Below are 72,089 nucleotides of genomic sequence, written 5' to 3' on the forward strand. Positions count from 1 at the left end.
TGGTTCCTTTTGCCTTTGGGATCATCGTTAGGCGGGCTTCCTTCCATTCTGCTGGGAAGTGGCTGTATTGCAGTATGGCATTGGTGATCCGGGTCAGTAGGACGATGGCTCTTCTTGGTGCTTTCTTAAGGGTTAGTGGTGGTATCCTGTCTGGGCCCGCAGCTCGATGGTTGTGCAGTTTCCGGATGATTTGCTGGATCTCTCTTGTAGTGGCCAAGTCTTCAGGTGGAAAAGGTGCATCTTCTTGGAGGGTGCGTATACTCTGCTGTACTGCTGCTTCCGTCATAGCGTCCGGTGGGGTGGGGTTCTCCTTGAACGTTTCTTGGAGGTGGTTAGCGAAGAGCGTGGCTTGAGCTTCTGGTTCGTATACCATACCGCGTGGGCTGCGGAGCGGTTGGATGCGTGGTGGTGCTGGCGGTCGGGCCACGTTACGTAGCAACTTCCAGTATTCTGGTGACGGTACATCCATTGCGAGGAGCTTGGCGTTCCATGCGTTGGCTGCTAAGCGATTTAGTCTATTTTTGACTCTTGTGTTCAGGAAGTTCCACAGAGTCTTATACTGGGGATGTCTTGTTGTTTGCCACTTCCGTCTAGCCCATCGCTTCATTTGGATTAATGCGCTAGTACGAAGGTCCTCTGGTTTCTTCGTTTCCCTGGTCTGCTGCTCCATTGTTGCACGGCGGTATGCCACCTTGATGGCTGTGGTTAGATGTTGGACAGCTGTGTCGATGTCTTCCGGGCTGTGGAGTGGTAGTCTTGGATCGACCAACTCGGCTACTTGGCGGGTGTACTCGTTCCAATCCGTTTCGATCCTTCCTGGCACTCGACGAACCGGAACGTGATGTCTGGTCGCCACAGTAAGCATGACCGGGATGTGGTCAGATAGTAAATCATGGATGACGCTGGGTCCCTCCAGGATTGCTGTGTGGGCCGAGAGGGTCATGTCCAAGACGTCTGGTAGGAATCCGTTTCTTGGGAAAAACTGTCTGAGTGTTCTCTTTTATACCGGCTCTGGGGAGCAGAAACTGATTAGCCAATCACCAGCTTGGAAATTTGAAGCTCCCAGCCAATGGGAGGCAAGTGCTTACTACCCCGTCCGCGCTCGTGGATGACTACTGTGAGAACGATTCTTGGCGTGGTTGAGTGAAGTGCTCTGCTATTGTAGCATGCAGCATGCACACACTAGCTACAATCTAAGCTACAATATGCACTTCAGAACACTTTCACAACACTTAACACACACAATAAGTTCACAATTGAGAGCACTAAAGTTTATTTGCAGTTCGCAATGTTTTTGAGGGGGAAAAAGTTTATTTTTCCAAGGAAAAGGCGCTGATATTCACGCACAGAAACACACACGTGTCGCATTGAGTTTGGTTACGGAGCGCGGACCGGATAGAAAGCACTTGCTGAGGCGGGCTGAGGTAAACAGAAGTTCGTAGTTGCCACAACGATAAGTGTGTTTCCTTCTATTTTGATAAACGATTTTTTTCAGGTATTCAATGAATGCACCAGATCCTATTCTTCCTTACTGGCTAGAAGAAACTTTATTCCACATAACTCAAAAGGCATTTGTTTTTATTCGCTTTTCTATTTTATGTTTCAGTCATTGCTAAGTCGGTCACACTACTTTTTCACCCTCCTTGTGCTTATAATTTTCATAATTTAACATGGAAATACTTATCAATAAATAATTATATTACCATGGTAATTAACTTCAATCCTTCCTGTGATTATACGCAAAGTACCATCTTCGTACTGCTTACTATAGTTCAATGAAGGGAATCTATAAAGTAACGCGTGTCGCACACATCTGCCTTGCAAACTCCCTGGCCTACTTCCAATGTATAGACTTTTATTTCAAATCCTGATTTAATTTCATAATTTTCTGTAGATTTTAACATTTTATTACCCAGCTTCTTAATACGAATGACAATCAAGCCTAAATATTTATTCCCTTTAACTTTATTTTTCTTTTTTATTTTGTGCCTTGTTTCATATTTGTTCTTACGTTAGCAATTAACGCACTTACCGTAGTTATGTATGAACAGGTTGTTTCTATATTTATTTTATTCCAAATAAATTAAATATATATACGGATTATTTTATGGTAGTTGATATTTTCTGTTGTTTCCTACGTGAATTGAGAAAACGCACGGACTTTCGCCTAATTCTTGTGCTACTTTCATATGTCTGTATCTGTCGAATGCTGTCGATCTGTCGAAATGTGTATTACTATCTGTCGATTCATCGAGTGAACTGAATTCGTTAACCATTTCACCAGGCGCGCATGCATTTTTTTTTCTTCTAAGGGATCCAAGCTTCGGGGGGCAAGGTTCCAATACTACAAGCCACTATGTCTATATACTATTATTCTGCATTCGAAAACACGATAAATATTCCACTTACTTTTTCACAAAAACATGATACAGACAGAGTACAGATGAAGTGTAAGATCAGATTTATATTGATGATACATCAATATTTTCCCTGTTAATAACTACATTTAATGAGAAAGTCTGCAAATGTATGTTCACTTAGGAACTTTTGCGAGGAGTCCGCACCCGGTGGACACCCCGTGAGTACGCCTCTGCACTTGACTATACTTCGAATTATACTGCAAACAGTTGTATTTTAGTTTCCCCGTTTAGTTCATCGATATCATTAACACAAAGAAAATAGATGTTATAGATGCGTATTCTCAGTTCTCGCTTTATATCCGGACGTCTGCAAAAATCTACTCCTTTTCTTTCTTTCACGCATCCACCAAACTAACAATGATTTGTATTATAATATTTGCGCATAAAATGTATATCTCATACCTTCCATGTTCTCAAGTATTCATAGACAAAAACGGTTACTTTCTGCGAACAAATTGTCCAAACACAGTGCAAATGTCATCTATAGATTGTCCTGGTTCCGTCTGCGTGTACATAACAATGCGTCATAATCATACATTGCACATTAAGGATATCAAATAATCTTCCCAAATTCCTAGATATGCCTGGCAAAAGTTCCGCGTGTTGTAAGGATATTACATTTGTACTACCGACAAGGTGGTATCTTCCAACATTGAAGTTCAATAAACCCCAAATGTGTCGGATATAGTATTTGATTTCTTGTCTCATTGTTTGCGTCAGAGATGTCTTCTCAAGTTAGGATTTACGATACATACAGGATGAGTTGTATATATTGTTGCTGCCAGCTCTATATTAATCCCATATTTGTAAACGAATAAAAACAGTATTCTAATTATAACAATGTGCTCACAATTAATTTTATTCTTAATTGTTATACGTATTGTTGATTAAAAATGAAAATGTTGCTAAGTGAATTTTATTAATATTTTCTGTTGCGTGATATAGGAAGTGAGTGAAATATTGGAGGAATATAGTGTGCGTAGCAGATGATGTGCAGTGGCTTTGGATCGCCTGTGATAAGGTAAGGCATTTGCTATTTTAATTAACACATTTTATATACTGTAATCCTAATTATTTTTATGTGAATGTGCTTACTACTTGTGTATTCAGTGGGACCGATGTTTTAATATGTATGGTCAAGCAGTGTCGAGCCTGGTCAGTGTGTGGATAGGTGACCATTTTTTGTAAATCGATAACATTTAACTTTGTAAACACGGATGAAGTAGAAGTATATTTATTTTATTTTTTACCTCAAATATGTAGGACACTTCTCCTTTGTACATCAATTATTATTATTAGTTCAACTTGTTTACAAGTTAAATGAAAAGAATAGTCGTTATCGTGTGATGATTGTGCTCATTAGGCTAAAGAAGACTCGTGATAAGAAAGAAAAGAAGAACGGTGCTCAAGTTTCGTCACAGCATATTCTCAAAAATTTACAGGCAAAATTCAGTGTTCTGCATGAAAAGGCATATTTGTACGAAAAAAAAAATTCTGCAGACGACAGAATTAAATAAAGTAATACACATGTATTTTACAGTTACTGGTGTAAAATCATTACAAGTGCTTTCCCAGGTGGTCAATAAAAAGCACGAATACTATTTAAGGGAGCCAAAACAGGAGAAAGCTGGGGGCCTGAGCGATAGCAAGAATGTGCGTCCAAAGTGAACAGGAGCGAAGGCGACGCGGGTATACGTATAAGCAAGGGTAGTGGAAACCAGTTAGTTTTCGAGTTTCAATAGCACTTGTCATGCATCCATACTAGTAGCGCCCCGCTTGTAAACATTAAGTACACTATGCAAGAATACACCGCCGGTGGAAAATAGTACCTAATACAGTTATCTTTCATATATACTGACTTATTTTACAGTAGTAACCCAACACTAGTAAACGTAAAATAAAAGTGTATAACTTTATATTTAATTCTATCGCCTGGCTTAGTTTTTCACCTGTAAGATGTACTTATTTAGAGCAAGTTTCTTAACTAGCAAATTAAACCGAGAACCACAGCAACCATATATATATTCTTATGATGTACTTTTCTTTGAGTGGTGTTCTCTGTCTATTGAATAACATTTTCTCAGTTTAATGCTAGCAAAAAACAAAACAAAATCAAAGTGTTTCTATATAAATTTAGTTCACCGTGTTGTAATATCACATGGAATTGAAAAACGAATAGTCGAACCTCTGCTATCTCGATCAAACTTCTCAGGATGATATACTGACTTACCGCAGAAGTTCGACTGAATACGTTTCTCAGTTCCATGGGAGAACCTGGAGAAGCAAAAGCCTGCGCAACGGAAAATACTAAATAAACTTGTAGAGCAGGTCAAGATGTATCATCATGCCAAGTTTCATTCAGATCAGAGAAGTTTGGCTGCAGCCATTTTCATTACAAAGCACAAAATGGATGGTCCCTAACCTCGAGAATCTTTACAATTGTCGACGAGTTGAACTGCACTCATCTGATCAAAATCAAACTTAAAATGGCAGTTCACTTTCAACTGTTAAATAATATGATATGCAGGCTTCTGCTTTCCTAGTTACAGTCTATCCACTGTGGTATGCATATTAGTAGAAATGTGAGAGTGCATATTTATTAAAGATTTGCTTCAAAAAGCGATGAAAGACATAGGCATTGCCGCGGGCGGTGATAACAAGATGCCGGAAAACGAACAAGCAGAAAGAATATGGGCTGAAGAAGTGTAAACGACGACGCGGCGGCCCGTAAAGGTGTTGCCGTCCTATTAAATGAATAATATCAAAAGAAAGAAAAAAAAAGTAAAAAATTTCGCGCTCGTAATCAAGACAGAAAGCAACTAAAGGAAATCTTTGTTTTACGTCCCACGTTATGCCGCTTAGGCTAAAAGAGGCGCTGATTATGAGAAATGATTGAAATGGTGGTGGAATGAAGAAAGTGGGAGGAAACGGGAGAACCCCGCGGTAACCCACCGCACATAGTTTTTGTCCACCATAAAGTTAACTTGGCGGGGGCTCAAGATAGAAAGACGGTTGCAAAAACAAATAAACGATGTTGCATCCCGTAAAAATGTTGGCGACCTATGAAATCAATATTTTTTCTTAAAGAAAAAAAAAGAATTAAAAAGAGAAAAAAAGGTCAAAATTTCGCGCTCGCTTCGCTCGCGATCAGCAGAGAAAAGAGGACGTGACGCACCCCTAAAAGTGTTGGCGACCGACTTGCAGAATGACGAGAAGTTATGTTAATAAATATATCCCAGAGTGTTTCGTAACTCGCCCTTGGTCCTAATGATGAAGCGTTCTTCAGATGGCCCCGATGTCTCCACACATGATACTATGCGACTTCTTTTCACGAGGCTCTCAAAGATCACGTTTGTGTCCTAACATTCTCTGCAGATATGACACAGCTGCGATAGCGGATCACAGAAGCCTTTCCTCTCCTTACAAGAGACGTGTTCATTCGAGTATGGGAGTAATTCGACTATCGATCAAATATCTCCCGTGTCACGATAGTAGTCACTTTCAATTCTTCTAACGAAGGTAAGAAAAAATGCTATACAAACTTCCTTTCGGTATATAAAGGATTAGGGGCCCAGAGAATATTTTCTTTCAAGAGGATACATTCTTTTTCGAACACCCTGTATATAGATCCTCTAATTATAACTGCAAACAAAATGTTGATTTTGCAATTGCTTCCATGAGAGAAAATTCTGTGCACTTTCTTTCTGAAGGGCCGGGCCTAAACGTTTTCCTTAATCATTAAATTTAGTAGTTATCTACAATTACATAGTTTTCCATTGTTCTCAAAATAAAGATTTTTCTCTATGAATTGTTGAATGTTGCTAGGGATATTGAAGTAATTCTTTTTAGTGTTTTTTTCTTTACAATAATGTACTGAACGCCTGCATTAAGGAAGTTCGTGTGTCCATCTTGCAAAATGTTTCGTCTTTTTTCATGCCCACTAAGGTAAATATTCATTTTGCTCTTTTCTCTGTATGCAAACCACATTTCTTAAAGGCAACATTTTCATACAAATGTAGTACTAAAAACTTCTAATTGGCAACATCTGGGCTGCGAAGAGGAAAAAGAAAGAAATCTCGTACGTATTCGCGCGCAATTCGGAATTAGCCAATGAAAAGCACAAAAGCGGCCACCATCTCTCTCTCTTTCTTATTAACGGTTTTGTACTTTCTGCAGTTCTATCAGTGCTGCTAACCTCTTACTATATCATTGAATATGTATGTTTATATATATATATATATATATATATATATATATTTTTTTTTTTTTTTTTTTTTTACAAAAAATCATACTACTACGGAATAATATTAAATGCCTGTAAACCCTCATTTCTGTTTGCACTTTCTGTTACACTACCTTCCCCGAACTTCTTTCAAGTTATTAAGTGCAGAACGGGGAGTTATACATATTTACTTGCGCTTTCACAATATCTGCACATTGTGTAATAATAGGAGACGTATAAAATAAAACTATATACTAATATATATACAGTACACATTCCACTATCCGAGGCTTTCCTTTTCTTTTCTTGCTGACGATAAATTACGCTTTTAGAAATGTTGTCTGAAAACAATAAGAATATGTGCAAAAAATACAATCAGAGGTAGAGGTCTTTAACAGGAAATAAGCAAGGGAGTTGAAAAATTTTTTATGCATGTAAAAAATATAGACATGAACCAACTTGTGAAATAAAAAGACCAGAAAACTACTCTTTCTAAATTATGTGTAAACTTTTTACCGAAAACGAAAGTTGCACGAAAGACTTTTGTCCCTTTTTTGGCCTCCGGTGCTTGGGGTCCCTGGTTCAATCCCAGCTCGTGCCGTGTGAACTTTGTCGTGCATAAAGACCGTGCTCATGGGTTTTCTCGGGTTTCTCCCGTTTCCTCCCACTTTCTTCATTCAGTACTCATCATCACCGTCTCCTTTAGCGTAACCGGTATAAGTATGGGACGTAAATCTAAAGATTTCATTTCATTTCCCTTTTCTGCTCATACTGCTGATTATGCGCGATTATGCCAACATCCAACTCCGCGGATAATCGTGCGATTACTGTATATACAACTAATACAGATACGTAATTACATTATCAGTTACAGTATCGGTTTTTATTTACTAATTTGCCTCACTTTATTTGCATCCCTGCAGTAAATAATTCTTATCGATAATAGTTAAAATGTATATTACATTTTAGTGCTTCACGACTGAATGATCATCTGCCTTACGTTATCTCGCAGCTGAAGAGGATGCTACACTGAAAACTACCTTGCGTTATAAAGGGTAAGTGAAACATATCTTAAAAATATCTTTCATACATTTCATTGTGTACATTAAAGAATGTAAGTTTGCCTTTTTCCTGTAATCAATACTTAATAAAGGATTTATTTTTATTTATTTATATACAATTTCATACGTGGTTCGTGATAGTAAACTCGATAGGACACAGTGGCACTATGAACATCCGAATCACTCATCATTCGAACATTCAAATATTTATTCGAATATTAGTATATTCCAAGTAATGTTAACGACGTTAATATGCTTGCCTTTATAGTTAATAATGTCAATTCTTACTTAAAACATACCTCCTTAACAGGACATTGAAGAAAAGGTAGTTGCCAACGGCCATACCATGCTGAATATACCGGTTCTCGTCTGATCACCGAAGTCAAGCAGCATCGGGCCTGGTCAGTACTTGGATGGGTGACCGCCTGGGAACACCAGGTGCTGTTGGTATACTTTTTCTAATTTTGTTTTTCACAAAGACGAATATTCTCACATCGTTCACCACGATAATTTCGTAATCATGCATTACTTAAAACAATTAGCAACGCTTTGCACGCGCTGGTCTTTTTGAGTATTCACCGACAAACCTACGTAGCTACAATAACTCACTCGAAGCCATATGCATTCGCCAACGGCCATACCATGCTGAATATACCGGTTCTCGTCCGATCACCGAAGTCAAGCAGCATCGGGCCTGGTCAGTACTTGGATGGGTGACCGCCTGGGAACACCAGGTGCTGTTGGCATCTCTTTTTCAAATTTCATTATCCTTCAAGTACGAAAATACTAGAAACATTAATTTTATAGTACTTTCAAGAGATAATTTATCAACATTATTTCATAGCGATTAATCGATATTCTAAGCGTTATACCCACTATTTCTTACACTAACAGCCTGTTTATTTGCACGGCACATTAAAATAACCTGATTTCCGATCCGTGTGCACCTACTACTATACTTAACACGGAATGTATTACCACTTTTTAAAAGTAAATTATTATGACTAAGTGTAGATCTCCGGCGAGTAAATGCCTTTCGTATACAAGCACGACACATCTCCGCTATGTGCTTTACTTTTTTACTAACAGCATATAGAAATTGGATTTCAAGGTGTTTCTACATAACAGAATGAAGCAAATTTCGTGATTTAACTCTTTCGAATAATGTGTTGGTCCTGACAAGGACCGTTTGAAATGAAAAATCTTGAAGAAGATTTTTACTTAGAGCTTGTGTACTTGGTAACAGCCTTCGTACCCTCACTTACAGCGTGCTTGGCAAGTTCACCAGGCAAAAGAAGGCGCACAGCTGTTTGGATTTCCCGGCTGGTGATAGTTGACCGCTTATTGTAATGGGCCAAACGAGAAGCTTCAGCAGCAATACGCTCGAAGATGTCATTAACAAAGCTGTTCATGATACTCATAGCTTTGCTAGATATGCCAGTGTCAGGATGCACCTGCTTCAAAACTTTGTAGATGTAAATGGCATAGCTCTCCTTCCTCCTCCTCTTCTTCTTCTTATCTCCCTTGGAGATATTCTTTTGGGCTTTACCAGCCTTCTTTGCAGCCTTTCCGCTAGTTTTTGGTGGCATGATGACTCACTCGTTCAGCAAAATTAGATGTGTCCGCCGATTTATCGACTTCATTTAAATTACAGTACGTGTTTCAATTCGCGCCAACTGCCTTGCTTTTCATTTGATGCACTCGGGTGCACGCTTGAAGTAGTAACAAAACTGACTTGATTCATGGGAGGCCGCATACAGCCTCGGGAAATCAGTGAGAAATGCAGTCATTTACTCGCGCTCCAACCACGACACCCGGAAAACGTGTTGTACATCTACGCAACACTAACGGTACTTATCATACCTACGAACGGGAGATTCCTGAGGATCCCAGAAACTTCAATACACAAGATATTGTAGGCAATGACACGACGTGCGCTTGGTGTTCAGGCCCGCACTTAAGATCACATCATAGGGATATCTACGGAGAACCTACTACACCATTGAAGACCATCTCCTCTTCTCCCTCGACACAGCAGACCCCACCAGACTACAGTAAAATGGCGCTTCAAATGATACAATCCGTGTCTCAGGGGAACTCCACCCCCTCTACCTCAACCAGTCCATCAAGATCAGATACACAAGATGCAGAATTTCAGTTACCAAAGAAGACTTGCAAACCATTTGCAGAATCTGTCACTCCGGTTCCTACCTCAAACAAATTTGCGGCTCTTACAGGAGCCAACATCGATCCAGAACCGATGGATGCTACTAACGAAACATCCAAAACTTGGATGTATATATACAACTGCCCGTATTATCGGGGTTATGAACTCATAGCCAAGATACAGCAGAAATGCAAAGAAACCCCCACCTTTCGCCTAATGAAAGGTTTCATCAAGATCAAGTGTACTCTACAGGAGGACTTTTCTGTTATACAAGAAATCTGCTCAGAAGAAAAGCTCGAATACGCAACAGAAATACAGAAAAAGAATGATGTCGTCAAAGCAGTGATTCGTCACTTGCCCCTTGACACCAAAATTGAAGCCATCATTTCAGAACTGAAAGACAAAGGTTATCCTGTCCTTTCTGTCATACAATTATCTAAACGGAACATTCAAGACCCGTTTGGGAAGACTTTCTTCCCCCTTTTCTTAGTGATAATGAGAAAAACACTACGAGCCACATCAATTTTTAAGGAAGACTTACTACTTCATATGAAGATTCGTATTGAACCATATCGTTCTAAAGCATATTTACAATGCTATAAGTGCCAGCGTTTTGGCCACGGCCAAAGCACTTGTAAAGCACATCCCCGATGCGTCAAATGTGCCGGTGACCACTGGACTTTTGAGTGTAAAAAACGAGACCAGCTCACGCCTGCTACATGTGTTAATTGCACGGGAGATCATTCCGCAAACTACTCCGGATGTCCCAAAATTCAACGTCTTCTTCAGGGGAAAACCAACAAGACCGTTTCATCAGAAACAACGCAGACTTCCACGACCCAACAAATCACGCAGCCTATCCAGACCTTCTCCAACACAGATGACGGGACCTCATGGCCCCCTCTTCCGAAGAAAGATACACTTCCTTCAGTACCAGAAGACACTGCTGCTAACTCTTTCAAGGATCTTCTTCAGCTACTGAAAGACTTTGAAATCTTCAAATTACTCCCTCTCCTCAAGAAGTATATGCCGAAACTGAAAGAAGACAAAGACGTGTTCAGCAAGCTGTCAATCTTCATTGACATGCTTAGTGAATTCTTCAATTAACCACGACCTTTCCATACATACAGGATCACACCCTTATGAGGGCCACTCCAGGCCACCTCATTGGTTATCGCCGCTGCCAATCAGGATTCTTCCAAGCTCCCAGTGCTAATACTCTCTCATCAGCAACGACCAGACTCACAGCTGCTCAGGCGTTATGCAAGACTTCTACCAGACTCCACATTCCCTGGAAATCAGCGACAGTGGCTGGTTTGGTTACTACTTCATCTGTTAAAACTTCATATGCTCACACACTTCAAATAAGAGGCAGGGGCTTTAGGTAGCCCGGAACTCCGAATCGACTGAATTGTCATGATAAACTGCGGAAACTGCGGAAGCCGCAATTCCTCATCTAATCATCTGATCTTCTCAAGAAGTTCTTGCAGTGAGAATGAAGTTTAACGCCGAGAGAAGAGAAGACGCCGTGACACACCAGTAAACCTTGCGGTGTTAACTGAGGTGTGCTCCCCAACAAAGTGATCTCAGAGCTGAGATACTTAAAGACTCTGCATTGAGTCAATTAGAGAAGAGAAACTGTGTTTCACTGTGTTCTAATAAAGAAAAATTCACAACACATTTAACACACACCGCTTCCTGTGGAAATAGGCATTGTTTTTCGTCGGCTGGACCCCCTATTGTGAGTCAAGCTTCGCGCTGGCCATATAGGTTGTACAGCCTTTGGCGACAGTCGGCTGACGAGAACGCAATACTATCTCCCCGGGACAGCTTAGAGAAGCACAAGACACTAAAAATTTAGAGACTAACGGGCCCTTTGAAGGACCAAACCACCCCTATAGTGCAAAAGTGACATTGTGTGTACTCAGAAAGTGTGGCCCTTTTCAGGACCAAAGTGCAAAGTGTTACCAAACATGCCGCGTCCAAGGAAGATGACTCCTACCCGGAGAGTGCCAACCGTGCAAGACAAGACGGAGCGAGGGGAAGCTTCGTTCGAGATCACCAACCCAGATGCCTCAATAGATTTTGACCTGCTAGTAACGCTAGTCAACTTTAGCGGAGGGTTCAAAAGAGGAAGGGACATTATGGACCTTGTAGCAAGTAAGATGGACCTAACAAACGTGAAGATGAGAAAAACTGGACACAGGGAAATTACTTTTCTTTTTTCCAATCTTGTTACAAAAAATATGTTCCTTCGGCTATTCAGAGCTTCCGAGTTCGGCCCACAAGCGTACTTCGTGGAAGATGAAGAAGCCAACAACACAGAAGAAGAAGCCCAACAAGAGAAACACGACAAACAAGACCAAGATAAGAAGAAACCAACAACGCACAAAGACGAACCTTCCTTAGAAGAGAACAACACACACCAAGAAACCAATGAAGGAAGAGCTCCAGAAGAATCGAACGGCTTCACCCTGGTGAAGCCAAGAAGACAGAAGAAAGAAGCCAAACAAGAAGAAAAACAAAAGCACACCGGCCCTCTTCAGGACCAAACACCCAGAGAAAATCAGAAGACAGAGCAACGATCACCCACAAAAGCCAGCAACCAAACCCACTCTTCACCCCTGCCACATAATAGAGAGAATCATGATGGACCAATAGCTACAGCAGAATCCAGGAGCAGAACAAATCAAAGCAGAAGAAACAGCACCACCTTTACATGCGTCGTAAAAAGTGTACCAACTAACTTAGATGTGGAAGAAATAAAGTTGGAACTTAGGAAACAAAAACTCAACATCCGGAACATCACAAGAATCAAAACGGACAGAGGCCCAACACCCTTGCTGAGAATTTTCTCTGACGATCCACAGCAAGTGAACCAGCTACTAGCAACCGGAGTGAAGATACAACATAAACTATACAAAGTAGAAACTTCGAGGACGCTCCCAAGGCCGATGCCATGTCATAACTGCTACCAGTACGGGCACCTGAAGTACTGGTGCAAAGAAGAGAGAGTATGCAACCGCTGTGGCAAACAGCACAAAGAAGAGTGCAACAAACAAAGAAACAATAACTTCTGTGCCACGTGCATCAGCGATTCACACCGTACTGGTAGCAGCAGTTGCCCAAAAAGACCGCCAGCGCAACAACCAAGACGACCGCCACCACTAATAACAATAGAAGACAAATCAGATCCAACCACCGGCTCTTTTCAGGACCATCAGTCACCACAAACGCCCACAACAAGTACAGAAGAAGAAAGCACCAGTGAAATGAAGAAATGGATAGAAGCAGCAATAGAAAAAGCCACAAACAAAATAGTAACTTGGACGACATACATACTCACAACAACCACAAGTCAACAACAACGCAGAAACCTCACAATAGCCATAACAGCAGCGTCCAGAAAAATCTTCGGAAATACAGTCAACGCAATTACAACCACTACAGGCCAGATCTACATCAGCAACACCTACGCAGATACTGTGAAGAGGAATCCAAACTTAGACAGACCACCATTAAAGCAGAAGAAGCAGTGCGGAGATAACAGTGTAGAGCAGGGGTAATCAACGCAACTGGGACTGATGCAAACCGATGACGACCTGGCGAGACCATGGACAATGAATACAGATATGCATGCTTAAAAAATAACAGACTTCCCTACTAACAAAACACCTCCCAATTACAGACAACACAGCTAGTGTAACATTTACAGATAGGTTTTGTAATTTAAATTAAAATATAATTTATTAATTTATTAATACAGAAATTTTTACATGGATTTTCACCACCCTTCACAAGTGGTTTTGCCATGTAAATACTATTGCATGCAGCATGACCGATACAGGGGGCTTTTTCCTGGATTCCAGGTTTTTTGTCCCTCTATCAGGACAATAAAATCTTCTTACGCGCTTTCCTGTCTTCTAATTTACTCTTCTTTCTTTCTATTTACACTTTATTCACAGATACGCGTGTAAATGTCTTCCGAAAAGATAGAAACCGCGAGACATACCCACCGACAGCGCTTTAGGCTACTAATTGCATGGGGGAGAGGCATGTAGAATGTTGGTTGATGCCTTACCCACTATCCAGGGCGCGGGCTTTCCCGAGGGGCGTCCTTATTTTTAACTTTCTGTTTCTGGAGGCCGCAATTTTTCCTCTCATCTTATTACGAAAGAATATTGAACAATGTCTGGTCGCGGCAAAGGTGGAAAAGTCAAGGGAAAGAGCAAGTCCCGCTCCAGCAGGGCTGGCCTTCAATTCCCAGTAGGCAGAATCCATCGTCTTTTGCGAAAGGGTAACTATGCCGAACGAGTTGGTGCTGGCGCTCCCGTGTATTTGGCTGCAGTCATGGAATACCTGGCAGCTGAAGTTCTTGAGTTGGCAGGCAACGCTGCTCGTGACAACAAGAAGACTAGGATTATTCCACGTCATCTGCAGTTAGCTATCCGTAACGACGAGGAATTAAACAAGTTGTTGTCTGGAGTTACAATCGCTCAGGGTGGTGTTTTGCCCAACATTCAAGCTGTACTTCTGCCCAAGAAAACTGAGAAGAAGGCATAAATGTAAGACCTATATCTCATACAAATCGGCCCTTATGAGGGCCACAAACCCCTTTATAGAGGAGATTTATGATTGAAATGAATTGTTTTCGATATACAGACTCATCAAAAGTGTCTGAGATAGTTGCTTAGTGTCATTCGAAATTCTCGCTGCTATTCGATTAATTAGTATGTGTAGTCGTCGATCGTAATTGAAGCCCATAGGAAGTCACACTAACTTTAGAATACTCCAAACAGCGATGTGCTTAGTTCCCACTACATTATTAATTATAAGATCATTACCTTTTGTATTGTCGCTAGCTACATTTTTTTGATATTTGCGTACATCGGGCTCATATTACCCAGAGGACAGGACAGTCGAGCCCAGATTCTCAGCAATGGAAGAAAACCTCATACCACATATTCTCATGTACTTCATGCTAGACAAAGGAATTTCCAACATTCTTAAAGCACTCATGTTTCTCTCTTGCGTTGGCTTGGCTGAAATTACTCTGTTCAATATGTTCTCGACATTTATTATTGTTCATTACTATGCCCCAATGACATCATGAACAGAGCGGATCAGAAAACTTTCCTAAATTTCTTTTGCAACATAGTAATGACATTAAATGCACACTTAAGTACGATTTATTCTTTGCAAGGTCGATATTCATATTTGTGTGATATGTGTTATATGTATATGGTTTGTAATACGCAACTACTCTTATTCTCTGATCTCAGAACTCATTTGCTACTGTGCCCAACGAGCGAGCCTAGGTTTCTTGTAACTACTGCCTTTCTTTAGTAAATAATGTGAAGTATACAATGCATTAACCTACATCTCATATTTGTATTACTCTTTATTTTAGTAACCCGCTACGAAGTGTCATTAATTTACATGTAAATCACAATAGACACTACCGCAAAAGAAAAAAATCGAACCCAAGACCACGTAAACAAGATAAAGGACAAGATTCAGGTTTCTAACGCATTATTCGCCCCTCACAGCACAGTATAGAAGTTGTATAAGCCTCTATACGTACATCCTACTGTCAGAACAGAAATTCCGACTTGCGTTTCGCATCTCTCATGCTCGCTACTTCCAACAAATCGCCAATTTCCAACCAGAACCCCTTCTCCAGCATTAATACTGCTACATGATATGAATACGTATACATGAACGTACATAATGTAAAAAAAAAACGTATGATTTTCTCAAATTAATCTCTCTACGTCTGTAATTTTGTGTGCATCAAAAGGCTTTAATGTAGTTACAAGAATTCTTATAATCTAACAGAAAATCGCACAAAGTAAATCTTTCCCTTTATATAAATTTGTTGGCTCTGAAAAGAGCCGTTTATGCCAATTTTATATCCAAAATAGGAGGAACCCCAACTTAACCTCCGAAACCGTACAGGGTTCTTCCTTGCCTTTTCAAGGCATACACAACATCCATAGCTGTCACTGTCTTCCTCTTGGCGTGTTCTGTGTATGTAACAGCATTTCTAATTACGTTCTCCAGGAATACTTTCAATACTCCTCGGGTCTCTTCATAAATGAGACCAGAGATACGCTTCACACCACCACGGCGAGCAAGACGCCTAATAGCGGGTTTGGTGATACCCTGGATGTTGTCACGAAGAACTTTACGGTGGCGCTTGGCACCTCCTTTGCCAAGACCCTTGCCTCCTTTTCCACGTCCTGTCATTTCGATATGTTACTGCTTCGCTCACCACACACGAGAAATACAAGCCCAAGCAGCCCAAGACTCGTGGTTTTGTTCCTTCGATCATGCAGGGAAAGCACGGAGGAAAAACACAAAACGTGTCTAAGCCAATGAGAACTGTCCTTTTCGACTGACTTTATCCAATGAGAAATAGCTTGATTTAACGGTTTTGCTCTTTATATAACTTGACTTCATTCAGCGCGCAATTATTTGAAACAAGTCGTGACAGTTGCAATGGCACGTACCAAGCAGACAGCTAGGAAATCTACTGGAGGCAAAGCTCCTCGAAAGCAGCTTGCCACCAAAGCTGCAAGAAAGAGTGCTCCAGCTACCGGTGGAGTGAAAAAGCCCCATCGTTACAGGCCTGGTACTGTGGCTCTCCGAGAAATTCGTCGTTACCAGAAGAGCACTGAATTGCTCATCCGCAAGCTGCCCTTCCAACGACTCGTCCGAGAAATTGCACAAGATTTCAAGACAGATCTTCGCTTCCAAAGCTCAGCTGTCATGGCTTTACAGGAGGCAAGTGAAGCTTACCTTGTAGGGCTTTTCGAAGACACCAACTTGTGTGCTATTCACGCAAAGAGAGTCACAATCATGCCTAAGGACATTCAGCTTGCTCGCCGCATCCGTGGGGAACGTGCTTAAGTTTGAAGTTCTGGCACTGAGTTCAAAAACGGTCCTTTTTAGGACCAATACACTACTTAGAGATGCTGTTATCCTAACAAGGATCTTGTCCATACTTGTTATCTTTTTTTTTTAAATTCTCACGCCGTATGTTGCATAGTTAATACATCTACCTTCGTTTTCCTGTCGTTTCGTATATCATCCTATCTTTCAAGTATATTCTTTAGTTTTCCCCTATGTTTACCGATTGATTATCTTCGTTTTATGTGGTCAAGGGTTCGATTTTGCCATATGTTGCATAAGTTAACTTCGATTCAACCACTGTTTGCCCTTCTCAACGTTATTAATCTGATAGAACTCGCAGGCGAAATATGTACTTCTTCCAAGGTAGCAAAAGTAATATTATTTTGTCAGAGGTCGCTGCTGTTGAATGCAAACGTTAAACTAAACTTTCTTTAAGTGTCTGTTTGTACTTAACATCAGTTCAATTGTACACCTACATTTCTGCTGGTGTTACTATTTTTCTTTATAGCAATATTACGAATTATAAGACGGTATCCGTGGTTATTAGCGTGTTCCCTTTTCCTAACACTTTCTCATTACACCAGTATTTCCATCATTCATTAGGCGTAATCACCCGTCTCCTTTATCATAAAAATCATAATAGTACGACGTTAAATTGAAACATAGTCTACTTCACTTTCACGAGTTGTAATAAGTTCGAACATTTCTTTCACCCCAGCCTTGAAAAGAGTTGATTTTAGTTTAGTGTCCCTTTCAGCAGCAAGGCTGTTTCAAACGTGGACCTACTTATTAACGTGCAATGCGAAACATTTGAGCTCCCACCGAGAATCGAACCCAGTCAGCCTGCAAAAGTTTTTCTAACAAATGCATTAAGTGCGTTTTCTGTACTGTTTCGCTACTTGAAGATAGGAACAAGGAAAAAGTAAGTGATCACAAATTGACATTACGTAATGTGTTCCCCATTTTTTTTCGAGTACACCATTCTTGACACCCGTGAAAGCTTTCTTTCCCCACCCTCAATTCCCCTCTGTTATAAAGCACTTACATCAAGAAGTGCTTCGGTTAAAAAGAAAACTCAAAGTCCCTTCCGTGTATACTATACATTGCTATGAATGAACATGTGATAATGATAGGAAAAGCACAATTTTACTCTTCTCAAAGTATTTGATGGCTCTAAAAAGAGCCGTTTTAAAATGTCAGATGATTTACTGACACATTTACTTCTTCTTTGGTGCAGCCTTCTTAGCACTTTTCGGTTTTGCTGTAGCCTTCTTTGGCTTCTTGGGAGTTTTTGCCTTCTTCACTTTAGATGGTGATTTCTTAGGTTTGGGAGCAGCAGCCTTTTTCTTTTCACCAGTCTTCTTGGGACGTTTAGCTGCTGGCTTTTTCGCAGGCTTCTCCTTTGATGCTGATCGTTTCGCCTTGGTTGAAGATCCACCTTCAGGCTTCTCCTTCAGCGATGAAGCACTAAGCTTAAACGATCCAGATGCACCTTTTCCCTTGGTCTGAACCAAAGACCCAGAAGCAACTGCACTTCTCAAGTATTTCTTGATAAATGGAGCAAGCTTCTCGGCATCCACTTTGTAGTTCTGAGAGATGTATTTCTTAATAGCTTGCAGTGAACTTCCTCCCCTTTCCTTCAAATTCTTGATGGCGTTGTTCACCATTTCTGATGTTCTTGGATGAGAAGGTGTTGTTTTTGGTTTCTTAGGCTTTGCAGACTTCTTAGGAGAAGCCTGTGCCGGGGCTGCACGTGCTGATGCCGTATCTGCCATTGCTTTCTGCAATAAACTCAACGATACTGAAGAATGAAATTTTCGCTGGCAGGCAGCGTTGAGTTTGGTTACGGAGCGCGGACCGGATAGAAAGCACTTGCTGAGGCGGGCTGAGGTAAACAGAAGTTCGTAGTTGCCACAACGATAAGTGTGTTTCCTTCTATTTTGATAAACGATTTTTTTCAGGTATTCAATGAATGCACCAGATCCTATTCTTCCTTACTGGCTAGAAGAAACTTTATTCCACATAACTCAAAAGGCATTTGTTTTTATTCGCTTTTCTATTTTATGTTTCAGTCATTGCTAAGTCGGTCACACTACTTTTTCACCCTCCTTGTGCTTATAATTTTCATAATTTAACATGGAAATACTTATCAATAAATAATTATATTACCATGGTAATTAACTTCAATCCTTCCTGTGATTATACGCAAAGTACCATCTTCGTACTGCTTACTATAGTTCAATGAAGGGAATCTATAAAGTAACGCGTGTCGCACACATCTGCCTTGCAAACTCCCTGGCCTACTTCCAATGTATAGACTTTTATTTCAAATCCTGATTTAATTTCATAATTTTCTGTAGATTTTAACATTTTATTACCCAGCTTCTTAATACGAATGACAATCAAGCCTAAATATTTATTCCCTTTAACTTTATTTTTCTTTTTTATTTTGTGCCTTGTTTCATATTTGTTCTTACGTTAGCAATTAACGCACTTACCGTAGTTATGTATGAACAGGTTGTTTCTATATTTATTTTATTCCAAATAAATTAAATATATATACGGATTATTTTATGGTAGTTGATATTTTCTGTTGTTTCCTACGTGAATTGAGAAAACGCACGGACTTTCGCCTAATTCTTGTGCTACTTTCATATGTCTGTATCTGTCGAATGCTGTCGATCTGTCGAAATGTGTATTACTATCTGTCGATTCATCGAGTGAACTGAATTCGTTAACCATTTCACCAGGCGCGCATGCATTTTTTTTTTCTTCTAAGGGATCCAAGCTTCGGGGGGCAAGGTTCCAATACTACAAGCCACTATGTCTATATACTATTATTCTGCATTCGAAAACACGATAAATATTCAACTTACTTTTTCACAAAAACATGATACAGACAGAGTACAGATGAAGTGTAAGATCAGATTTATATTGATGATACATCAATATTTTCCCTGTTAATAACTACATTTAATGAGAAAGTCTGCAAATGTATGTTCACTTAGGAACTTTTGCGAGGAGTCCGCACCCGGTGGACACCCCGTGAGTACGCCTCTGCACTTGACTATACTTCGAATTATACTGCAAACAGTTGTATTTTAGTTTCCCCGTTTAGTTCATCGATATCATTAACACAAAGAAAATAGATGTTATAGATGCGTATTCTCAGTTCTCGCTTTATATCCGGACGTCTGCAAAAATCTACTCCTTTTCTTTCTTTCACGCATCCACCAAACTAACAATGATTTGTATTATAATATTTGCGCATAAAATGTATATCTCATACCTTCCATGTTCTCAAGTATTCATAGACAAAAACGGTTACTTTCTGCGAACAAATTGTCCAAACACAGTGCAAATGTCATCTATAGATTGTCCTGGTTCCGTCTGCGTGTACATAACAATGCGTCATAATCATACATTGCACATTAAGGATATCAAATAATCTTCCCAAATTCCTAGATATGCCTGGCAAAAGTTCCGCGTGTTGTAAGGATATTACATTTGTACTACCGACAAGGTGGTATCTTCCAACATTGAAGTTCAATAAACCCCAAATGTGTCGGATATAGTATTTGATTTCTTGTCTCATTGTTTGCGTCAGAGATGTCTTCTCAAGTTAGGATTTACGATACATACAGGATGAGTTGTATATATTGTTGCTGCCAGCTCTATATTAATCCCATATTTGTAAACGAATAAAAACAGTATTCTAATTATAACAATGTGCTCACAATTAATTTTATTCTTAATTGTTATACGTATTGTTGATTAAAAATGAAAATGTTGCTAAGTGAATTTTATTAATATTTTCTGTTGCGTGATATAGGAAGTGAGTGAAATATTGGAGGAATATAGTGTGCGTAGCAGATGATGTGCAGTGGCTTTGGATCGCCTGTGATAAGGTAAGGCATTTGCTATTTTAATTAACACATTTTATATACTGTAATCCTAATTATTTTTATGTGAATGTGCTTACTACTTGTGTATTCAGTGGGACCGATGTTTTAATATGTATGGTCAAGCAGTGTCGAGCCTGGTCAGTGTGTGGATAGGTGACCATTTTTTGTAAATCGATAACATTTAACTTTGTAAACACGGATGAAGTAGAAGTATATTTATTTTATTTTTTACCTCAAATATGTAGGACACTTCTCCTTTGTACATCAATTATTATTATTAGTTCAACTTGTTTACAAGTTAAATGAAAAGAATAGTCGTTATCGTGTGATGATTGTGCTCATTAGGCTAAAGAAGACTCGTGATAAGAAAGAAAAGAAGAACGGTGCTCAAGTTTCGTCACAGCATATTCTCAAAAATTTACAGGCAAAATTCAGTGTTCTGCATGAAAAGGCATATTTGTACGAAAAAAAAAAATTCTGCAGACGACAGAATTAAATAAAGTAATACACATGTATTTTACAGTTACTGGTGTAAAATCATTACAAGTGCTTTCCCAGGTGGTCAATAAAAAGCACGAATACTATTTAAGGGAGCCAAAACAGGAGAAAGCTGGGGGCCTGAGCGATAGCAAGAATGTGCGTCCAAAGTGAACAGGAGCGAAGGCGACGCGGGTATACGTATAAGCAAGGGTAGTGGAAACCAGTTAGTTTTCGAGTTTCAATAGCACTTGTCATGCATCCATACTAGTAGCGCCCCGCTTGTAAACATTAAGTACACTATGCAAGAATACACCGCCGGTGGAAAATAGTACCTAATACAGTTATCTTTCATATATACTGACTTATTTTACAGTAGTAACCCAACACTAGTAAACGTAAAATAAAAGTGTATAACTTTATATTTAATTCTATCGCCTGGCTTAGTTTTTCACCTGTAAGATGTACTTATTTAGAGCAAGTTTCTTAACTAGCAAATTAAACCGAGAACCACAGCAACCATATATATATTCTTATGATGTACTTTTCTTTGAGTGGTGTTCTCTGTCTATTGAATAACATTTTCTCAGTTTAATGCTAGCAAAAAACAAAACAAAATCAAAGTGTTTCTATATAAATTTAGTTCACCGTGTTGTAATATCACATGGAATTGAAAAACGAATAGTCGAACCTCTGCTATCTCGATCAAACTTCTCAGGATGATATACTGACTTACCGCAGAAGTTCGACTGAATACGTTTCTCAGTTCCATGGGAGAACCTGGAGAAGCAAAAGCCTGCGCAACGGAAAATACTAAATAAACTTGTAGAGCAGGTCAAGATGTATCATCATGCCAAGTTTCATTCAGATCAGAGAAGTTTGGCTGCAGCCATTTTCATTACAAAGCACAAAATGGATGGTCCCTAACCTCGAGAATCTTCACAATTGTCGACGAGTTGAACTGCACTCATCTGATCAAAATCAAACTTAAAATGGCAGTTCACTTTCAACTGTTAAATAATATGATATGCAGGCTTCTGCTTTCCTAGTTACAGTCTATCCACTGTGGTATGCATATTAGTAGAAATGTGAGAGTGCATATTTATTAAAGATTTGCTTCAAAAAGCGATGAAAGACATAGGCATTGCCGCGGGCGGTGATAACAAGATGCCGGAAAACGAACAAGCAGAAAGAATATGGGCTGAAGAAGTGTAAACGACGACGCGGCGGCCCGTAAAGGTGTTGCCGTCCTATTAAATGAATAATATCAAAAGAAAGAAAAAAAAGTAAAAAATTTCGCGCTCGTAATCAAGACAGAAAGCAACTAAAGGAAATCTTTGTTTTACGTCCCACGTTATGCCGCTTAGGCTAAAAGAGGCGCTGATTATGAGAAATGATTGAAATGGTGGTGGAATGAAGAAAGTGGGAGGAAACGGGAGAACCCCGCGGTAACCCACCGCACATAGTTTTTGTCCACCATAAAGTTAACTTGGCGGGGGCTCAAGATAGAAAGACGGTTGCAAAAACAAATAAACGATGTTGCATCCCGTAAAAATGTTGGCGACCTATGAAATCAATATTTTTTCTTAAAGAAAAAAAAAGAATTAAAAAGAGAAAAAAAGGTCAAAATTTCGCGCTCGCTTCGCTCGCGATCAGCAGAGAAAAGAGGACGTGACGCACCCCTAAAAGTGTTGGCGACCGATTGAATAAATATTGTGGGTAAAAAAAAAAAAAGTCAAAAATTTCGCGCTCGCTTCGCTCGCGATCGACATGAAAAAGGCAACGACTTGACGCCCCGTAAAATTGTCGGCGACCTATTCAATCAATATATTCGGTTGAAAAACAAAGTCAAAAGTTTCCCAATCGCTTCCCTCCCGATCGACATAAAAAAAAGGCAACCCCTTCACCTCTCCTTATGCATTCATCAGTAAACATACAACCATAGATCACAATACCACTCACATCACCTATCAGTTCTCCACGTCCATCAAGATCCAATCATCGCCCTGGCCCTTTATGATGATACACAACATTACATGTTATTGTGTGCATTGCCCCGCGTTACAATACATGACCAAAAAAAAGAGAAAAAGAGCTGCACTGCCTTCAGTGTAGACATGTTCGTATTCGTAGAAAATGATTTTAGGTACACGATAGTACAGTAATCTATCTTCACATGCTTCACATGTGAACGATACCTACACATGAAGAGGGCTCCCGAGGTTTCCTTTTCCAATAGGATGGAGCTCCACCACACTTGCAGAATGACGAGAAGTTATGTTAATAAATATATCCCAGAGTGTTTCGTAACTCGCCCTTGGTCCTAATGATGAAGCGTTCTTCAGATGGCCCCGATGTCTCCACACATGATACTATGCGACTTCTTTTCACGAGGCTCTCAAAGATCACGTTTGTGTCCTAACATTCTCTGCAGATATGACACAGCTGCGATAGCGGATCACAGAAGCCTTTCCTCTCCTTACAAGAGACGTGTTCATTCGAGTATGGGAGTAATTCGACTATCGATCAAATATCTCCCGTGTCACGATAGTAGTCACTTTCAATTCTTCTAACGAAGGTAAGAAAAAATGCTATACAAACTTCCTTTCGGTATATAAAGGATTAGGGGCCCAGAGAATATTTTCTTTCAAGAGGATACATTCTTTTTCGAACACCCTGTATATAGATCCTCTAATTATAACTGCAAACAAAATGTTGATTTTGCAATTGCTTCCATGAGAGAAAATTCTGTGCACTTTCTTTCTGAAGGGCCGGGCCTAAACGTTTTCCTTAATCATTAAATTTAGTAGTTATCTACAATTACATAGTTTTCCATTGTTCTCAAAATAAAGATTTTTCTCTATGAATTGTTGAATGTTGCTAGGGATATTGAAGTAATTCTTTTTAGTGCTTTTTTCTTTACAATAATGTACTGAACGCCTGCATTAAGGAAGTTCGTGTGTCCATCTTGCAAAATGTTTCGTCTTTTTTCATGCCCACTAAGGTAAATATTCATTTTGCTCTTTTCTCTGTATGCAAACCACATTTCTTAAAGGCAACATTTTCATACAAATGTAGTACTAAAAACTTCTAATTGGCAACATCTGGGCTGCGAAGAGGAAAAAGAAAGAAATCTCGTACGTATTCGCGCGCAATTCGGAATTAGCCAATGAAAAGCACAAAAGCGGCCACCATCTCTCTCTCTTTCTTATTAACGGTTTTGTACTTTCTGCAGTTCTATCAGTGCTGCTAACCTCTTACTATATCATTGAATATGTATGTTTATATATATATATATATATATATATATATATATATATATATATATATATATATATATATATATTTTTACAAAAAATCATACTACTACGGAATAATATTAAATGCCTGTAAACCCTCATTTCTGTTTGCACTTTCTGTTACACTACCTTCCCCGAACTTCTTTCAAGTTATTAAGTGCAGAACGGGGAGTTATACATATTTACTTGCGCTTTCACAATATCTGCACATTGTGTAATAATAGGAGACGTATAAAATAAAACTATATACTAATACGTATATATACAGTACACATTCCACTATCCGAGGCTTTCCTTTTCTTTTCTTGCTGACGATAAATTACGCTTTTAGAAATGTTGTCTGAAAACAATAAGAATATGTGCAAAAAATACAATCAGAGGTAGAGGTCTTTAACAGGAAATAAGCAAGGGAGTTGAAAAATTTTTTATGCATGTAAAAAATATAGACATGAACCAACTTGTGAAATAAAAAGACCAGAAAACTACTCTTTCTAAATTATGTGTAAACTTTTTACCGAAAACGAAAGTTGCACGAAAGACTTTTTGTCCGTTTTTTGGCCTCCGGTGCTTGGGGTCCCTGATTCAATCCCAGCTCGTGCCGTGTGAACTTTGTCGTGCATAAAGACCGTGCTCATGGGTTTTCTCGGGTTTCTCCCGTTTCCTCCCACTTTCTTCATTCAGTACTCATCATCACCGTCTCCTTTAGCGTAACCGGTATAAGTATGCGACGTAAATCTAAATATTTCATTTCATTTCCCTTTTCTGCTCATACTGCTGATTATGCGCGATTATGCCAACATCCAACTCCGCGGATAATCGTGCGATTACTGTATATACAACTAATACAGATACAACTAATTATATTATCAGTTACAGTATCGGTTTTTATTTACTAATTTGCCTCACTTTATTTGCATCCCTGCAGTAAATAATTCTTATCGATAATAGTTAAAATGTATATTACATTTTAGTGCTTCACGACTGAATGATCATCTGCCTTACGTTATCTCGCAGCTGAAGAGAATGCTACACTGAAAACTACCTTGCGTTATAAAGGGTAAGTGAAACATATCTTAAAAATATCTTTCATACATTTCATTGTGTACATTAAAGAATGTAAGTTTGCCTTTTTCCTGTAATCAATACTTAATAAAGGATTTATTTTTATTTATTTATATACAATTTCATACGTGGTTCGTGAGAGTAAACTCGATAGGACACAGTGGCACTATGAACATCCGAATCACTCATCATTCGAACATTCAAATATTTATTCGAATATTAGTATATTCCAAGTAATGTTAACGACGTTAATATGCTTGCCTTTATAGTTAATAATGTCAATTCTTACTTAAAACATACTTCCTTAACAGGACATTGAAGAAAAGGTAGTTGCCAACGGCCATACCATGCTGAATATACCGGTTCTCGTCCGATCACCGAAGTCAAGCAGCATCGGGCCTGGTCAGTACTTGGATGGGTGACCGCCTGGGAACACCAGGTGCTGTTGGTATACTTTTTCTAATTTTGTTTTTCACAAAGACGAATATTCTCACATCGTTCACCACGATAATTTCGTTTCTACATAACAGAATGAAGCAAATTTCGTGATTTAACTCTTTCGAATAATGTGTTGGTCCTGACAAGGACCGTTTGAAATGAAAAATCTTGAAGAAGATTTTTACTTAGAGCTTGTGTACTTGGTAACAGCCTTCGTACCCTCACTTACAGCGTGCTTGGCAAGTTCACCAGGCAAAACAAGGCGCACAGCTGTTTGGATTTCCCGGCTGGTGATAGTTGACCGCTTATTGTAATGGGCCAAACGAGAAGCTTCAGCAGCAATACGCTCGAAGATGTCATTAACAAAGCTGTTCATGATACTCATAGCTTTGCTAGATATGCCAGTGTCAGGATGCACTTGCTTCAAAACTTTGTAGATGTAAATGGCATAGCTCTCCTTCCTCCTCCTCTTCTTCTTCTTATCTCCCTTGGAGATATTCTTTTGGGCTTTACCAGCCTTCTTTGCAGCCTTTCCGCTAGTTTTTGGTGGCATGATGACTCACTCGTTCAGCAAAATTAGATGTGTCCGCCGATTTATCGACTTCATTTAAATTACAGTACGTGTTTCAATTCGCGCCAACTGCCTTGCTTTTCATTTGATGCACTCGGGTGCACGCTTGAAGTAGTAACAAAACTGACTTGATTCAAAACGTAAAGTGACGTGCGGCTGGTGTTCCGGCCCCCACCTCATGCAACATCACCGAGCCGTCTACGGAGCAATTCCGCCACCACTGAAGCATCTCTCTCCAGCTTCCACCTCTACTCAAGCACCATCAGCTACTCAAGCAGATGTATTGGCCCATCTTCGCACTGAGTCTGCGAGCACCACCCCCAGTGCCTCATTGCACGCCTCCCAAGAGAGCTTGGCATCACTAACAGATGATTTTCGACCCCCGAAGAAGACATGCAAGCCACGTGCACTATCTCCCTCACCGGTCGACACATCCAACAAGTATGCGGCTCTTACCAGAGACGGAAAGGAAGAAAAAGAGGAACCAATGGAGACCACAGCAGTCCTCTCCACCAATTGGCTATATGTCTATGACTGCCCGTACCAAAAGGGCTATGAACTATTAGCTAAGATGCAGGAAAGATGCAAGGAAACGCCAACCTTTCAACTCATGAAGGGATTCATCAAAATCAAATGTCGATCACAAGAAGATTACACTGCTATACAGGACATCTGTATCAACCAAAGACTCCAATATGCCACTGAACTTCGCAAGAAGCAGGATATAATCAAGGCAGTGATCCGCAACCTGCCCACTGATACCAGCATTCAAGACATCCGTCGCACTCTTCAGGACAAGGACTATCCTATCCTATCAGTTACCCAATTGACAACTCGAGATAAATCATCTAACAAGGGGAAGCTCCCTCTCCCCCTTTTTCTAGTAACACTGAGGAAAACGCTCAGAGCGTCTAATATTTTCAAAGAAGACCTCCTCCTACACTGCAAAGTACGAGTTGAAGCCTATCAGTCTAAGCAATATCTCCAATGCTACAAATGTCAGCGTTTTGGCCACGGCCAGAGTACGTGCCAGGCTAATCCAAGATGTGTAAAGTGCGCCGGTGACCACTGGACGTATGCCTGTACCAAACAAGACCGCAACACCGCAGCTAAATGTGTGAATTGTGCCGGGGAGCACCCAGCGAATTTCTCTGGCTGCCCCCGAATTCAGAGCCTTCTCAAAGGCAAGAAACAACTGACTGTCACCCCAGCCAACAAAGATGCCCAGAAGTCCACGCCACCGCTTGGACCGAACCTCAACAAAGATGACAAGAAGACCTGGCCCTCTCTCCCCCGATCTGAGGAGCCCACTCATTCACCCGTTCAAGACACCACTGCCTCCATCAAGGAACTCTTGCACCTCTTACAAGATCTCGATCTCTCAAGAATAGTGTCCATCCTGAGACGTCAAGTGCCCAAGTTAAAAACTGAACAAGACATGCTTCCAAAGCTGACCATCTTAATCGATATAATCTCCGAGATTTTCTCATAATCCAAGACCAGCACATGTACAGGACCACACCCTTATGAGGGCCACTCCAGGCCGCCTCATTGGCTAAGCTATCAACCACTCAGAACTCAGAATTGCTCCCAGCGTCAACTCTCCATACAGCCTGCAGCCCCAGACGTTGTTGAAGTTTCTACGTGAAAGCCAGCTTTTCAGGCTACATCCATATACTTCAGAAGTTACCACAACTTCTCCAAGAGGCTAAATTCAACTACCTCAGCAGTAGATCACAAATACCCGCAGTAATCAGCGACAGTGGCTGATTCGGCTGTCACTCATGGGGATGCACATCAAATACTCCTTTTTCATCACAAATACGAGGCAGGGGCTTTAGGTAGCCCGGAACTCAGTACCGATAAATTGTCAAGATTAACCTGGAACCTGGAACCTGGAGGCCGCAATTTTTCCTCTCATCTTATTACGAAAGAATATTGAACAATGTCTGGTCGCGGCAAAGGTGGAAAAGTCAAGGGAAAGAGCAAGTCCCGCTCCAGCAGGGCTGGCCTTCAATTCCCAGTAGGCAGAATCCATCGTCTTTTGCGAAAGGGTAACTATGCCGAACGAGTTGGTGCTGGCGCTCCCGTGTATTTGGCTGCAGTCATGGAATACCTGGCAGCTGAAGTTCTTGAGTTGGCAGGCAACGCTGCTCGTGACAACAAGAAGACTAGGATTATTCCACGTCATCTGCAGTTAGCTATCCGTAACGACGAGGAATTAAACAAGTTGTTGTCTGGAGTTACAATCGCTCAGGGTGGTGTTTTGCCCAACATTCAAGCTGTACTTCTGCCCAAGAAAACTGAGAAGAAGGCATAAATGTAAGACCTATATCTCATACAAATCGGCCCTTATGAGGGCCACAAACCCCTTTATAGAGGAGATTTATGATTGAAATGAATTGTTTTCGATATACAGACTCATCAAAAGTGTCTGAGATAGTTGCTTAGTGTCATTCGAAATTCTCGCTGCTATTCGATTAATTAGTATGTGTAGTCGTCGATCGTAATTGAAGCCCATAGGAAGTCACACTAACTTTAGAATACTCCAAACAGCGATGTGCTTAGTTCCCACTACATTATTAATTATAAGATCATTACCTTTTGTATTGTCGCTAGCTACATTTTTTTGATATTTGCGTACATCGGGCTCATATTACCCAGAGGACAGGACAGTCGAGCCCAGATTCTCAGCAATGGAAGAAAACCTCATACCACATATTCTCATGTACTTCATGCTAGACAAAGGAATTTCCAACATTCTTAAAGCACTCATGTTTCTCTCTTGCGTTGGCTTGGCTGAAATTACTCTGTTCAATATGTTCTCGACATTTATTATTGTTCATTACTATGCCCCAATGACATCATGAACAGAGCGGATCAGAAAACTTTCCTAAATTTCTTTTGCAACATAGTAATGACATTAAATGCACACTTAAGTACGATTTATTCTTTGCAAGGTCGATATTCATATTTGTGTGATATGTGTTATATGTATATGGTTTGTAATACGCAACTACTCTTATTCTCTGATCTCAGAACTCATTTGCTACTGTGCCCAACGAGCGAGCCTAGGTTTCTTGTAACTACTGCCTTTCTTTAGTAAATAATGTGAAGTATACAATGCATTAACCTACATCTCATATTTGTATTACTCTTTATTTTAGTAACCCGCTACGAAGTGTCATTAATTTACATGTAAATCACAATAGACACTACCGCAAAAGAAAAAAATCGAACCCAAGACCACGTAAACAAGATAAAGGACAAGATTCAGGTTTCTAACGCATTATTCGCCCCTCACAGCACAGTATAGAAGTTGTATAAGCCTCTATACGTACATCCTACTGTCAGAACAGAAATTCCGACTTGCGTTTCGCATCTCTCATGCTCGCTACTTCCAACAAATCGCCAATTTCCAACCAGAACCCCTTCTCCAGCATTAATACTGCTACATGATATGAATACGTATACATGAACGTACATAATGTAAAAAAAAAACGTATGATTTTCTCAAATTAATCTCTCTACGTCTGTAATTTTGTGTGCATCAAAAGGCTTTAATGTAGTTACACGAATTCTTATAATCTAACAGAAAATCGCACAAAGTAAATCTTTCCCTTTATATAAATTTGTTGGCTCTGAAAAGAGCCGTTTATGCCAATTTTATATCCAAAATAGGAGGAACCCCAACTTAACCTCCGAAACCGTACAGGGTTCTTCCTTGCCTCTTCAAGGCATACACAACATCCATAGCTGTCACTGTCTTCCTCTTGGCGTGTTCTGTGTATGTAACAGCATCTCTAATTACGTTCTCCAGGAATACTTTCAATACTCCTCGGGTCTCTTCATAAATGAGACCAGAGATACGCTTCACACAACCACGGCGAGCAAGACGCCTAATAGCGGGTTTGGTGATACCCTGGATGTTGTCACGAAGAACTTTACGGTGGCGCTTGGCACCTCCTTTGCCAAGACCCTTGCCTCCTTTTCCACGTCCTGTCATTTCGATATGTTACTGCTTCGCTCACCACACACGAGAAATACAAGCCCAAGCAAGCAAGCAAGCAAGCAAAAGAGTCAGTTTATCATCTCACTAGGGAGATGAAAGGACGTCCAGCCATAGGCTGCTTTGTCCAGTGAAGTTACATTTTTTGTTTGGATGAGAGTTTTTGCAGTGAGCCTGCGCGTCATACCGAAACGACAGCACGCAGAAAAGGACCCAGGTGTCCAGGTGGAATGCCACGCCTGTTTTTCTTGTCAGTAGTGAGTTGTCTGGTGTTATGTAGCTACTGGAGTGCGTTGCCTATCAAGGAAGGAAGGATGGAGGTTGTTTTTATGTTATGATGTTTTTGTTTGAATTTAAGAATTTTGGATTTTCTTTTTTTTTTCTTTTTTTATTTTTTTTTATTTTATTTTATTTTATTTTATTTTATTTTATTTTTATTTTTTTTAATTATTTTTTTTATTATTTTTTTTTATCTTTTTTTTTTCAATGTTCTCTTTTGCTATTATATATTATATATTAATTCTTTGTGTTGTAATTTTGTTGTGTTCTTTAACTGTGACATGTGGGTTGTTTTTATTTGGGAGTTTTTTTTTTATTTATTTTATTTTTATTTTTATTTTTTTTTATTTTTTTTTTATGTTAGTGATAGTATATTTTGTAAGGTTGTGTTGTTATTGCCGTCGTTTCTTCTTTCGTATTTCTGGAAGTGATCTTCATAGAATGGTTTGTTTCTGAGTTGTTGGCTGTAGTTCTTGTTCAGAGATTGAATTTCCTTGTCTATGGGGTCCAATTTTGCCAGTCTATATAGTTGTTCCTTTGTTTCGTTGAAAGCTTTATACGTTCTGCGTATCCAGTATCTTTCTGCTCTGGCAATGTCTTCTATATTTTTTCTTGAGAAGATGGGATGTCCATAGGTGAGCAGTGGTCTTATTGCGGTTTTGTATAGGTATCTTTTATTTTCTTCTTCAAGGTATCCGGTTTTGGTAAGAGGAAGGAGGGCAAGTGTAGTACGTATTGCCTTCCTCCTTAGCAATTTTATGTGCTCTTGAAGTGTGAGTTTGCTGTCTATGGTGATACCTAGATATTGCGCGGTTGGTTTAGGGTGGATGTATTGGTCTCCTATTTTGATGGTTCTTTCTAGATCACTATAAATGCCTCTGTGGTTTGTTGCAGGATAGAAGAGGATGATTTGAGTTTTGGTAGGATTCAGGTCTAATTTCCATTTCTCACACCATGTTTGGAAATAGGCGATTTGAGTTTGGAGATTTTTCAGGATGTATGTTACTGCTTTGCCGGAGGTCCAATATGCTGTATCGTCAGCAAATAGGCCGAGGTTGGTGTTGAGGTGTTGTTGCACTGGAGTATCATTGACGTACATGATGTACAGAAGAGGGGCTATCGTAGATCCTTGGGGGACTCCCCTGTCCACTGAGAAAGTTTTAGAGAGTTGGTTGTTTATTCTAATTTGGGCGGTTCTATTGTTAAGGAAATTGTTTATCCATCTGATAATGCTTGTAGGTAAATTGAAGTCTTTGATTTTGTTCAGCAGTCCCTCATGCCACACTGCGTCGAAGGCGCCGGTGAGGTCTAAGAATGCTGCCCCCCCTCTGAGTCTTTTACGAAGAGCTACTTCCATGTCGTTATATATACGGAGGACTTGATCTATTGTGGAGTATTGAGGTCGGAATCCTGCCTGGTTTGGTGTAAGTTGTTTGCTCGTGTTGAAATATTTATGCATTCTATTAACTAAGATTTTTTCCATGAGTTTTGAGATGGTTGAAGTTAGGGATATGGGCCTGTAGCTTTTGGAACTGTTCTTTGGCTTTCCTGATTTGGGTATAATAATTGTTTCGGCTTTTTTCCAGGAGGAAGGGATATATCCCGTCTTGAGGCTCGCTGTGTATAACAAGGCTAATTTGTTAAGTAGTGAGGGGGGAGCTTCCTTCAGGTGTTTGTTTCTAATTCGGTCCGGACCTGGCGCCGTATTTTTCTTTTTCTTGAGTGCCTGGTGTATCTCTGACAGTTCTATTTCTTTTACTAATATTGTGGTGTCACCTGGATGCTTATCTTGAAGATCTGCTATTGTTAGGTCTCTATGATGATCTATGGTATTTCTAATTTGTGTGGCTCGGTCTTGAATTTGTTCCTGTTCATGTGTCTGTGGAGGACTGCTTCTGAACTTGTCTTGCATGTGGTTTGCGAAGAATTGTAGTTTTTCTGCTGTGGTTATTAGCTGTTGTCCATCTATGTTGTTGGCTATACTACCACTAGATTTGTGGTTGAATCTTTTGACCTCGTTCCAGAAGAGCCGTGGTGTCTTGCGTCTGGCTTCGTTTAGTTTTGTACATAGGGTGATGAAGTTTTCTTCATTGTATTCTATAATGTCCCTTTTTATTTCTCTATCTAACCTGTTTATCTCCGTTTTGGTATAAGGATCTCGGTATTTTATGTATTGTCTTCTTAGCCAACGTTTGTGGTGGATCTTTTCTACTATACGCCTGGGAAGGCGTTTCTCCATTGTATTAATTGTTTTGGTTGGGACATTCAGTTTATCGGCTTCTTCTATGATAGCAGTGAGTCTATTGTTGAAATTTTCAATACTTTCTGGGTTTTGTTCAACTGAAAGGTTGACAATGTTTTCTTCGATGTGCTTTCTGTATTCTTCCCAGTTTGCTTCGTGGAAGCATTTTATTATTTTTTGGGCTGGAGTCTCGGAGGTGAGAGCGATTGGTACATGTATGTGTATGGAGACATGATCAGACTGGAGATCTGGAGTTGTCTCTGTGGTTATGTGCATTTGTGCAATAGCTCCATGAACAAGTATTTTATCAGGTTTGGTGTCCTGCTCCCCCGGACGTTGAGCTATTCTTGTGGGGCCTTCAACTTTGACTTGAAGATATGAGCTATCTATTAAGTATTCTAGTAGTTTAGGGCCATTTTTGTTTGTCACAGGATCTCCCATCAGTTCACTCTGGCTATTGAGGTCACTGGCAAGGATGAGGTTGTGGAGCGTCGCTAAATACGTGAGGAGTGGGAAGGAGTTTTCTATCTTTTCTTCTGGTGGGTTGTAGAGTGTTGCTATGTTGAAGGGAGGTTTTGAGTTTACGGTTATAGCAATGGGTGAGGTAATCTCATTTTGCAGGTGTGAAGTGATGGATAGGGTTGAATGAGGAATCTGTTGTTTGATGATGATTGCCGTGCCTCCTGTAGGTGTTGAGCGATCATTTCTTATTGTAATGTATCCGGGGAAGTAGATTTTGTTGTTTTTGGTGAGGTTGGTTTCGTTTAGGATGATGATGTCCAGATTGTGATCTTTTATATATTCTTGTAGCTCTATTTTCTTCTTTCTGAGTCCTTGTATGTTTATAAACATTATTTTTATTGAGTTGTCTTGCTGTATGTTTCCTTGCATTGTTTGCGTTCTATCTGGTGAGATTCTATTCTGCTCCATTTGGGTCTTCTAAGTTTGTCTTCTCTTTCCTTGCTTGTGTTCCCGCATGCTTGCTGGAATGCCAGGCAATGTCTTCGGTTAGTGGTTCTTTTTGTATTGATATATGTCCTTGGTTCGAGTATAAAATATTAATACGGGATTTGAAAATAGCCTCTGTTGCCTTTCTAATGGTATCTGATAGCTGTTTCTCTTCCTGTGGAGGGCAGTTTAATTTCAGAAGGAGGGCTACCCATTTCATGATCTTGGTTGTGGCATCTTCTATGGCTTGATGTATGTCCGACATTTGTGTGGATGGCGTACTGTTGATGTGATTTGCTTCTTTGTTGTTACTGGATTCATCTTGTGGGTGATTTCTCTTTTCTGCTGTTAAGTTGTTTGTCGGATATTGGTTGTTTTCTGGTTCAATATATAACTTGGGTTGTTGTGATTGAATTTTGGAGTTCTGTCGTGGTCGGTCGGGGCATGTGCTGGCACCGGTTTTGTGGTCATCTCGTTTGCATGTTACGCAAAAAACTTTGTTTTTATTTGGACATATGTGGTTATTGCTTCTAGTTTGGCCACATCTGAAACATAGTTGGGTAGCTTTACATTGCTGACTATTGTGGTTGTATGTGAAGCATCTGGTGCATGGTGTTGGCCGGCCCTGTGTACGAGATTCTTCTACTTTGTGCTTGCTATATCCTATCTTTATCCCGTATGCAATCAGTGTGCTGATTTGCTTCGGGTTTGTGGAGAAAATTCTTATTAGTGGGAGGTCCCCTTTGTCATTTTTGAATCGTGTGACATTGGTGAAGTCGATTCCTTGTTGTCTGAGGTCAGTTTTTATGTCTTCTATTGTTTCCTTTGTATTTACTCCTTTTACTACGCACGTATATGTCTGCTTATTTTTTGTTCTAGGTTGCTCATTTGGTTTGCGGTCGGTGCAGTCCCATGTGGCGGTGTCTCCAAAATCTTTTTCTGAGATAGCTTTTTTGAACTTGTTTTTGTCTGTTTCTGATGCAAACATTATTTTACATCCATTTAGTTTTTTAACGTTGTAAATGATAGGGGTGAGATTTGGGATTTTGTTTCTAATCATGTTTGCGATTTTAATATCTGTTAAGTCACTTCTCATGTTGCACACTGTTATCATTGGTGAGTAGCGTTGCTGAGGACCTTTTGCTTGTAAGGATTTTTGTTGGCTATCATTCGCTGTGCTTCCACTTTTCTGGAGGGGAAATTGTGCTGGATGGTGTTCGTTGGGAGAGGTTCGGATATTTTCCCCTTTGTTTGGTGACGTCGGTGTGCTGGTCAAAAGTGTTCTTCCTTTGGTTGGTGAGATGGCTGAAGGTGCTTTATCATTGCTCAAATCTCTAGAGGATGGTGTTCGCTCATTGGTCATAGGATCTGCCGATGAAGGCTGCTCATTTTTCGGTGAGTTGCATGATGGTGTACTCTCATTGGTCGAAGTGTTTGCCGTTCCTGGGCTTTCTCCGATGCTGGCTATGCTGCTTCTGCTGGTTTCCACATCGGACGACGTTCCCTCTTCTGACGTGGTCGCAGGGTTTGGTGCGTGGTTTACAGAATTTTCGTATGTAGGCGTTGTTTGGTTTCTGTCTTCCTCTTCGTCTGAGTATGGTGGTCTTGTTTCCATTCTTTGCTTCCTTGGTCGTTTCGGGTTGTGCGTCTGGTTTCTTTTATGTAGTGCTTGTTGGAAGTTGTGAGTGTTATACACCCAGTCCTTTACAGGGCTACTATCGTTCTTTGTAGTCTTATTTGTTTGTGGGGTAACCAGTCTTAATGCTTCTTCGTTTGTTTGTAAGAGCATGAGTTCATCTTCTCTATTCATTGTTCTGCGTTGTCTGCTGGCGCGTGTACTCATCTGGGGGGATTCTACTTCTTTCCCCTTTATATCATACATTGTGTCTTCTTGTAAAATCTTCTTCCTCTCTGCTGTTTGTTGATCTTGATTTTCTGCTGAGGGCATCTGTTTCAGTTGTGTCCATGCAGGCTTCACGATTGAATGAGATGGCTTTTGTTTGGTCGTCTTTTTATCAGCCTTCATTTGAGCTTCTTTCTTGAGTGACGGCAGGTTGTGTGGTGTGATTGGTGATTTTCTGGTGGTTGTTGGGTTTTGTGTGTTTGTTCGTGTTTTAAACATCTGTTTGGGGTGAGGCCCCGTTTAGTGTGTGACTTTTGTATAATTGTAGTGCGTTGCAGCGGTTGGATAGTGTGGCACTCCTTGGTCTAACACCGCTAGGTATCCAGAGGCCTATATGACTGTTTCTAAGGGGATCCCTAAGCCAAACCGCTGTTTCAGTCCCCCCTGTAACTCTGCTGCCTTCAGATCGACCCAGACTGTCGGACCAAGCCTGTGCATACACCAGAACCAGAGCGAATCTTGGTGTCTGGGAGGGTCGGGTCAACCAAAGTCAGCAGAAAGATACAGGTGGTTGTTTTCCGTTTTTCGTCAAGTCAATTTATTGTCAAAATGGCTCTTTAAAGAGCCTGTCTGCACACTATAGGCGTATCACTCGCTTGAATTCGTTCACGTACAAAGCACTACGCGTTATAATATAAACGCCGCGATAGTATATTCCACTGTGTTTTGTTGGTAAAAGAAATTTAGCTCTTTGTTTTCAGTGGAATATGCTATGTTGCACACCAATTCGTGTGTTGATTGTTTCGTCGCGCAGGAAGAACCCAACACGTGTACTGTACTCTAAGCCGGTTTTCCTCGTAATGCGACGACAAGCCCAAGCAGCCCAAGACTCGTGGTTTTGTTCCTTCGATCATGCAGGGAAAGCACGGAGGAAAAACACAAAACGTGTCTAAGCCAATGAGAACTGTCCTTTTCGACTGACTTTATCCAATGAGAAATAGCTTGATTTAACGGTTTTGCTCTTTATATAACTTGACTTCATTCAGCGCGCAATTCAATTATCATTCAGGACGGAAGCTGAAGCAACTCCACACGGATTGAGAGAAGCAAGCGGTTCCTCGCGCGTTTTCTGAAGAATAGAATCAGCACACAGGGCCATACGAGCCTTTGGAATAGGCAGTTTCCGGATGACCCGCGTCTAATAAGTGACAGTGATAGTGATAGTGATAAAATATACACCGAGTGTTCAAGCCACATTACCTGTTATGCTAACTGTCTGACTACATACATTGACTAATACAACCAACTGGCTCTTATTAGGGCCACCTCTGACATTTACTGACAACAAACTGGACATCCCTGTTCTCATGAACAGTACCCGTCCGGCTCTTTTTAGGGCCACCGACGCCTGACGTGACCAGGATTGATCTGCTCTTTTAAGAGCAGGTCCTTCCGGCTCTTTTCAGGGCCAGCGACGAGCTAAATTATTATTTCTCCCTCCCCGACAGAATTGACGACTTACGCACCGAAAGGATTAGTTTGGACTATCAGCTCTCCTGTCCCTCTTGAGCGACCGAGCTTAGAGTAGGCACTCTCGTATGTACAGGCCTTGCCGACAGTCGGAGCGCGAATAGGCTAAACTGATCCCAACGGGACGTCACTATAGGACCCCAACACTAACACCAACACACACACACACAACACAGTTGCTCTGGATACCTTGCGGTGTTATACCAAGGAGCCACTTATACACACAAAAACAAATTAATACAGACCCCCTCACCCCTTACCCTAACTGGAAGCGAAGCATACACAGCTACTGCCTACCTTAATGAAAGAAACAAAATGAAGCCACACAGGAACACCAGAAGTAGAAGCCAGGCGAGCAAGGAAATGCCCAAAGACGAACAGCAACCAGCAAGAAGAAAACAACGAAATCCCGCACAGACTACACCGGAGAGGAACATGCAACCTACACCGGAACGAGACCCGCCGTCGGATGACGATCTACCACCAGACGCTACTTTCTCTCCTACAACGGGATCACCGAACTCCAGCTACTCGGAAGCCTTGAAATCTCCTAGCTCACCATCGCATCTCGCCCATTCACCTACCAATAAAACAAGACGCACGAACACCAGAAGTGAGTACAACTGCAGCTACAGGGACATGCCTATAACAGCACAGGCGCGGATCCGCCCCACAGCAATCTGCAACCAAGATGGGAGAAAGACCAGCGAGCTGATGATACATGACAATCACATAGAAAACACAGTACCACAAGAGGCGACTAGAGGAAACACACTCAACCCAACGAAGAAAAACACGAACTCCCTCCACCCGAGAGAAGGGCCATCTAGCACAGGCGATAACGAGACAAACGAACTCAACAGCCAGCAGAGACCTCAAAGCAAGCAAAACAATGTACACAATTCACATGAACGAAGGATCTTCTCTATTGCTATTTTCAACCCAGACCCTCGCAAGACGAACCCAATAACACTAAAGAAAAAGTTTGCAGAAATTAAACCAGCCATCAAAGCCACTATATACAACCTCAATAGAAACAACGGTGTGAAACTAATCTTCAATACTAAAGAAGACAAGACAAAGTTCCTTGATGGTTTTACAGTTACGGACTTTGGAGCAAATGCCCAATGGAATACTAATGACTACACAAAACGGACCAACCTGCCACCACAGACGCCACAAGCCACTTTTACATGCGTAGTACGAGGAGTCCCTGTTCACTTAGACATCGCAGAAATTAAAGAAGATATGAGGGAACAACGAATACAATTCACCAATGTTACACGAATGAAATCTGATAGAGGGCCGATTCCACTTCTGAGGATTTTCTCTAGAGACCCAGAGACCATAAACTCACTGATTACCAACGGAATAAGTATTGGGATAGCAAGATATAAAGTAGAGAACTCGAAAACCACTGGACGCCCTACACCATGCACACGATGTTTCTCATACGGCCACCACGCAACCAGATGCAACAACGAGGTCACGTGCTACAAATGCGGGAAGAAACACTCGCCAAGAACATGCAACTCAGAGGCCACGAAGTCATTCTGCGCAACATGCACAGCTAAAGGACACAGAACCGGAAGTAGCAACTGTCCTGCAAGGCCATACCAGAATGAAGACCACCAAATAAAGAAAGTTATTACACTGCCTAACCAGCAAGACCTTAACAAGGAAACCAGTAATAATGAAGAACACACTGACCCCACAGATGACGAAACGCCACCAGAACATACTACACTGGAGGATACAATGGAGGATCTAAAAAGCAAGATACTGCAACTTCAAGACAACATTCTTACATGGGTGAGTAGCACCCTCACTCTAATTCACAAGGATAAGCCCAAGGAACTGATAGACATACTTAGAAGAACAACAGAAGATATATTCAGCGAAAAAATAAACATTATGACTTCCAGAGAAGGCTTTTTGTACGTTGGAAAACAGTACTACCACAGAAACAAAAAACAGAAACCCCACTATAACAAAGATGACTACACAAACTCACCAGATCCATCCGATGATGAACAATAAAAAGGAGAAGATCAGCAGTAAGCTCCGAATGATGCTCTTCAACATCGAGGGGGCACGCCAAAAAACTGCAGAACTAACACAATACGCAAGGGACCACAACATCCACATTATAATACTAAATGAAACAATGCTCCGGAAGAATAATTCACTTCACATTCCAGGCTACAACACAGTTCGGCACGATAAAACACAGGCAATAAAAGCTAATGGAGGCACGGCCATATTAATAAAACAGGGAATCAACTACACGGAATATCCTTTACCCCCAGATATCAAATGTGACTCCCAAACCCCCATCCTGATCCAAATCCACACAGAAAATCCTTTCTACCTAGCCACACTATATAACTCACCAAACCTAAACGTTGAAAACTCCTTCCCCATCCTAAACTACCTCTCCCAGTTCAGAAGAATTATCGTAGCCTCGGACATCAACAGCCAACACCAGCTAATAGAAGACCCCATTACCAACAACAATGGAAGAAAGTTGATCGAATATTTAGCCATGACAACATGGATGAATGCCAGAATTCCTGGACCTACCAGGAAAGCACGCAGAATTAACGAAATAGACACCAAGCCCGACAAAATTCTCACGTCACCCCAAATGCTACCAAAAACCGAGTGCCATGCTCCCGACTTCGCCACCGGGTCAGACCACGCAATAATCCCTTTCACAATACATGGGACGCACATAGAAGAAATAAACACCAAAACAATATACAGATATGACAAAACGAACTGGGAAGACTTCAGGAACACAATTAGTGACCAAATAATCAACTTACAAATAGACGCAACCCCGGAATCAATAGAAGCAGCTAATCAACGTCTCACCGAAGCAGTACAAGCAGCTATAGAAGAACACATTCCAAAATCTTGCATCAACCCCCAGGAAGAAAGGCTTCCAGAAGACATCATAACCAAAATCAAAGAGAAAAGAGAACTTCATCGGATACATAAGATCAACCCAAACCCAAACACAAAAAACGCCATTAATAGGCTACAACGGGAAATTAAAGAAGACATCATCAGACACAATGAATCAAAAATAAACAGAATATGTAGTCACCTCGAGGAATTACAAAGAAGTAATCCGAGAAAGTTCTGGAAAACCATCAAAAGGAGATACAGCCGCCGCACAGCAAACCCCAACCCGCACAAGATAGACAACAGGGACTTACCAACTGTAAATGATAAACTACAGTATTTCGAAGACATTATGAGGAGAAAATATGATCGAGCCCCCAACACAACAGCACAACAAAGAGACATAGAAAACCGAGCACATCTCATTACCAATATCATTAACCACCACCAAAACCTGATAGAGGCTGACAAGCTCGACAATCACCCAGGAGATCACAACATTCTGCTAAAAGATATCACGCATGAAGAAGTAATTAACGTTCTTAGAAAGAAAAAATGCACTGCTCCAGGTCCGGATAGGATCACCGCTCTCCATATCAAGAAATCCCCGGAAATTCTGACCCGCAAACTCACAGACCTATACAACGCCACTCTAGCCACTGGATATATACCAACAGCGTGGAAGAAAGCGCACACTATACTAATCCTGAAGCCAGGGAAACCACCCACACTATCCAATAGTTATAGACCTATTACTCTCACACCCACCTTCTCTAAGCTCATAGAGAAAATAATAGTAAACAGGATCCACCAATACATGGCCGAGAGTAAACAACTCAATAAGCACCAGGCAGGCTTCAGGCCAACATATAACACAATCCAGCACACCATAAGAATATTCAATGACGCCCAGGAAGCCTTCAAACGGAAGCACAAATTAGGAGCCATGTTCTTTGACCTGAGCAGTGCATTTGACACTGTGTGGCACGAGGGGCTGCTGTATAAGCTGACGAAACTCAACCTCCCAACAACAATAATACGATGGATCTACTTCTTTCTCAGAAACCGGGAAACAAAACTTAAATTTCAAGATAAGCTGTCGAACCCCATACCTATAGAGAGAGGTGTTCCTCAGGGATCCACTCTTGCACCACTCCTATACATCATATATGTCAACGACACCCCAAAAAACGATAACACTCAGCTGGCATTATACGCAGATGACACGGCCTACTGGACCACTTCTCGCATCACAAAGAACATTCTAACAAAACTAGAAAAACAAGCTGACTGTTTCTCCAAATGGTGTAAAGAGTGGCATTTGGAGATGAACTCCACTAAAACTCAGCTTCTCATCGTATACCCTACAGCCAAAGGCACGAGGAAAAATAAAAACAGCTTCATCAAAATAAACAACGCACGGATCAAGCCTCAGAACAGTGCCACCTACTTAGGGATTACCTTAAACAACAGACTGAGTCTACACCAACATACTAAGAAACTAAAAAGTAAAGCAATTAAAATCATGCATTTACTTAAACCAATTCTGAAAAACGCCAACAACACAGCACAGGTTAACTCAAGAATCTACAAAACGATTATAAGATCTAATCTCACCTACGGCTCCCCACTCTTCACTAACCAAGACGTCGAAAGACTGAAACGTACGGAAAGGTACTGGATAAGAATAACGATGGGAGAAACACACACAGATGAGGCATATCAAATATATAAACTCAAAAAGCTCAACGAGTTTATATCATATCTAAACAGAAAGTTCGCCAATAGATTGATTGAATCAAATTTTTTCAAAGAACACTACGGAACAATACCAAATACAGAAAACCCCAACACCATTATCGAAACACTAGCAAACATCGCTAAAAACTAAACTAAACCAAACCATTAAAAAAAAAAAAAAGTTTTTGGACTCAATGGCGGAGCTTACGGGCTTGAGCGCCTCAACACTGGATTACGGCCAAGCTGTTCTACAGGGAACATCAAGAAGAAAGATAAATAAACAACGCTAGCTTCCAGTAGAAATCCGATACCTTTAATCCCAACTCCTATTCACATACCCAATCCATAGGCCCTCTAACTAGCACCACAAAAACAAAACACAAATAACACCATGGACAAAGTAGCCCTACTGGCTAGACGTCCTTCCCATGCTGGGAAAACAGACTTTGACTTTGACTTTGACTTTGAGCGCGCAATTATTTGAAACAAGTCGTGACAGTTGCAATGGCACGTACCAAGCAGACAGCTAGGAAATCTACTGGAGGCAAAGCTCCTCGAAAGCAGCTTGCCACCAAAGCTGCAAGAAAGAGTGCTCCAGCTACCGGTGGAGTGAAAAAGCCCCATCGTTACAGGCCTGGTACTGTGGCTCTCCGAGAAATTCGTCGTTACCAGAAGAGCACTGAATTGCTCATCCGCAAGCTGCCCTTCCAACGACTCGTCCGAGAAATTGCACAAGATTTCAAGACAGATCTTCGCTTCCAAAGCTCAGCTGTCATGGCTTTACAGGAGGCAAGTGAAGCTTACCTTGTAGGGCTTTTCGAAGACACCAACTTGTGTGCTATTCACGCAAAGAGAGTCACAATCATGCCTAAGGACATTCAGCTTGCTCGCCGCATCCGTGGGGAACGTGCTTAAGTTTGAAGTTCTGGCACTGAGTTCAAAAACGGTCCTTTTTAGGACCAATACACTACTTAGAGATGCTGTTATCCTAACAAGGATCTTGTCCATACTTGTTATCTTTTTTTTTAAATTCTCACGCCGTATGTTGCATAGTTAATACATCTACCTTCGTTTTCCTGTCGTTTCGTATATCATCCTATCTTTCAAGTATATTCTTTAGTTTTCCCCTATGTTTACCGATTGATTATCTTCGTTTTATGTGGTCAAGGGTTCGATTTTGCCATATGTTGCATAAGTTAACTTCGATTCAACCACTGTTTGCCCTTCTCAACGTTATTAATCTGATAGAACTCGCAGGCGAAATATGTACTTCTTCCAAGGTAGCAAAAGTAATATTATTTTGTCAGAGGTCGCTGCTGTTGAATGCAAACGTTAAACTAAACTTTCTTTAAGTGTCTGTTTGTACTTAACATCAGTTCAATTGTACACCTACATTTCTGCTGGTGTTACTATTTTTCTTTATAGCAATATTACGAATTATAAGACGGTATCCGTGGTTATTAGCGTGTTCCCTTTTCCTAACACTTTCTCATTACACCAGTATTTCCATCATTCATTATGCGTAATCACCCGTCTCCTTTATCATAAAAATCATAATAGTACGACGTTAAATTGAAACATAGTCTACTTCACTTTCACGAGTTGTAATAAGTTCGAACATTTCTTTCACCCCAGCCTTGAAAAGAGTTGATTTTAGTTTAGTGTCCCTTTCAGCAGCAAGGCTGTTTCAAACGTGGACCTACTTATTAACGTGCAATGCGAAACATTTGAGCTCCCACCGAGAATCGAACCCAGTCAGCCTGCAAAAGTTTTTCTAACAAATGCATTAAGTGCGTTTTCTGTACTGTTTCGCTACTTGAAGATAGGAACAAGGAAAAAGTAAGTGATCACAAATTGACATTACGTAATGTGTTCCCCATTTTTTTTCGAGTACACCATTCTTGACACCCGTGAAAGCTTTCTTTCCCCACCCTCAATTCCCCTCTGTTATAAAGCACTTACATCAAGAAGTGCTTCGGTTAAAAAGAAAACTCAAAGTCCCTTCCGTGTATACTATACATTGCTATGAATGAACATGTGATAATGATAGGAAAAGCACAATTTTACTCTTCTCAAAGTATTTGATGGCTCTAAAAAGAGCCGTTTTAAAATGTCAGATGATTTACTGACACATTTACTTCTTCTTTGGTGCAGCCTTCTTAGCACTTTTCGGTTTTGCTGTAGCCTTCTTTGGCTTCGGGGCCTTTGGCTTCTTGGGAGTTTTTGCCTTCTTCACTTTAGATGGTGATTTCTTAGGTTTGGGAGCAGCAGCCTTTTTCTTTTCACCAGTCTTCTTGGGACGTTTAGCTGCTGGCTTTTTCGCAGGCTTCTTCTCCTTTGATGCTGATCGTTTCGCCTTGGTTGAAGATCCACCTTCAGGCTTCTCCTTCAGCGATGAAGCACTAAGCTTAAACGATCCAGATGCACCTTTTCCCTTGGTCTGAACCAAAGACCCAGAAGCAACTGCACTTCTCAAGTATTTCTTGATAAATGGAGCAAGCTTCTCGGCATCCACTTTGTAGTTCTGAGAGATGTATTTCTTAATAGCTTGCAGTGAACTTCCTCCCCTTTCCTTCAAATTCTTGATGGCGTTGTTCACCATTTCTGATGTTCTTGGATGAGAAGGTGTTGTTTTTGGTTTCTTAGGCTTTGCAGACTTCTTAGGAGAAGCCTGTGCCGGGGCTGCAGGTGCTGATGCCGTATCTGCCATTGCTTTCTGCAATAAACTCAACGATACTGAAGAATGAAATTTTCGCTGGCAGGCAGCGTTGAGTTTGGTTACGGAGCGCGGACCGGATAGAAAGCACTTGCTGAGGCGGGCTGAGGTAAACAGAAGTTCGTAGTTGCCACAACGATAAGTGTGTTTCCTTCTATTTTGATAAACGATTTTTTTCAGGTATTCAATGAATGCACCAGATCCTATTCTTCCTTACTGGCTAGAAGAAACTTTATTCCACATAACTCAAAAGGCATTTGTTTTTATTCGCTTTTCTATTTTATGTTTCAGTCATTGCTAAGTCGGTCACACTACTTTTTCACCCTCCTTGTGCTTATAATTTTCATAATTTAACATGGAAATACTTATCAATAAATAATTATATTACCATGGTAATTAACTTCAATCCTTCCTGTGATTATACGCAAAGTACCATCTTCGTACTGCTTACTATAGTTCAATGAAGGGAATCTATAAAGTAACGCGTGTCGCACACATCTGCCTTGCAAACTCCCTGGCCTACTTCCAATGTATAGACTTTTATTTCAAATCCTGATTTAATTTCATAATTTTCTGTAGATTTTAACATTTTATTACCCAGCTTCTTAATACGAATGACAATCAAGCCTAAATATTTATTCCCTTTAACTTTATTTTTCTTTTTTATTTTGTGCCTTGTTTCATATTTGTTCTTACGTTAGCAATTAACGCACTTACCGTAGTTATGTATGAACAGGTTGTTTCTATATTTATTTTATTCCAAATAAATTAAATATATATACGGATTATTTTATGGTAGTTGATATTTTCTGTTGTTTCCTACGTGAATTGAGAAAACGCACGGACTTTCGCCTAATTCTTGTGCTACTTTCATATGTCTGTATCTGTCGAATGCTGTCGATCTGTCGAAATGTGTATTACTATCTGTCGATTCATCGAGTGAACTGAATTCGTTAACCATTTCACCAGGCGCGCATGCATTTTTTTTTCTTCTAAGGGATCCAAGCTTCGGGGGGCAAGGTTCCAATACTACAAGCCACTATGTCTATATACTATTATTCTGCATTCGAAAACACGATAAATATTCCACTTACTTTTTCACAAAAACATGATACAGACAGAGTACAGATGAAGTGTAAGATCAGATTTATATTGATGATACATCAATATTTTCCCTGTTAATAACTACATTTAATGAGAAAGTCTGCAAATGTATGTTCACTTAGGAACTTTTGCGAGGAGTCCGCACCCGGTGGACACCCCGTGAGTACGCCTCTGCACTTGACTATACTTCGAATTATACTGCAAACAGTTGTATTTTAGTTTCCCCGTTTAGTTCATCGATATCATTAACACAAAGAAAATAGATGTTATAGATGCGTATTCTCAGTTCTCGCTTTATATCCGGACGTCTGCAAAAATCTACTCCTTTTCTTTCTTTCACGCATCCACCAAACTAACAATGATTTGTATTATAATATTTGCGCATAAAATGTATATCTCATACCTTCCATGTTCTCAAGTATTCATAGACAAAAACGGTTACTTTCTGCGAACAAATTGTCCAAACACAGTGCAAATGTCATCTATAGATTGTCCTGGTTCCGTCTGCGTGTACATAACAATGCGTCATAATCATACATTGCACATTAAGGATATCAAATAATCTTCCCAAATTCCTAGATATGCCTGGCAAAAGTTCCGCGTGTTGTAAGGATATTACATTTGTACTACCGACAAGGTGGTATCTTCCAACATTGAAGTTCAATAAACCCCAAATGTGTCGGATATAGTATTTGATTTCTTGTCTCATTGTTTGCGTCAGAGATGTCTTCTCAAGTTAGGATTTACGATACATACAGGATGAGTTGTATATATTGTTGCTGCCAGCTCTATATTAATCCCATATTTGTAAACGAATAAAAACAGTATTCTAATTATAACAATGTGCTCACAATTAATTTTATTCTTAATTGTTATACGTATTGTTGATTAAAAATGAAAATGTTGCTAAGTGAATTTTATTAATATTTTCTGTTGCGTGATATAGGAAGTGAGTGAAATATTGGAGGAATATAGTTTGCGTAGCAGATGATGTGCAGTGGCTTTGGATCGCCTGTGATAAGGTAAGGCATTTGCTATTTTAATTAACACATTTTATATACTGTAATCCTAATTATTTTTATGTGAATGTGCTTACTACTTGTGTATTCAGTGGGACCGATGTTTTAATATGTATGGTCAAGCAGTGTCGAGCCTGGTCAGTGTGTGGATAGGTGACCATTTTTTGTAAATCGATAACATTTAACTTTGTAAACACGGATGAAGTAGAAGTATATTTATTTTATTTTTTACCTCAAATATGTAGGACACTTCTCCTTTGTACATCAATTATTATTATTAGTTCAACTTGTTTACAAGTTAAATGAAAAGAATAGTCGTTATCGTGTGATGATTGTGCTCATTAGGCTAAAGAAGACTCGTGATAAGAAAGAAAAGAAGAACGGTGCTCAAGTTTCGTCACAGCATATTCTCAAAAATTTACAGGCAAAATTCAGTGTTCTGCATGAAAAGGCATATTTGTACGAAAAAAAAAAATTCTGCAGACGACAGAATTAAATAAAGTAATACACATGTATTTTACAGTTACTGGTGTAAAATCATTACAAGTGCTTTCCCAGGTGGTCAATAAAAAGCACGAATACTATTTAAGGGAGCCAAAACAGGAGAAAGCTGGGGGCCTGAGCGATAGCAAGAATGTGCGTCCAAAGTGAACAGGAGCGAAGGCGACGCGGGTATACGTATAAGCAAGGGTAGTGGAAACCAGTTAGTTTTCGAGTTTCAATAGCACTTGTCATGCATCCATACTAGTAGCGCCCCGCTTGTAAACATTAAGTACACTATGCAAGAATACACCGCCGGTGGAAAATAGTACCTAATACAGTTATCTTTCATATATACTGACTTATTTTACAGTAGTAACCCAACACTAGTAAACGTAAAATAAAAGTGTATAACTTTATATTTAATTCTATCGCCTGGCTTAGTTTTTCACCTGTAAGATGTACTTATTTAGAGCAAGTTTCTTAACTAGCAAATTAAACCGAGAACCACAGCAACCATATATATATTCTTATGATGTACTTTTCTTTGAGTGGTGTTCTCTGTCTATTGAATAACATTTTCTCAGTTTAATGCTAGCAAAAAACAAAACAAAATCAAAGTGTTTCTATATAAATTTAGTTCACCGTGTTGTAATATCACATGGAATTGAAAAACGAATAGTCGAACCTCTGCTATCTCGATCAAACTTCTCAGGATGATATACTGACTTACCGCAGAAGTTCGACTGAATACGTTTCTCAGTTCCATGGGAGAACCTGGAGAAGCAAAAGCCTGCGCAACGGAAAATACTAAATAAACTTGTAGAGCAGGTCAAGATGTATCATCATGCCAAGTTTCATTCAGATCAGAGAAGTTTGGCTGCAGCCATTTTCATTACAAAGCACAAAATGGATGGTCCCTAACCTCGAGAATCTTCACAATTGTCGACGAGTTGAACTGCACTCATCTGATCAAAATCAAACTTAAAATGGCAGTTCACTTTCAACTGTTAAATAATATGATATGCAGGCTTCTGCTTTCCTAGTTACAGTCTATCCACTGTGGTATGCATATTAGTAGAAATGTGAGAGTGCATATTTATTAAAGATTTGCTTCAAAAAGCGATGAAAGACATAGGCATTGCCGCGGGCGGTGATAACAAGATGCCGGAAAACGAACAAGCAGAAAGAATATGGGCTGAAGAAGTGTAAACGACGACGCGGCGGCCCGTAAAGGTGTTGCCGTCCTATTAAATGAATAATATCAAAAGAAAGAAAAAAAAGTAAAAAATTTCGCGCTCGTAATCAAGACAGAAAGCAACTAAAGGAAATCTTTGTTTTACGTCCCACGTTATGCCGCTTAGGCTAAAAGAGGCGCTGATTATGAGAAATGATTGAAATGGTGGTGGAATGAAGAAAGTGGGAGGAAACGGGAGAACCCCGCGGTAACCCACCGCACATAGTTTTTGTCCACCATAAAGTTAACTTGGCGGGGGCTCAAGATAGAAAGACGGTTGCAAAAACAAATAAACGATGTTGCATCCCGTAAAAATGTTGGCGACCTATGAAATCAATATTTTTTCTTAAAAAAAAAAAGAATTAAAAAGAGAAAAAAAAGGTCAAAATTTCGCGCTCGCTTCGCTCGCGATCAGCAGAGAAAAGAGGACGTGACGCACCCCTAAAAGTGTTGGCGACCGATTGAATAAATATTGTGGGTAAAAAAAAAAAGTCAAAAATTTCGCGCTCGCTTCGCTCGCGATCGACATGAAAAAGGCAACGACGTGACGCCCCGTAAAATTGTCGGCGACCTATTCAATCAATATATTCGGTTGAAAAACAAAGTCAAAAGTTTCCCAATCGCTTCCCTCCCGATCGACATAAAAAAAAGGCAACCCCTTCACCTCTCCTTATGCATTCATCAGTAAACATACAACCATAGATCACAATACCACTCACATCACCTATCAGTTCTCCACGTCCATCAAGATCCAATCATCGCCCTGGCCCTTTATGATGATACACAACATTACATGTTATTGTGTGCATTGCCCCGCGTTACAATACATGACCAAAAAAAAGAGAAAAAGAGCTGCACTGCCTTCAGTGTAGACATGTTCGTATTCGTAGAAAATGATTTTAGGTACACGATAGTACAGTAATCTATCTTCACATGCTTCACATGTGAACGATACCTACACATGAAGAGGGCTCCCGAGGTTTCCTTTTCCAATAGGATGGAGCTCCACCACACTTGCAGAATGACGAGAAGTTATGTTAATAAATATATCCCAGAGTGTTTCGTAACTCGCCCTTGGTCCTAATGATGAAGCGTTCTTCAGATGGCCCCGATGTCTCCACACATGATACTATGCGACTTCTTTTCACGAGGCTCTCAAAGATCACGTTTGTGTCCTAACATTCTCTGCAGATATGACACAGCTGCGATAGCGGATCACAGAAGCCTTTCCTCTCCTTACAAGAGACGTGTTCATTCGAGTATGGGAGTAATTCGACTATCGATCAAATATCTCCCGTGTCACGATAGTAGTCACTTTCAATTCTTCTAACGAAGGTAAGAAAAAATGCTATACAAACTTCCTTTCGGTATATAAAGGATTAGGGGCCCAGAGAATATTTTCTTTCAAGAGGATACATTCTTTTTCGAACAACCTGTATATAGATCCTCTAATTATAACTGCAAACAAAATGTTGATTTTGCAATTGCTTCCATGAGAGAAAATTCTGTGCACTTTCTTTCTGAAGGGCCGGGCCTAAACGTTTTCCTTAATCATTAAATTTAGTAGTTATCTACAATTACATAGTTTTCCATTGTTCTCAAAATAAAGATTTTTCTCTATGAATTGTTGAATGTTGCTAGGGATATTGAAGTAATTCTTTTTAGTGTTTTTTTCTTTACAATAATGTACTGAACGCCTGCATTAAGGAAGTTCGTGTGTCCATCTTGCAAAATGTTTCGTCTTTTTTCATGCCCACTAAGGTAAATATTCATTTTGCTCTTTTCTCTGTATGCAAACCACATTTCTTAAAGGCAACATTTTCATACAAATGTAGTACTAAAAACTTCTAATTGGCAACATCTGGGCTGCGAAGAGGAAAAAGAAAGAAATCTCGTACGTATTCGCGCGCAATTCGGAATTAGCCAATGAAAAGCACAAAAGCGGCCACCATCTCTCTCTCTTTCTTATTAACGGTTTTGTACTTTCTGCAGTTCTATCAGTGCTGCTAACCTCTTACTATATCATTGAATATGTATGTTTATATATATATATATATATATATATATATATATATATATATATATATATATATATATATATATATATATATATATATATTTTTTACAAAAAATCATACTACTACGGAATAATATTAAATGCCTGTAAACCCTTATTTCTGTTTGCACTTTCTGTTACACTACCTTCCCCGAACTTCTTTCAAGTTATTAAGTGCAGAACGGGGAGTTATACATATTTACTTGCGCTTTGACAATATCTGCACATTGTGTAATAATAGGAGACGTATAAAATAAAACTATATACTAATACGTATATATATATATATATATATATATATATATATATATATATATATATATATATATATATATATATATATATATATATATATATATACAGTACACATTCCACTATCCGAGGCTTTCCTTTTCTTTTCTTGCTGACGATAAATTACGCTTTTAGAAATGTTGTCTGAAAACAATAAGAATATGTGCAAAAAATACAATCAGAGGTAGAGGTCTTTAACAGGAAATAAGCAAGGGAGTTGAAAAATTTTTTATGCATGTAAAAAATATAGACATGAACCAACTTGTGAAATAAAAAGACCAGAAAACTACTCTTTCTAAATTATGTGTAAACTTTTTACCGAAAACGAAAGTTGCACGAAAGACTTTTTGTCCCTTTTTTGGCCTCCGGTGCTTGGGGTCCCTGGTTCAATCCCACCTCGTGCCGTGTGAACTTTGTCGTGCATAAAGACCGTGCTCATGGGTTTTCTCGGGTTTCTCCCGTTTCCTCCCACTTTCTTCATTCAGTACTCATCATCACCGTCTCCTTTAGCGTAACCGGTATAAGTATGGGACGTAAATCTAAAGATTTCATTTCATTTCCCTTTTCTGCTCATACTGCTGATTATGCGCGATTATGCCAACATCCAACTCCGCGGATAATCGTGCGATTACTGTATATACAACTAATACAGATACGTAATTACATTATCAGTTACAGTATCGGTTTTTATTTACTAATTTGCCTCACTTTATTTGCATCCCTGCAGTAAATAATTCTTATCGATAATAGTTAAAATGTATATTACATTTTAGTGCTTCACGACTGAATGATCATCTGCCTTACGTTATCTCGCAGCTGAAGAGGATGCTACACTGAAAACTACCTTGCGTTATAAAGGGTAAGTGAAACATATCTTAAAAATATCTTTCATACATTTCATTGTGTACATTAAAGAATGTAAGTTTGCCTTTTTCCTGTAATCAATACTTAATAAAGGATTTATTTTTATTTATTTATATACAATTTCATACGTGGTTCGTGATAGTAAACTCGATAGGACACAGTGGCACTATGAACATCCGAATCACTCATCATTCGAACATTCAAATATTTATTCGAATATTAGTATATTCCAAGTAATGTTAACGACGTTAATATGCTTGCCTTTATAGTTAATAATGTCAATTCTTACTTAAAACATACTTCCTTAACAGGACATTGAAGAAAAGGTAGTTGCCAACGGCCATACCATGCTGAATATACCGGTTCTCGTCCGATCACCGAAGTCAAGCAGCATCGGGCCTGGTCAGTACTTGGATGGGTGACCGCCTGGGAACACCAGGTGCTGTTGGTATACTTTTTCTAATTTTGTTTTTCACAAAGACGAATATTCTCACATCGTTCACCACGATAATTTCGTAATCATGCATTACTTAAAACAATTAGCAACGCTTTGCACGCGCTGGTCTTTTTGAGTATTCACCGACAAACCTACGTAGCTACAATAACTCACTCGAAGCCATATGCATTCGCCAACGGCCATACCATGCTGAATATACCGGTTCTCGTCCGATCACCGAAGTCAAGCAGCATCGGGCCTGGTCAGTACTTGGATGGGTGACCGCCTGGGAACACCAGGTGCTGTTGGCATCTCTTTTTCAAATTTCATTATCCTTCAAGTACGAAAATACTAGAAACATTAATTTTATAGTACTTTCAAGAGATAATTTATCAACATTATTTCATAGCGATTAATCGATATTCTAAGCGTTATACCCACTATTTCTTACACTAACAGCCTGTTTATTTGCACGGCACATTAAAATAACCTGATTTCCGATCCGTGTGCACCTACTACTATACTTAACACGGAATGTATTACCACTTTTTAAAAGTAAATTATTATGACTAAGTGTAGATCTCCGGCGAGTAAATGCCTTTCGTATACAAGCACGACACATCTCCGCTATGTGCTTTACTTTTTTACTAACAGCATATAGAAATTGGATTTCAAGGTGTTTCTACATAACAGAATGAAGCAAATTTCGTGATTTAACTCTTTCGAATAATGTGTTGGTCCTGACAAGGACCGTTTGAAATGAAAAATCTTGAAGAAGATTTTTACTTAGAGCTTGTGTACTTGGTAACAGCCTTCGTACCCTCACTTACAGCGTGCTTGGCAAGTTCACCAGGCAAAAGAAGGCGCACAGCTGTTTGGATTTCCCGGCTGGTGATAGTTGACCGCTTATTGTAATGGGCCAAACGAGAAGCTTCAGCAGCAATACGCTCGAAGATGTCATTAACAAAGCTGTTCATGATACTCATAGCTTTGCTAGATATGCCAGTGTCAGGATGCACTTGCTTCAAAACTTTGTAGATGTAAATGGCATAGCTCTCCTTCCTCCTCCTCTTCTTCTTCTTATCTCCCTTGGAGATATTCTTTTGGGCTTTACCAGCCTTCTTTGCAGCCTTTCCGCTAGTTTTTGGTGGCATGATGACTCACTCGTTCAGCAAAATTAGATGTGTCCGCCGATTTATCGACTTCATTTAAATTACAGTACGTGTTTCAATTCGCGCCAACTGCCTTGCTTTTCATTTGATGCACTCGGGTGCACGCTTGAAGTAGTAACAAAACTGACTTGATTCATGGGAGGCCGCAATTGGGCTCAATGAAAAAATAGATGAACTCGCGGATTATTTGGAAGAAAACGAAATAGATATATAATTAGTTAGTGAAACGAACCTAATGACCCAAACAAAAGTAAAAATCTCGAACTATACAATTTACAGGAACGACAAAAATCCGCAAACAAGTAAACTAGGGACCCTAGCTCTTGTTAAAAAAAACATTAAGCACTCAGAAATTAAACTACCTACTCTCAGCACTGTAGAGGCTACGGGTATAAAAATATATTTAAAGAACCAACCCATAACAGTTGTCGGAATATACAACTCCCCGTCCGTACCAATTAACACAGATGACATACGGAAACTTGCAAATATCGCTCCAGCCGTACTACTAGCAGGGGACTTCAATTGTAAACATCCTCTCTTTTGCAGCAGAATAACGAACAATAATGGAACGAGGCTATATAACTACATGCAGGGATCCCCCTTGCAAGTGTTATCGCAACATAGGCCAACTCACTATCCACCAAATGGCAACAGACCAGATGTACTAGACTATGCTCTCCATAAAAACATTAACGGTACCTTGCAAATTTATACTGAAAATGAACTAGATTCAGACCACCAACCGACCGTCATTACAGTAAACGGGAACCCTGAGCTAGAAACTGAACAACTCGGTTTTAACTATAAAAAAGCAAATTGGGAAATATTTAAAAAAGAAGTAGAAAAACGCATTCCAGACAAGTATGAGATAGTAAACAAGGACAACATAGATCAGGCAGTTGAAATTCTAACTAAGGCTATACAAAATGCAACCATAAAAGCAGTACCCAAATTCTCAAATAGTCAATCAATACGCTCTAAGCTACCACAAAGCATTAAAGACATAATTCAACTTAGAAATAGATTAAGAAAAGACTACCAAACCAATAGAAACCCAATCACTAAACATCACATTAATAGACTAAGAAGAACGATCAAATCCGAAATTAAAAACTACAAGGTGTATACTTGGGACAGGAAAGTGCAATCCTTAAAATTCACAGACGGTAGTATTTGGAAAATAACCAAGAACCTTACGAAACCTTACACTCCCACCCCCTCCCTACACGGCGAAAATGGGCTAGTATTTACAGACAAAGAAAAAGCTAATGCGCTCGCGGACACGCTTGAGAAAACTTTCAGACCTAATGACATTGGGGACAATAGAAGGCATGAAAGACTTGTCAAGCAAAAAATAGAATCAATTAAACTAGCAGACTCACAAACATCTGCAAAACGAACCAACAAAAATGAAATCGCAAAACTAATTTCAAAATTAAAACCACTTAAGGCTCCGGGTCATGACAATATACACAACATTTGTATCAAAAATTTGCCGCAAAGAGCAATTCAATTTCTAGTTCAAATCATAAACGCAATAATGAAACTAGCCTACTTTCCCAAAAAATGGAAAATAGCAAAAGTAATAGCGCTACCTAAACCTGGTAAAGATCCCTTGTTTCCACAAAACTATAGACCAATCAGCTTACTATGCACACTTGCCAAACTTACGGAATCAGTATTGCTTGCAAGACTAAAAAGACATATTAAATCACACAAAATCTTAATAGACGAACAATTTGGTTTTAGAAATCACCACTCAACTACGCAACAACTAGTAAGACTGATTGAACACATCACTGATAGTTACAATAAGAACAAAGGCACAGCAGCCTTATTTTTAGACATTGAAAAGGCGTTTGATAGAGTCTGGACTGAAGGACTACTCTACAAACTCAGTACCATTGGAATCCCAGATATATACATAAAAATCTTAATGGCTTACTTGAGCAATAGGACTTTCTATGTAAAAGTAGGATCGGAACAATCCAGCTCCCGCGAGATAAAAGCAGGTGTTCCGCAGGGATCACTATTAGGACCGTTATTATTCAACCTATATATAAATGACATACCGAAACACAACAACACGAACGTGGCGCTATTCGCAGACGACACATGCGTCTTCGCTAATAGTTGGCAACCCAACCAGGCCGTGAATTATATACAAAGGCATGTACCAAAATTAGAAGAATGGTTTGAAAAATGGAAAATCAAAATTAATGCAAATAAATGTGAAGCCATGTACTTTACCAAGCGCAGGAAGACGCCAACACAACAAATAAAAATTTTCAATGAACCAGTAAGATGGTCAACAAATGCAAAATACCTTGGGGTACTACTAGATTCGAAACTAACATTTAAGGAACATATTAACGCACAAATCGGGAAAGCCACAGGTAGGGCTAATGAACTCAAAAGCCTGCTAAGTAGCCAAAATATTAGCGAACATGCCAAAACAATACTCTACAAAACATTAATAAGACCTATCTTAACGTATGCAGCCCCAGCATGGGGACATGCACTGAAGATCAACATACGTAAATTACAAATTTTTCAAAACAAAATAATCAAAATAATTACTAACTGCCCAAGATACACCAGACTAATTCCCCTACAATATAAACTCAACGTCCTACCCATCACAGAAGTAATCAGAAACTTAGCCATTAAATTCTACACAGACAAAGAAAAATCAGAAAACCAACTGATAGCAACATTAGGTAACTATGACATAGGACCATACAACAAGCACAAAAGACCGAAACAACTTTTAACTTAGATAACAAACTGCAATTCACATGTACTCAGGTGATAAAAATTGTAAATACTAAATATAATCTCCTTGTATATAACTCTATAACCATCATATTAGAAATTATATAATAAGTTAACATATATAAAAACAATTAAAATATTAAAAAAAACGGAAAACAACATAAAAACTAAAAAAATATAAAATAAAAATAAAAATAATAAAATAAAAAAAAACATTTTAGTATAAGCAAACGCATGAAATGCGTAAAAGAATATGTGTATAAGTGTGTGTGTGTATATCTATTTCATAAGACCAAAAAAAAAAAAGAGTGTAAATAACAAAACTTGATGTATGTATTGTAGAGTGTATATATTAAGTGTATGTAAATACTATACCCTGTAACTAACCCAACCAAAATATGACGTACCTGAGACATGTAAATTAAATATAAATTACTAATGACAAAAGCCACACAAGTCTCTTTCCAGGTCCAGATGACGAACTAGCGCAGAAAAAGGCCAGATGTCCACGGATTGCATGATAGAAAAAATAACAATAGCCAAACTAACAAAACACTCCCCATTACAGACTACACAGAATTGCATAAAAATTATTAAATTAGGTTAAACTCAAAATAACAACAAGTGAACTATAAAGTACAGACAAGTTTACATGGATTTTTGCCACCCTTCCCAAGTGGTTTTGCCATGTAAATACTTAAGCATGCAGCACGACCGATAATGGGGGTTTTTTCCTGGTTACCAGGTTTTTTATCCCTCTATCAAAACAATAAAATCTTCCTTCGCGCTTTCCTATTTTCTTGTTTACTCTTCCTTCTTTCTATCTTACACTATAACTACAGATTCGCGTGTAAATGTCTTCCGGAAAGATAGAAACCGCGACATACACCCACCGACATAACCTATAGGTTACTAACTGCATGGAGGAGAGGCATGTAGAATGTTGGTTGATGCCTTACTCTCTATCCAGGGCGCGGGCTTTCCCGAGGGGCGTCCTTATTTTAAACTTTTCTGTTTCTGGAGGCCGCAATTTTTCCTCTCATCTTATTACGAAAGAATATTGAACAATGTCTGGTCGCGGCAAAGGTGGAAAAGTCAAGGGAAAGAGCAAGTCCCGCTCCAGCAGGGCTGGCCTTCAATTCTCAGTAGGCAGAATCCATCGTCTTTTGCGAAAGGGTAACTATGCCGAACGAGTTGGTGCTGGCGCTCCCGTGTATTTGGCTGCAGTCATGGAATACCTGGCAGCTGAAGTTCTTGAGTTGGCAGGCAACGCTGCTCGTGACAACAAGAAGACTAGGATTATTCCACGTCATCTGCAGTTAGCTATCCGTAACGACGAGGAATTAAACAAGTTGTTGTCTGGAGTTACAATCGCTCAGGGTGGTGTTTTGCCCAACATTCAAGCTGTACTTCTGCCCAAGAAAACTGAGAAGAAGGCATAAATGTAAGACCTATATCTCATACAAATCGGCCCTTATGAGGGCCACAAACCCCTTTATAGAGGAGATTTATGATTGAAATGAATTGTTTTCGATATACAGACTCATCAAAAGTGTCTGAGATAGTTGCTTAGTTTCATTCGAAATTCTCGCTGCTATTCGATTAATTAGTATGTGTAGTCGTCGATCGTAATTGAAGCCCATAGGAAGTCACACTAACTTTAGAATACTCCAAACAGCGATGTGCTTAGTTCCCACTACATTATTAATTATAAGATCATTACCTTTTGTATTGTCGCTAGCTACATTTTTTTGATATTTGCGTACATCGGGCTCATATTACCCAGAGGACAGGACAGTCGAGCCCAGATTCTCAGCAATGGAAGAAAACCTCATACCACATATTCTCATGTACTTCATGCTAGACAAAGGAATTTCCAACATTCTTAAAGCACTCATGTTTCTCTCTTGCGTTGGCTTGGCTGAAATTACTCTGTTCAATATGTTCTCGACATTTATTATTGTTCATTACTATGCCCCAATGACATCATGAACAGAGCGGATCAGAAAACTTTCCTAAATTTCTTTTGCAACATAGTAATGACATTAAATGCACACTTAAGTACGATTTATTCTTTGCAAGGTCGATATTCATATTTGTGTGATATGTGTTATATGTATATGGTTTGTAATACGCAACTACTCTTATTCTCTGATCTCAGAACTCATTTGCTACTGTGCCCAACGAGCGAGCCTAGGTTTCTTGTAACTACTGCCTTTCTTTAGTAAATAATGTGAAGTATACAATGCATTAACCTACATCTCATATTTGTATTACTCTTTATTTTAGTAACCCGCTACGAAGTGTCATTAATTTACATGTAAATCACAATAGACACTACCGCAAAAGAAAAAAATCGAACCCAAGACCACGTAAACAAGATAAAGGACAAGATTCAGGTTTCTAACGCATTATTCGCCCCTCACAGCACAGTATAGAAGTTGTATAAGCCTCTATACGTACATCCTACTGTCAGAACAGAAATTCCGACTTGCGTTTCGCATCTCTCATGCTCGCTACTTCCAACAAATCGCCAATTTCCAACCAGAACCCCTTCTCCAGCATTAATACTGCTACATGATATGAATACGTATACATGAACGTACATAATGTAAAAAAAAAACGTATGATTTTCTCAAATTAATCTCTCTACGTCTGTAATTTTGTGTGCATCAAAAGGCTTTAATGTAGTTACACGAATTCTTATAATCTAACAGAAAATCGCACAAAGTAAATCTTTCCCTTTATATAAATTTGTTGGCTCTGAAAAGAGCCGTTTATGCCAATTTTATATCCAAAATAGGAGGAACCCCAACTTAACCTCCGAAACCGTACAGGGTTCTTCCTTGCCTCTTCAAGGCATACACAACATCCATAGCTGTCACTGTCTTCCTCTTGGCGTGTTCTGTGTATGTAACAGCATCTCTAATTACGTTCTCCAGGAATACTTTCAATACTCCTCGGGTCTCTTCATAAATGAGACCAGAGATACGCTTCACACCACCACGGCGAGCAAGACGCCTAATAGCGGGTTTGGTGATACCCTGGATGTTGTCACGAAGAACTTTACGGTGGCGCTTGGCACCTCCTTTGCCAAGACCCTTGCCTCCTTTTCCACGTCCTGTCATTTCGATATGTTACTGCTTCGCTCACCACACACGAGAAATACAAGCCCAAGCAGCCCAAGACTCGTGGTTTTGTTCCTTCGATCATGCAGGGAAAGCACGGAGGAAAAACACAAAACGTGTCTAAGCCAATGAGAACTGTCCTTTTCGACTGACTTTATCCAATGAGAAATAGCTTGATTTAACGGTTTTGCTCTTTATATAACTTGACTTCATGAATTGTCACAGATAGACTTCCAAACTTAGCTCTAATCACATTTGCAATTCCACGGATCAATGGACTAAGACTCAATTTTGGAACTGCAGAGGACAAAAATAGATTCCTCAAGAAATTCAAAATTAAGGACTTCGGGCCAAATGCACATTGGTCTACAGAAGACGAACAAATAGAGGATTCACAACGTAAATCCAATCAACGACGTAAAGTATTTACCTGTGTAATTACAGGTGTTCCTACCAACACTAATATTGATGAAATTAAAGAGGAGCTCAAGGATAATCAGATTCCATTCTCTAATATCGTCAGAATACGAAACGACAGAGGACCTCTCCCTTTAATCAGATTCTTCTCCTACGACCCAGACCAGATTAGTTACCTAATAACAAACGGCATCACTATCGGACACCAACGATTTAAAGTAGAACCATCAAGAAGCAGAAGACGTCCCAATCCCTGCAACAATTGCTTTCAATATGGTCATACCACCCCACAATGCAAAAACAAATCTATTTGTTACAAATGTGGCAAGCCACATGTTAGCGCCCAATGCAAGCAAACACCAAACAAGAATTTTTGTCTCACTTGCAATAAATCTGGTCATCGCACTGGCGCTAGTGGCTGTCCAAAACGACCGTACAAATCAAGTGAATCTGTTCCACATATAACTAGAATCTTTCGTAGATCTGACCTCAATAGTCAGACTAACAGTACTACACCCACCAAACAATCTGAATACAGAATTCCTACGAATAAAACAAGACCAAATATCAACAATAACAATTCCAAGATTAAACCCCGCAACGAGCAATATACCTCAGATGAAGAATCAGTAACGGCAGACTCCGCAACAGAAGATACACCTTCGGTTAAAGAAGATAAAACAACTGAGCACAAAACTTGCAGACAACTTATTGAAAAGAAAATACAAGACCTTAAAAACAATATGATTAAATGGATGACATTCATTATTACAATTATATCAGATGCTCAAACTTTACAATATGAAGTAGTTCAAAATGCAATAAAACAAGCCACGGAGACCTATTTCCAAGAACGGATTAACACAATCATCTCAACTGAAGGCGACCTACACATTGGTCAAGAATCATTTCAACGGCATCAGAAGAGAAACCATTTGAAAAAATTCACTGCGAAAGTATACAATATTGAATAATGGAAAAACAGCAGAGGAAGGGCGTATCTGAACATAGACGAAACAAATCCAATAATCTAAGACTTCTTTTCATCAACATCCAAGGGATCAGATCCAAAACATTTGAACTGTCAGCATATGCTCAACAACATAACATCGATATTATAGTCATAAATGAAACAAAACTTACCAAGAAACAACATTTACAAATTCCAAATTTCAAGATCATTCGCAATGATAGGAGCACTCCTACTGGAGGAAATGCAATCCTTATTCGCAGAAATATTTCATATTCTATATACAACCTCCCGAAAAGACTACAAGATGATAATACCACTCCAATAGCCATAACGTTACACCTGAATATCCCGCTTATGCTGGTTACTCTGTATAACCATCCAGGACAAGATCTAACTAAGAGCATCCCTCTTCTCACACATTTTTCACGCTTTCCATATACCATCATTATGGCTGACCTGAATGCACAACATCAGCTAATAGGTGATCCAATCACCAATAATAATGGAAAAATTCTTTTAAATTATCTTACCAATAGTTCACTATTTCTAGTGAAAACTGATAAACCTACCAGAAAAGCACAAAAAACTAATGAACAAGATACGAACCCTGACAAAATATTAATCACTAGCAAATTACTTCCAATAATTCAAACAGCATTAACAAAATACGATCTTCCTTCGGACCACGGAGCCATTGTTGTGCCCCTTTCTAATTCATTTGTACTAGCTAAACACAACGTAACTATAAAAGACTACCAAAATGCAGACTGGAATCAATATAAAGTTGATCTCACAGAAGCCCTTAAAGAAATCATTATTGACAATAATGAGGCTTCTATAACAGAGACCTACCATTATTTAGAAGACTCGATGAAGAAAGCTCTAGAAAATAATATTCCCATCAAAACAATTGACATCACAGAAGAACGATTACCAAAACCATTATTGGAAAAAATTAGATATAAAAAATTTCTCTATAAACTCTACAAATCACATCCTCAACAAGACACTAAAAAGGCAATTAACAAAATCAACGCCGACATACGTAATGAAATCAGAACTTTCAGAGAAAATAAACTCATCAAACAATGCGAACGACTCAAATTATTATATGACAATAATAGATCAAAATTTTGGAAAGAACTCCGACCAAAATATAAAACCTTGTCCACCAGAGAACTACCTACCAATATAGATGGCAACATCCTGACGACTACTGAAGACAAACTTAAATTTTTTCAAAACAAAATGGTGCAAGACTTTCGTCAACCTTCCATTCAAACTCGGAAACAAAAAGCGATCCTAAACCTTGCAAACAAAATTAAAAATACTTTTAACCACCAAGACGACATCCGCTTACAAGACATCGCAGAACACCACAACAACAATGTCGAAGAACTACTAGCAGACATACACCCATTAGAAATAAAAGAAGCGGCTCAAAAGAAAAAGAACACTGCACCCGGACCAGACAACCTACCTAATATTTGTATAAAGCAAGCTCCAGAACAAGTATTTGAGATATTAGCCAAAATTTATACTTATTGTCTTAGTACTGGTTATGTACCCGAATCATGGACAAAATCATACACAATTTTAATACCTAAACAAGGAAAAGATTTATCTAAATCCAATAACTACAGACCAATCACTCTCACATCAGTTTTATCAAAACTCATGGAAAAAGTCATTGTAAATCGTCTACACCTATATTTTAAAGAAACCAAACAAATAACGATCAATCAAGCAGGATTTAGACCACAACATAGTTGCATTGATCAAATTCTCCGACTTCACAACTATTTAGAAAAAACAATCAAAAAGAAATTGAAAGGAGGTGCCATATTTTTAGATCTAAGCTCAGCATTTGATTGTGTTTGGCATGATGGCCTCCTTTATAAACTACATCAACTACAAATACCCACTACAATTCTCAGATGGATATGGAATATATTACAAAACCGCCAAACTCAAATTAAACTTAATGACAAATATTCAGATCCTATCCCACTATTAAGAGGAGTACCACAAGGAACCACCATCGCACCATTATTATACATACTTTATGTAAACGATACGCCACTCTCACCGAGAACTAAATGTCACCTTGCATTATTCGCAGATGATACTGCTTACTGGACACAAGCTAACAATACTCCACTAATTCTCAGCAGATTGAAACGACAAACAACTCAATTTAAGAAATGGTGTGACAGATGGTTTCTTAAACTAAACCCTAATAAAACACAAATTCTTCTATGCTACCCTAGTGGTAAAGGAACAAGGAAAGATCTAAATAACACAATCATGATCGACAACCAACACATCTTTCCTACTCGTACAGCCAAATATCTTGGCGTTACTCTAGATAATAGATTGAATTTGAAAAAACATATTTCAATTCTAAAAAAGAGAGCAGTACTCATAATGATGAAACTTAAGACTACTATCAATAATATACAATTCTCAGCCAAGACACACAACCTTATCTACAAACTTTTAATTAGATCCGTATTACTATACGGACATCAAATATATAATAGACATAATATTGAAGAAATAGCCAAAACAGAACGTCATTGGCTCAAAAATATTTTACAAATGAAAGGCACTCACGAACAAATATATGAATTCTCAGGATTAACACCTATCACAGAAACCATTAACTTATTAAATTACAAATATATTCAAAGACTTCACGAACGGGATTTCTTTCAAAATCACTTTTCTCCAGCAGATAAAGAATATTCTCCATTTCCAACTACTATATTACAGGCCATAACCAACTATTATCATGTACAAAATACACAATAAATACAACAATATTGAGCTTCAAACAGAACAAGGAAGAATACTAAAAAACAATTATACAAACGAAAAGAAATCACACACAAACTAGGAAGAACACGCAACTAACAAAGAAGAACATCAACTAAACAATGAAGAACTCTCAACAACAAAGAAGCAAACAATACAATCATTCACAACAATAAACTCAACAATAATAATCTATTCTCATTAATCATCAAACAACACTACCATCGTTTTTGTACTCAGCACTGGACTTCGGCAGGGGGCACCCCCCACAGGATGCGGCAGCAACACGCTTAAAGAAGATCTTCACCAAAAGAAAGAAGAAATGTCTACCCACCACGAAGATTCGCATCAAGATCCTCCACAACAAGAAGGAAGGGAGCTTAAAATGGGCCCACACACATATAATCACAACACAATAATACAAGACAAAACAAAGTAATCATAAAAAAAAAAAAAAAAAATCACAGCTATTACAATAACACTCCAACTGTCGTGACTGTTACACACACATATACAAAAAACTTCACTAGGATAAAGTAGCATATAGCTAATACATCCATCCATTATCTATATGGAAAACAGACAACGACTTGACTTGACTTGACTTCAGCGCGCAATTATTTGAAACAAGTCGTGACAGTTGCAATGGCACGTACCAAGCAGACAGCTAGGAAATCTACTGGAGGCAAAGCTCCTCGAAAGCAGCTTGCCACCAAAGCTGCAAGAAAGAGTGCTCCAGCTACCGGTGGAGTGAAAAAGCCCCATCGTTACAGGCCTGGTACTGTGGCTCTCCGAGAAATTCGTCGTTACCAGAAGAGCACTGAATTGCTCATCCGCAAGCTGCCCTTCCAACGACTCGTCCGAGAAATTGCACAAGATTTCAAGACAGATCTTCGCTTCCAAAGCTCAGCTGTCATGGCTTTACAGGAGGCAAGTGAAGCTTACCTTGTAGGGCTTTTCGAAGACACCAACTTGTGTGCTATTCACGCAAAGAGAGTCACAATCATGCCTAAGGACATTCAGCTTGCTCGCCGCATCCGTGGGGAACGTGCTTAAGTTTGAAGTTCTGGCACTGAGTTCAAAAACGGTCCTTTTTAGGACCAATACACTACTTAGAGATGCTGTTATCCTAACAAGGATCTTGTCCATACTTGTTATCTTTTTTTTTTAAATTCTCACGCCGTATGTTGCATAGTTAATACATCTACCTTCGTTTTCCTGTCGTTTCGTATATCATCCTATCTTTCAAGTATATTCTTTAGTTTTCCCCTATGTTTACCGATTGATTATCTTCGTTTTATGTGGTCAAGGGTTCGATTTTGCCATATGTTGCATAAGTTAACTTCGATTCAACCACTGTTTGCCCTTCTCAACGTTATTAATCTGATAGAACTCGCAGGCGAAATATGTACTTCTTCCAAGGTAGCAAAAGTAATATTATTTTGTCAGAGGTCGCTGCTGTTGAATGCAAACGTTAAACTAAACTTTCTTTAAGTGTCTGTTTGTACTTAACATCAGTTCAATTGTACACCTACATTTCTGCTGGTGTTACTATTTTTCTTTATAGCAATATTACGAATTATAAGACGGTATCCGTGGTTATTAGCGTGTTCCCTTTTCCTAACACTTTCTCATTACACCAGTATTTCCATCATTCATTAGGCGTAATCACCCGTCTCCTTTATCATAAAAATCATAATAGTACGACGTTAAATTGAAACATAGTCTACTTCACTTTCACGAGTTGTAATAAGTTCGAACATTTCTTTCACCCCAGCCTTGAAAAGAGTTGATTTTAGTTTAGTGTCCCTTTCAGCAGCAAGGCTGTTTCAAACGTGGACCTACTTATTAACGTGCAATCCGAAACATTTGAGCTCCCACCGAGAATCGAACCCAGTCAGCCTGCAAAAGTTTTTCTAACAAATGCATTAAGTGCGTTTTCTGTACTGTTTCGCTACTTGAAGATAGGAACAAGGAAAAAGTAAGTGATCACAAATTGACATTACGTAATGTGTTCCCCATTTTTTTTCGAGTACACCATTCTTGACACCCGTGAAAGCTTTCTTTCCCCACCCTCAATTCCCCTCTGTTATAAAGCACTTACATCAAGAAGTGCTTCGGTTAAAAAGAAAACTCAAAGTCCCTTCCGTGTATACTATACATTGCTATGAATGAACATGTGATAATGATAGGAAAAGCACAATTTTACTCTTCTCAAAGTATTTGATGGCTCTAAAAAGAGCCGTTTTAAAATGTCAGATGATTTACTGACACATTTACTTCTTCTTTGGTGCAGCCTTCTTAGCACTTTTCGGTTTTGCTGTAGCCTTCTTTGGCTTCGGGGCCTTTGGCTTCTTGGGAGTTTTTGCCTTCTTCACTTTAGATGGTGATTTCTTAGGTTTGGGAGCAGCAGCCTTTTTCTTTTCACCAGTCTTCTTGGGACGTTTAGCTGCTGGCTTTTTCGCAGGCTTCTTCTCCTTTGATGCTGATCGTTTCGCCTTGGTTGAAGATCCACCTTCAGGCTTCTCCTTCAGCGATGAAGCACTAAGCTTAAACGATCCAGATGCACCTTTTCCCTTGGTCTGAACCAAAGACCCAGAAGCAACTGCACTTCTCAAGTATTTCTTGATAAATGGAGCAAGCTTCTCGGCATCCACTTTGTAGTTCTGAGAGATGTATTTCTTAATAGCTTGCAGTGAACTTCCTCCCCTTTCCTTCAAATTCTTGATGGCGTTGTTCACCATTTCTGATGTTCTTGGATGAGAAGGTGTTGTTTTTGGTTTCTTAGGCTTTGCAGACTTCTTAGGAGAAGCCTGTGCCGGGGCTGCAGGTGCTGATGCCGTATCTGCCATTGCTTTCTGCAATAAACTCAACGATACTGAAGAATGAAATTTTCGCTGACTTCAGACTTCAGACTTCTTTTTGGCTGGATTGCTCCATGGTGGAAGTTTCGGGCCTGGGCCCTTGCCTTCATGCTTGTGTTGTTATTGTTGTTTTAGTTTCTGTTTTCAATTGATGTTGAAGGGACCGCAACTGTCGCGCGTCCCTGGCTGGAGTTGATTGTGGTTCAATCTGGCGGTCTTGGCATCTTGTAGATCATTCTACGGGGTTGTGCTGTTCCTATTGCTCTCACATGTTGGTGTGGGGAGTTTCTGATAGCTCTCCAGAAGTTGATTGCTCGCTTTCTTCTCACTTCCTCGAGAAAGGGAAGGTCGAGGTCTTCATGGATTTGTTGCAGTCGTGTGTCCATGGAGTGCCCTGTGATGGCCCTGGCTGCTCTGTTCTGGAGCACCTGGAGTGGTCTGAGTCGGCATCTTGCTGCGTGCTGCCACGCTGGGTGGGAGTAGAGGATGATGGGGCGGATGCTCATTTCATAGACGTGCTTGCGTGTCTTATGAGCTAGGGATGGGGAGAGGAGTAGGGGTAGGAGTGCCTTGAACCTTTGCGTCGCTTTCTTGGTGACTGTTGTGAGATGGGTCGCAAACGTCAACTGGCGGTCTAGCTGAATGCCTAGATATTTGGCTTGATGTTCTTCTGGGAGCGGCGTTCCTCCCAGTTGGAAGTCTGCTGGTTCCAGTGTTCTGTTCTTAGTGAAGTTCACTACCGCTGTTTTCCGGGGGTTCACTTTGATTTTCCAGCGTTGGGTCCAAGCGTCCAGAAGTTCCAAGTGTCTTCTCAGGTAGACCGTGGCGTACCGTTGGTTCCCATGTGATGCAAAGATTGCCGTGTCATCGGCAAAGGTTGCAAGGGTGGTGTTAGGAGTGGTGGGGACGTCACTTGTGTACAGTGCGTAAAGGAGAGGTGAGATGCAGGAGCCTTGGGGGACTCCTGCGCGGATCGGTCTGGGGTTTGTTTTGTGCCCAGCGTGGGTGATGAAGAAGGTTCTATTGTACAGATATGATGCTACCACTCTGATTTGGTAGTGCGGGAAGTTCTGAAGATGCAACTTGTGGATGATTCCCTCATGCCACACCTTGTCAAAGGCTTTCTCGATGTCTATAAAGACGCCCAAGGTGTGGCCTCCTTCGTTGAACCTGGCTGTTATCAGTTCCACTACCCGGACTAGTTGTATCTCCGCACTATGTCCACTTCTGAAGCCGTATTGGTGGTCAGGCAACAGGCTGTGTTCGTTTACTATCCTCAGGAGTCTCCGTTGGAGTATCCTTTCGAACACTTTGCTCGTGTGTGAAAGGAGACTAATTGGTCGGTAGTTAGAAGGATTTGTCCGGGTTGTGCCAGGTTTCGGAATCATACAAATTCGTGCTTGCTTCCAGGCCTTCGGGAAGTATCCGTGTTGTAATATGGAGTTGAAAATTCTGCAGAGCAGGACCAGGGCCTTTCTCGGGATGTTCCGGAGAGCTTCAGGTGTTATTTGGTCAGGACCAGGGGCTCGGTGTAGTGACTGTCGTCGAATCACCTGTTGAATCTCACGTGGCGTTGTAAGTGCGTCTGGTGGTGCTGGATCGTCTAACGGTGCCTCCTCAATGGTGTGACGGACCGCTTCTTGGATGTCTGCTGGTGGTGGTATGTCGTTCGGTTGGAAGGTGTTCTCCAGGGTGTCTGCGAACTGTTCAGCTTGTTCCCCTGGTTCGTACAACAGTCCTTGTGGGCCTTGTAGTGGGTAGTTCTTTGTACCGGAGGATGGGCGTGTGAGCACTCGGACCAGCTTCCAGAAGTCTCTGTTTGGTGTTTCGAGGTCTTGGAGTCTTTGGTTCCATGATGCTAGCTTGATGCGCAGAAGTCTCTTACGCACTCTGGAAGTGAGCTTGTTCCAGAGTGTTTTGAACTCGGGGTGTCTTGTCCTCTGCCACTGCTTTCTGGCCCATCGTTTCATGTGCACTAATACTGTTGTTCGGTGTTCTGCTGCGTTTTTGGGTCCTGCTTCAGGTGTGGTGGTTGTTGTAGCCAGTCGTAGTGCTGACTGTATCTGCGCTGTAAGAGTCTCAACCGTGGCATCTAGTTGTTCTGGCGTATCCACAGGGAGGCGTGGGTTGACCATTTGCGCCAGCATTTGTGTGAAGTATCCCCAATCTGTTGTGCTGATCTTGGGAAGGGTTGAGGCGTGGATCTGGTGGCTGATGGCTACTGTCTGGATGACAGGTATGTGGTCTGAGTTCAAGGTGTGGATTACTGTTGGGCCGTCCAGCAGGGCGAGGTTCGCTGCTAGCACCATGTCCAATACATCGGGTCTTCCGCCATTACGGGGGAAGTGCGTAGGTTCTGTTGGCGCCGAGGGTACAAAGTCGATGGTCCGTAGCGCTCGGTGGAGCACTCTTCCGTTTTCGTTTGACACCCTGGAGTTCCATTCATGATGTTTACTGTTGAGGTCGCCTCCAATCAGGACACGGTGGCCGAGTCGTCGCAGTGTTCTGAGGTCTTCGGTGTCCCAGTTCCTGTTCGGTGGTCGATAGGCTGCCAGGATGTGAATTGGGCCGTCCGGCGAGTGGAGCTTGATGCCTGTGACCTCGAGGGACTGGAGTTGGATGGGGGGAAGTGGATCATGAGGTAAGGAGTTCTTGATGATTATTGCTGTGCCTCCCAGGGAGGTGGCTCCGGGGCGGTCAGTTCTGTGGGTTGTGTAGTTAAGGATGCGAAAGGTGATGGGTGGTTTGAGTTTAGTTTCTGTGACGAGAGCTATGTCGACGCGCTCTCGCCTGAGGAAGTCTTCGAAGATTTCTTTTTGGGTGCGAATACCATCCGCATTCCAGTGGACTACCCTGAGGTCACGGGAGGTTGACGTTTTAGTCTGTGCCATCATCTACCAGTGATGCGACCACTTCGAACATCGTTGTTATCCGGGACACTGGGTCCTCTGCTGCTGCTATTTTGCGCAGTCCTGTCTTGATTTTCTCCAGGAAGGACTTGAGATTAAGTCCCTGGAAGAGTTCCTTGATGTCCTTTACCAATGTGAGGATCGAGGAGGTGTCGCTGACGTCTTGGCGGGTGGCTGGTGGTTCATTCTTCTTGGCTGGAGGTGTTGACCTCTGTTTTGTTTCGTCTTCTTGGGGTCCGTTGTCTTGTGGTTTGTTGTTGTTGGTGTTCTGTTCTTCAGTGTTGTTGGTCCTGTTGGAGGCGGCGTTAGCGTAGTTTTTATTTGGGGGAGGTGTCCGGGTCCCTGGGTCCTGGATGTTGTCTGCGGCGTTGCGTCCTTTTGGGTCCTGTTTCTTGGGTGGTGTCCGTCTTGCTTGCGCAGCTTTGAGTGTGGGGCACCCTTGGTAGTTCGCTGGATGGGGGCCTCCACAGTTGACACATTTCGCAGGTGTGTCCCGCGTGGTTTTGGGACACAGCGTCGTGAGGTGTGAGTCGTCGCATTTCACACACCTGGGGGTTGCGCGGCACATGCGCTGAGAGTGGCCCACTCTCTGGCATCTGTGACACTGAAGCACACTTTGGCCACGGTATGCTTCCACTTCAACACGATAATTGAACAATCTTCTCAAATTGTAGATTTCACTAATCCCCGGCACTTTCTCCAGTGACACTAGAAAGAGGGGGAAGAGAGGTCGCACTCCGTTGGCGTCACAACGGCCTTTCAGTTGTCGTACTTCTGTGACCGGATAGTCAAGTTCTTGTAGTTCACTGAGTATCTCTTCCGGTGGGGTGTCCAAAGGAAGCCTCCGGATGACCACCTTGAAGTAGCGCGCCTGTTTTGGGATTTCGGAGGCGAAGGATTGATTCGTTTGGATGCAGAATGTCTCAATCTTTTCATAGTCTGCCATGGATTGGCAGGAGAATTTGATATGGTCCTTGCAATGGTCTACTCTAGGGGGAACTTTGCACGTGGCGGAGACTGTTCTCGCAAAGTTGAATGTCTTTTCAACCCCGTACACGTAGATGGGAGGGACCTTCTTGCCAGTGAGGGTCTGCTGGGTATCGCTGGTGTTGGTGGTGTCGGTTTGCTGCACGTCATCTTCAGTGGGTTCAGCGGCTAGTGGCGCGAATTTGTTCTTAAATTCAATCAGGGATTCGACGTTGGCGGAATCTCTGCGTCGAACGCGCTTTTTTGCACGTTGGTATTCGTGCTCATCTGTTTCCGTTTCTGTCTCAGATCTTTCACTCATGTCGACGAGGTTTTCGTTCGACATGGCTCTTGATGGAGAGGTTGACGCACTTTGATTAAGGTCACTCAGTCTAGGTTGTTGATGGGCACTAGTTGTTGCTACTTCCTCCAGTTCCTGGGGGGTCAGGGGGGGTAGCTGCCTCTGTTTTGGGGTCGTTCGTCTGCGTTGTACAGACCCTAATGAACAGAATTTCATGGTTTTTAATTGGTTGGTGAGTGTAGTCATGGAAGTTGGCAGGGGGGGTCGTCGAACTGGGGGGTCTACTCCCGGGGTGGCTCCCTCTGGTGCTGGGGGGGCTTGCTTCATGGTTGCGTTCGTTTGATTATCTGTGGGTCGGTTTGGCTGTGACACTGATTTGTTTGTACTGAGTTCAGATTCAGTTTGGTGGTGTGGACCTGATAAGGGCCGGAATTGCCCTTGATTAACACTGGGGGGGTTCACCTTTGGGGGATCTCCAGTCCTGGCGGGGGATGGATACTGATAGGAGTTCTCCACTGTTCTTTTCTTGAATATTTTTCACTGGTTGGGGCTTTTTGGGCTTGCACCCAACAGGCCTATTTTTCTTTTTGCCTTCTTGCAATATTATTAATATGAATTAAAAGTTTTATTCATCAATTGTCTTGAGAGTAACACACTACGCTCTGTGCCGCTGCACAGGGCAGAATGGCTTAGAAGTTCAGTTCAGTTCAGTTTGTATTGGCGGATTTTAGTGTACGAAGTTCCGGGCGTATGCCCTTGCCTTCCATATGTTGTGAGTTATCTTGATTGGCTTTTGATTTCACTCGTATTTACAATGAAGAGCTGCCACTGTCGCAGGCTCTCTTTCCTTTTGTTTATGTTGTTTTATGGCGGGCGCGGCATTCTGTAGACTCTTCGTCGCGGGTCTCCAGTGCCTATGTTGGCCACCAGCTGGTTGTCGTGCTGGTCTACTGATTGCCAGAATCGTCTTGATAGTACTTCTCTTGTTTCTCTGAGGAGCGGTAGCTCTAGGTCTTCGTGTATTTGGGCTATTCGAGTGTCTCGTGAGTGACCCGTAATAGCCCTTGCTGCTCTGTTCTGGATTATCTGGAGAGTTCGGTGGTGGGTTGCTGCCGCATGCTCCCATGCGGGGTGTGCGTACAGCAGCGTCGGTCTGATAAATGTGGAGTAGATGTTCCTTTTCGTGGTGAGTTCGAACTGCGGGCTCAGGAGGATGGGTAGTAGCCATCTGACTTTTTGAGCTGCTCGGTCGGCCGTGTTTGAGATGTGTCTGGAAAACGTAAGTTTGTAGTCGAGGGTTACTCCCAGGTACTTGGCTTCGTTCTGGGGAGTGAGCGGTGTGCCTGACCAGGTGAGCCTGTAGGTCTTCTTCTTTGTTTTCCTCGTGAAGTCCACAAGTGTTGTCTTTGTGGGGTTTATTTTTGTTTTCCAGCGGCGTGTCCACTCCTCCAGCTGATTGATGTGACGTTGCATGGCGACTTCTGCGTAGCGGTGGTTGTGATTGCTAGCAAAAATCGCCGTGT

General features: G+C 40.4%; 5 non-coding genes across 5 annotated transcripts; all 5 read left to right on the forward strand.

Annotated features, from left to right (window-relative positions):
- Positions 1–8,034: 8,034 nt before the first annotated feature.
- On the forward strand, positions 8,035–8,153 carry LOC145676264 (5S ribosomal RNA). Its single transcript, XR_014129360.1, has one exon. It is a non-coding gene; the product is annotated as a 5S ribosomal RNA (ribosomal RNA).
- Positions 8,154–8,330: 177 nt separating this feature from the next.
- LOC145676235 (5S ribosomal RNA) lies at positions 8,331–8,449 on the forward strand. Its single transcript, XR_014129331.1, has one exon. It is a non-coding gene; the product is annotated as a 5S ribosomal RNA (ribosomal RNA).
- A 17,411-nt stretch (positions 8,450–25,860) lies between these two features.
- On the forward strand, positions 25,861–25,979 carry LOC145676257 (5S ribosomal RNA). Its single transcript, XR_014129353.1, has one exon. It is a non-coding gene; the product is annotated as a 5S ribosomal RNA (ribosomal RNA).
- A 26,158-nt stretch (positions 25,980–52,137) lies between these two features.
- On the forward strand, positions 52,138–52,256 carry LOC145676258 (5S ribosomal RNA). The gene has a single exon (XR_014129354.1). It is a non-coding gene; the product is annotated as a 5S ribosomal RNA (ribosomal RNA).
- Positions 52,257–52,433: 177 nt separating this feature from the next.
- Positions 52,434–52,552, forward strand: LOC145676236 (5S ribosomal RNA). The gene has a single exon (XR_014129332.1). It is a non-coding gene; the product is annotated as a 5S ribosomal RNA (ribosomal RNA).
- The last annotated feature ends 19,537 nt before the right edge of the window (positions 52,553–72,089 follow it).

The sequence above is a fragment of the Thermobia domestica genome, chromosome 18 (genome assembly GCF_964235325.1).
Source record: "Thermobia domestica chromosome 18, izTheDome1.hap1.1, whole genome shotgun sequence".
Lineage (NCBI taxonomy): Eukaryota > Metazoa > Arthropoda > Insecta > Zygentoma > Lepismatidae > Thermobia > Thermobia domestica.